The following is a 72,089-nucleotide window of genomic DNA, read 5'->3' on the forward strand; positions in this document are numbered from 1 at the left end:
AATGGAGGAGGCAGTGTGCTCGGTGTTGAAGATCAACGTAGGTCATGGACTCCTTCCATGACAGAGACCATAGCACACATACCCTCATGGATCTCCACCAGATCCTCTGCACATCTCGCTGGATGTCCAGCATCTGCTGCCTAATAGATGACTTCAGAGGCTCATCATCTGCCTCGGACTCAGCATGGCCCTGGTCTCCAGCAGTCCTCCAACTGCTGGCACCCTAGGCACTCTCTGCCTCCACCAGCTCCTCATGTAAGTGTGCCATGCCCTCCCCACTGTGCACTGACATTGTAGCTGATGATTTCATGCCCACCGAGGTGCTGGTATCAGCGCTGGTGCCTTGTGCAGAGAGGGTGTATGACGCAGGTGTGTCTGATGGGCCCTGGTCCTCTGGCATCAACAGTGGCTCCTTGGGGTCCTGCAATGCTTTGCTGGATGGCGATTCTAGGGAAGAGAAATGACATGTCAGTAGTATCAGTCATCACCACTGTCACTGTGCATGCTTGGTCGACTGTGAGACAATGAAAGTCTGCATCATGGTGTCATTGTCTTTCGATGAACAATGGGGTCTCCAATTTTGAGGTTTCTATTTCAGGTGAGACAACACAACAATGTTGACACGCTCCAACACTCCAGCATCTGCGCACTCTTACCTTTGTCAGAGACTCCTGCCCCTCCATGACTGGTGGACTGAGCTGGGCATTGGCACTCCATTTGCAGGACATCCATCTCACACCTCATCAGAATCATCAGGTTTGGGGGCCTCCACCTGTCCTTGACCTCTCAATGTTGTTATGGCTCCTCTTCTCCTGAAAGGACAGAGGGGTATTGATTAGTCCACTCTCTACCTGCAGTGCCATTGCAGCCTGGCCAACCCCACCTGAGGAACACTTTGCAGGGCACATCCAAGTGAACCTCAATCCACAAAGCAATCAGGCCAAGCAACCAGAGCTCACCTCCTTGGCTGGCGCTGATGCCATTGACAGTTGGCATTTAGACTCTTATATCCTGAGCACCATGGGGGGGATGGCCAGCCATCCTTCTCCATAGCACTTCTCCATACAGATCCATGCCAACTCGGTTTTCATCGTTGCTGGGCGCAGGAGATCATTGAACCTTTTATGGCATTACACCCATGTGCGCCACACAACATCATGGCCGCTGACATGGGCTGTCGCTTCTGCCCATGCATTCTTATTGTAGTGCGGTGGCCTCCTGTTGCCATCCCTGGGTATCAAGATGTCCAACCTGGCACTGGCCTCCTCCACAAGGATTCCAAGGCACTCATCTGAGAACCAGGGGAACGACTGGCCACTGGACTTGCCCTCCTGCCTGGCAAGCCCAGCAGGTGCAGATGCCATTGCAATTCCACACAAATATTTCTTCTTCAAACTTGATAGTTCCCTTTGTGTCGTCTGGCAGCCTTCAGGGAGCTGCCTCTGCTGCTTTTGAATCCCCCACCAGGCCACCATTGGATCCAGCGCCCTACAGGCTCCCGCCTCTGCCTGGCCCTTCTGACTGGTGAAAAGACACATTTCACATCAGGTGGGCCTTAATTGGCTACCCAGCATGAATTTTGTTGAAAACGTGATCGCGCCAGGGAGCAGGCATAGCTGGCTATGCCATCATTTGTTGCCTATCCCTAATGGACCTTCAGAATATGGTGGTGAGCCTCATTCCCAAACCCCTGCTGTGCAACTGGTGTAGAAACCCACAGTGCTGATAGGAAGGGAGTTCCAGGATTTTGAACTAGTGACAGTGAAGGAACAGGTGATATAGTTTCAAGTCAGAATGTGATCTTTCAGGAGAGCTTGTGGGTGATGCTGTTCCCATGTGTCTGCTGCTGTTGTCCTTCCAGAGAGTAGAGGTCATGGGTTTGGACGTTTGGAGCGGGGACTGAAAACAATGGCTTCAGTCTTCCTAATATTTAATTGGACGAAATTTCTGCTCATTCAGTGCTGGATATTGGATAAGCAGTCTGATAGTTTACCAACAATGGAGCCTTCGAGAGAGGTGGTGGTGAGGTAGGCTGGATGTCAACAGCGTACATGTGTAAACTAATGCTGTGCCTTTGGATGGTGTCACCAAGGGTCAGCGTGTAGATGAGAAATAGGAAGGATTGAGCCTTGGGTGATAGCCGAGGTAATATGGAGATTTAGGCTAAAATATGATCCAATTAAGAGCAGCAATGTCCAGTGACTTAGCACAAGAGATCCCTATGGAGCAGGTGAGGGCACAGTAAAGTCCCCTTCCCTTCACATGACAACAGGTTGCCCAGTCAGATTCTGCAGCAGGCCTGCAGGGAAATGGCAGAAAATCACAATCAGACCTAGGAAAAGGGTTCAACTCTAAAGGTTCATCAATCTGAATGAGAATGGTGTCTCATCTATCTCAATTTTTCTCCATTAGACCCTGCACTCACTCCTCCTCTGCACACCATTCCACATGCAGCACATCTGATAACAAGGAGGCACTTCACCTTCTCTTATTCAAATCACCCACTCACTTGCTGCTGCTGGCCTCACAAGTACACAAACAGCAGCCCTCCTTTAGCTGGCAACAACCAGAAAGCATTTCACTCTCTCTTGACTGTTTTCACATTTCACACTGGAGACATTTTTTTGCACATAACCATTGCCCCATCGTGTTTGCAGTTTGTCGTTTCTCCCCCTCAGCATACCCACTATATGAAGTTGCCTCACGCACCTGCACAACTGTTTACAAGAGCCACACACTAACTCACTCCAACACTTAATGCTGGACAAGTTAGCACACAGAACTACCACAATAGACAGGGAGGGGCAGCATCTACCCAGGCACTCATCCAGAAGAGAAAAAAGCAACAAAGATAATTAGAGTAGGCAGATCAAGCAGTACTTGTGGGTATTCAAACAATCACACAGATAGGCAAATATTGCACAATTAGTACTCACTTCTCATTGCACTCAGTCCTTGTCATCTCCACTCTGTGCTTCTATAAGTGCTGAACCCAGCTGACTATCAATGTTCAAAAGGTACAATACAAGGAAAGATTTGTCAAGGGAACTTCCGTTAAAGAGGTGAAGAAAGCAATGGTTCATGTGAAAGAGATGTGCAGTGAGGGCATTGCTGGTACATAAATGGGTAATCTTGGAAAGGTGCCAAAGTATTATAGCATGTATATGTGGCAGGGAGCTGGTCATATACTGGGTGAGGAGCAGGAATAAACCATGTCTCTGATTGGCAGTTTGGTAATTAATGGGCAGCAAATCACATGCCACATCTGGCTGTAAGATTTACTTAAAGAAGCATTGTTGTAGAGATAAGGAAAGTTGAAGAGCTGTGCTTATAGTCATGACAGCTAGCAGCTCCAGTTTGCTGATGGTGCCGTAGACATTTTATTGTGCTGTTCTATCAGATGATGGAGGCCCTCGTCCCTGCAGATGGACTTTGTGTGTTGTGCTGAGTAGGCCAGGATGCCTTGTCAGAAGTGGAAGTAGCTTTCATACTTGCACCTAGCCACAGAACCATAAAAAGTTTCATGGGTTCACCCATTGTGCCAAGGCAGGAGATTCTCCTGATTCATTATATCAATGCTGGCATTAAACATCAGTGGCATGACCAGCTCTCTGCCACACATACATGCTATAATACTTTGGCACATTTCCAAGATTACCCATTTATGTACCAACAATGTCCTCACTGCACATCTCTTTCATACGAACTATTGCTTTCTTCATATCTTTAATGGAAGTTACCTTGACAAATCTTTCCATGTATTGTACCTGCATTATGTTTCTTCGTGCAACCATTGTCCCTATGGGAAGCAAACTGCTATCAAAGTATCAATATAGGCCTCTCATCCAGTGTCAACAATTCAGCTCCTTGTACTCTTTTTAGCAGAGGTGACTATATAAAAGAGTGCAGGAGGAGGCACCACAATAAACACTAGGCACAAAGTTGTGGAGGAAGCAGTGGGTGGAACAAATAAGAGTTCTGACTAAGCTCAAGGCTTGTATCAACTTTTTATGTTGTTTATTTTCCATTTTATTCACTTACTCGCTGGAATCAAAGCACACAATTCTTCATCAGTTATTCTGCAAAAAGCAATGTCAGACGAAATTGTCAGCAAGGAAGTATCCTCTCTCATGTTCCCTTCTCCTCTAGCTTTTCCGAATGGAGCAGAGTTGAGGGCCAGGGAGCTAATGGAAGCAAAGCACACCAGAATAGGCACCATAGCTCACACTAACATCCACTCCACAGGGTTTTGGCAGTGACTTTGAGAAGAATGCACCGGGTGATACTCAGAGTACAAGTGAGAAAGAACAGGAGGTGGTGGCACAAAAAGTACAGGATCCAGCTGTCTGCAGATTGTGTACATTCTCAGCTGATGAGAATATTGATGCAGACCTCAGGGGCCCTGCTTTTAAAAGAAGGAAGCTTTCTGAACATAAATGATTGCTGCAGCATTTGAGGGTTATGTCTAGGACCTTTGACAGCTAATATGAAGGAGTCCATCCTGTCTAGAAAAAAACCCAAATGTGGAGCCTTCAGCAATTCCACAGACATTGCAGTGGCTGAACCATTATCATGAAGTTGAGAACTACCTCCCTGTCGAGATCCTTCCATGGACACATTGGAATAAGCCAATTGTGGGTCATAAAGAAACCATAGATTGGATCATAGAACACATTAAGCACATCAAAGTGGAAACACCCGGGTGGCATAAAGTAGATAAACCTCATTTTGGGGAAATATAGCTTGATGGCTTTTCAGTTTCATTGTTTCTGGAGCAGTGTCCTTCATCCAAGTAAACCAAATAAAGTTGAATTCCAAAAGGAAGTTGTAAATCTCCACATATTTTTATGATCCATTACTGAATCCATTTATGAACTTCCACAAAGACTAAAATTGGCACCTTTGGCTTCTTGTTAGCATCCAGCTCACTTCATTCCCAAGTGTCTGGTCTTCATCCATGAGCCTAGGGAATGAACATGAGTTAATTTTTTGATTGCAGAGGGCATTATTTCTGATTACTAATATATCTATATTCAACAACTACACATTCCGAGCAACAGTCAGGGTCAGGAGCCCTCACTGATTTACACCTCCTTAGCCTAGGAGTGCAGAGGTGAACCACGTAACCTTCCCAGCTGAGAACAACTAACTCAGCATAGATTAGATTTTTCTTCATTTTAAATTGTGAACTTCCAAAATTATCCACATAGTTTCAAAGTAACAGGCTATTCCTAAATTTACAAAAGACAAATTTTAATCACTTTAAATCTAAAAAAAATCACTATTGAATTATCCTAATTTTAGAAATAAGATAGATGGAGTAGATGTTGAGGAAAGGAAGAGTAAAAATTCCTAGGTGTTGCGATTGACATATTTTTAAATTGGAATGAACAAATAGTAAAAGCAGGCAAAAATGTCTCTCCTTGCATAGAAATATTGTGTAAATTGAAACATCATTTGCTAGTTCAAACATTATTTACTGTACATTATTCAAAGTTTTGCTGCATATAACCTACTGTAACATGTGCAGAATTGAAGGGGCTCACCAGAATGGGCTTCATGGCAGGTGGGCCAGGAGAATCAGGTGAGAATAGCTATGTCCAATTGCCGGTGGCGGGAAAACTGTCCCACATTTAATGGAGGGCGGGAAGGGCCCAAAGTGGCAATAGGATATCAATTAAACTCATTAATGAGCCACTTGAATCCTATTATCCCTGAGCCCACCAGGATTTAATGGTTGCTCAGGGGTTTAATGGGAGTGAATTGTCTCTCCCTGTCGGGTTTGCTTGCAGCCTCGTAGCGGGGCTCTCTCATTGGCAGGCACTCAGTGTCCGTTTGAGGGACCTGGCATCGGGAAAGTCACCCCCTGCCTTTGCACATGACCCCCTGCTCCCCCTCCATTGCTAGCAACCTCTTCTCCACAATTCTCATCCTGCCCCATTTACATGTCACCAAGGATCCAGCATCAATCCCTGGTGAAGGCCTCCGAGTATTACTGGCAATGGCCACCGCTGCAATCACAGGATTTCTGCCTGACTGGAGCCTTGATCAAGTGGGGGACCCGATGCTACACAGGTAAGTACACTTAAATAGCATCGCACCTCCCGATGAAGCGAAAAGGTGCTCCCACCGGTTCTCCAAGTGGTGGGGAGGACCCTCTGTCTCATACACTAAATTCCACCCAATTTGTGGCCATACCACAAATCAAAAACCCATCCTATTCTTTTATTACAGAAGAAAGCTATACAGCTTTGTGCAGGAATAGGCTATGTTTGACAAAATGTTTCAATTAACTTCTGCCTTCACAATTATCCCTACCAGAAATTCCTGTAAAGTACATCCGATCAATTCAAAAACTCCTTTAGTCTTTTAATCAATAAGACACACTGGTCCAAATGTGTGGAATTTAAGACCCCTGGACATGCAAACCTGCTTGACAAAACTATTGTTCAACTCTGAAGTGAAAAAGTTTTGGTAGATATTTTTAGTGATAATATGGTAGCAAATATTGACCAATGGTCTCTTATACCATTCATTTTTTCTCCTTTTTGAATCAACACTTTTCCATTGTAAATGTAATTATCTCAGTGTACAACATGAGGGTTCAGCTTTCTGGCTTCTTTCTCCCTTTCTCTCCCTTGAGGGGAGTCAACATTCAAGCAAATGCTTACTAACTCCCCCTCCCATATAAACATATAATAAGAATCCAAATGTACTGATGTATTTGAATCTTGCAATTGTTATAAATGCTGTGATCATCATCATTTGTATTGTGTGTAAATTGTATGTAAATAAATAATTAAAGGATTGAGTTTGAGACATCTTAACTTGTATAGCTAAATGCTTACCATATGATCAGCTGAGCCATTGGGGAAGACCTTAGTTCTTTCTCTTTTTAAAAAAAACTAATTGCCCTTAGTACCAATATAGGCTGTCCACTTTGATTAGTTTCCATGGTAACTTAACTCACAACTATTGCCTTATTTCCCTACTTACACTAACTTCCTAATTTGTAGCTAGTGTTCTCTGGTTTGTAAACAGTTTTCCTGGATCAATTTTGTAAATTCCCTTCATAATCTTGAAAATTTAGTTAGATCCCCTCTAACACTTGTATTTTCTTATACCGGGATTGATAGTCATAGTCATTATAATCATGAATGTAGTCAATTTCAACTGCAATAACTCTTAGTACCCTGTGGAGTGTGTCCAAATCAGTGCCTAAAGGACTTTAACTGTATTATAATTCATTTTTCAGTCTTGTCACTATTGTAAGAATGCAATACTGCTAACTGCACCACTATACTTAGTACTGACCAGTGTGTATGTAAATGTAGGGCCAAATAATGCACTCCATGGTACCCATAGAACTTTTCTGCCTTAGGCTTGATAAAGTGTCCTTTCAGGTAGAACTTGGATTCTCTGCATTTGTATGCACTGCACTTATAAAGCCTACAAAAAATTTTAAATTAGAGTTAGGTTTAGAATTTAACTAGAGTGCCAGAACAGCACTCACATAAAATTGAAAAGGAAGCCCATGCATTCCTGTTTGTGCTTGTACACATTCATTAGCATTTACTGTCAGTACTTGGTATTTGTGTTCCACTGGCTGGCAAGTTGTGTTCTATTCATTTGCTGTTTAGCTGTTCTGCCACAAGGGAAATTAGAGACATAATACCTTCTAATGCCTGCACTGCCCCTAGTAGCTTGGTCTGTTTGCCTGGAAATATTTTTTCCTATTCTAACTATATGGCCATCCACCATAGCATCACTCTAGGAGAAAGAAGATCATGTTTGATAGGTACCCTTGTAACTGAGGCACTCTTCTTGAATCTGCTTTTGAAATGCCCTTTTTCACCAAGGCCAGACAATTGAACTTGACATGTTATGAAGATGATGGTTCATAAAGCATTTGGTCACAGAAGTGTGTGCATTTATGCAGAAACCTAGAGAGCAATCCAATAAGACAAAATAGCTGAGCCTGGGGCAAGACAACAATTTCTTTGGAGTTTTAAACTATTGGGTCTTTCCAAGCAACTGTTGGACATTTCTGCCAAATCTCCTGTGAAGTCTGAATTCCTGGTTCAAGTTGAAAGGCCACTCAAGCTGGCTTTCTGACAGTGCTATCGCCAATTGTGCATGCACTTGCTTCTCTCCAATCAAGAAACAAGCCTCAGTAAGTGCTCAGTAATTGATTATTCACCTCGTTACACCCAGTGGGGTGCATCTGTGTTGCTGCTTGCCAATATAAGAGTGGATGATATAGGAACGCTCTGAGATGCTTGACTAAGCTGGCTCATTGAGTTTTACCACAATCTTCTATTGGTCATCTTGAGCTGTAGATTAATATAAGGTAGACTATATCAGTAAGATAGCTTTTGAATCAATTTTAGCTGATCAGGCGTATTTTGTTACATTGCTGTCATGCATTTTGAGAGGGAATGAGGAAGTGAATAAGGAGATAGTGAATGAAAAGCGAAGGATGAAATTAGCCATGAGTTTGGAGAGCTTGCCTCATCCTCATCACTTTCTCTTTTCCTTTATGTCCACATAAATGATCGAAAGGATAGACTGCGGTGCAGGGAGCCATTCAAGTGGTGGGAGGAAATAGGAAGGTAGTAGTGGTAGCGGACAGTATAATTAGGGATATAGATACTGTTCTCTGCGGTTATGAGCATGAGCCCTGAAGGCTGTGTTGCCTGCTGGTGCCAGGGTTAAGGACATCTCTTCAGGGCTGGGAAGGAACTTGGAGAAGGAGGGGAGGGATCCAGTTGCCATCGTCCATGTTGGTTCCAATGATATTGATAGGACTAGAAAGGAGTTTCCGCTGAAAGAATTTGAACAGTTAGGAGCTAAATTAAAAAGCAGAACCTCCTAGGTAGTAATCTCAAGGTTACTACCTGAGCCAGGGCAAACTGGCATAGGGTAAATAAAGTCAAGGAGTTAAATGCGGGGCCTAAAGATTGATGTGGGATGAATGGGTTTCAGTTCATGGGGCAATGGCATCAGTACTGGGGTAGTAGGGAGCTGTTCTGGTGGGACAGGCTTCACTTGAGCTGTGCTGGGACCAGTGTCCTGGTGAATCGACTAACTAGGGCTGTAGAGAGGGCTATAAACTAAATGGGGGGGTGGCGCGGGGCGAGGGTTCTGGAGAAGGGATACATAGAAACACACATAGAAAATAAGAACAGGAGTAGGCCATTCAGCCCTTCGAGCCTGCTCCGCCATTCATTATGATCATGGCTGATCATCCAACTCATTGGCCTGCTCGCACTTTCTCCCCATATCCTTTGATCCCTTTCCCACCAAGAGCTATATCTAACTTCTTCTTGAAACCATACAATGTTTTGGCCTCAACTACTTTCTGTGGTAGCGAATTCCACAGGCTCACCACTCTCTGGGTGAAGAAATTTCTCCTCATCTCAGTCCTAAATGGTCTACCCCGTGCCTTCAGACTGTGACCCCTAGTTCCGGACTCCCCCACCTTCGGGAACATCCTTTCTGCAAATACCCTGTCTGGTCCTGTTAGAATTTTATAAGTTCCTATGAGATCCCCCCTCATTATTCTGAACTCCAACGAATATAATCCTAACCGACTCAATCTCGCATTATATGTCAGACCCGCCATCCCAGGAATCAGTCTGGTAGACCTTCACTGCACTCCCTCTATAGCAAGAACATCCTTCCTCAGATAAGGAGACCAAAACTGCACACAATATTCCAGGTGCGGTCTTACCAAGGCCCTGTGTAATTCCAGCAAGAAATCCCTGCTCCTGTACTCAAATCCTCTGGCTATGAAGGCCAACATACCATTTGCCTTCTTCACCACCTGCAGCACCTGCATGCTTACCCTCAGCAACTGGTGTACAAGGACACCCAGGTCTCGTTGCACATTCCCCTCTCTCAATTTATAGCCACTCATAATAATCTGCCTTCCTGTTTTTGCCGCCAAAGTGGATAACCTCAAATTTATCCACATTATACTGCATCTGTCATGCATTTGCCCACTCACCAGAAGGCTAACAAAGCAAAAGGATATGGCAGCATTGCAGGGCAGCTGTTTAGGTAATGATACCCAGTGTAACAGGAAGGGACAAAGTGTACAAACATAAAAAAAGCAGCAATTAGGGTCAAAGGGGGAAAAATTGTAAAAACAGAAAATTAATGGCTCTTTATTTAAATGTACATAGTATTTGGAATAAAATAAATAAATTAATGGCACAGAGGTTAATGGGTATGATCTTATAGCCATTACGGAGACATGGTTACAAGAAGATCAAGGCTGGGAACTAAATACTCAGGGGTATGTGACTTTTCGAAAAGACAGACAGGGAAGAAAGGGTAGTGGGGTAGCTTTTTTAGTATGAGATGGAATAAGTACAATAGCAAGAAATGATCTTGGATCAGAAGATGTAGAATCCATATGGGTAGAGGTAAGAAATAACAAGGGGAAGAAGCCACTGGTGGGAGTAGTCTACAGACCCCCTAACAGTAGCCATACTGTAGGACAGGGAATAAATTAGAAGATAATGAGGGCATGTAAAAAAGGCAATACATTAATCATGGGTAACTTTAATCTTCATGTAGATTGGGAAAATCAAACCGGCGGAGGTAGCCATGAGCAAGAATTCATAGAGTGATAGAACAATATGTTGCGGATCCAACCAGGGATCAGGCTATTTTGGATCTGGTAATGTGTAATGAGGCAGGTTTAATAAACGATCTCAGAGTAAAAGATCCCTGAGGAAACAGTGACTATAACATGGTGGAATTTAGAATTCAGATTGAGAGTGAGAAACTTGGGTCAGAAGCAACTGTGCTAAACTTAAATAAGGATAATTATAAAGAAATGAGGGCAGAGTTGAATGGAATGGACTGGGAAAGCAGTTTAGCAGAAAAGACAGTTGATGAACAATGGCAGACTTTAAGAAAATAGTTCGATTCCCAACAAAGATATATCCCAGTGAGAAAGAAGGATTCGAGGAAGGGGATAAACCAAGCATGGTTAAGCAAGCAAGTTAAGGATAGTATCAAATTGAAAGAAAAGACATACAGTGTGGCAAAGATTAGTGGTAAGCCAGAGGATTGGGAAAATTTTAAAAGCCAACAAAAGATTACCAAAAAAAAAATAAAGAGGGAGAAAATAAATTTTGAGGGTAAACTAGCAAGTAATATAAAAACAGACAGTAAGAGCTTCTTTAAATATATAAAAAGGAAGAGAGAGACCAAAGTGAACATAGGCCTCTTAGAGAATGAGGCTGGGGAAATAATAATGGGGAACCAGGAAATGGCAGAGGAGTTGAATAAATACTTTGCATTAGTCTTCACGGTAGAAGACACTAATAGCATTCCAAAAATATTAAATAATCATAGGGCAAAAGGGTTGGAGGAAATAAATACAATAACTTTCACTAGAGAAAAAGTACCAGGGAAACTAATGGGTCTAAGGGACAATAAATCCCCTGGACCTGATGGGTTGCACCATAAGATATTAAAGGAAGTAGCTACAGAGATAGTGGATGGACAGAATCCATAGATTCTGGAAAAGTGCCAGAGGATTGGAAAACTGTCAATGTAACACCTTTATTCAAAAAGGGAGGGAGACAAGAAACAGTTAACTATAGGCCAGTTAGCTTAACATCCGTTATTGGGAAAACTTTAGAGTCTATTATAAAGGATGTAATAGCAGAGCATTTAGAAATGCATCATATCATCAAGCAGAGTCAGCATGGCTTTATGAAGGGGAAATCATGCCTGACAAATTTATTAGAATTCTTTGAGGGGGTAAGAAGCAGGATAGATAAAGGCGAACCATTACATGTAGTATATTTGGATTTCCAAAAGGCGTTCGATAAGGTACTGCACATAAGGCTACTTTATAAGAGCCCATGATGTTAGGGGTAGTATATTAGCATAGATAGAGGATTGGCTAACTAATAGAAGACAGAGAGTTGGAATGAGGGAGACATTTTCAGGATGGCAACCTGTAACTAGTGGAGTGCCACAGGGATCAGTGCTGGGGCCTCAATTATTTACAATATATATTAATGACTTAGATGAGGGAGATGAATATCCTATTGCCAAGTTTGCGGATGACACAAAAATAGTTGGGAAGGCAAGTGGTGAGGATGACACAAAGAGTCTATAGAAGGATATAGACAGGTTAAGTGAGTGGGCAAAAACTTGGAAGATGGAATATAATGTAGGACAATGTGAGGTTATGCATTTTGGCAGGAAGAATAGAGAAGTTGAATATTATTTAAATGGAGAAAGACTGCAGAAAGCTACAGCAAAGAGGGATTTGGGAGTCCTCGTGCATGAATCCCAAAAAGCTAACATACAAGTTCAGCAGGTAATAGGGAAGGCAAATGGAATGTTGGCCTTTATTTTATATAAAAATAGGGAAGTCTTGCTAAAACTGTACAAGGCACTAGTTAGACCATACCTAGAATGCTGTGAACAGTTTTGGTCCTCTTATCTAAGGAAAGGTATACTGGCATTCGAGGCAGTCCAGAGAAGATTCACTAAATTGACCCTGGGTATGGAGGGATTTTCTTATGAGGAGAGGTTGAGCAGCTTGGACCTGTACTCATTGGAGTTCAGAAGGATGCGAGGTGACCTTAATGAAACATATACGATTCTTAGGGGCCTTGACAGGTAGATGCTGAGAGGTTGTTTCACCTTGTGGGAGAGTCTAGGACCAGAAGGCATAATCTCAGACTTAAGGGTCACTCATTTAAAACAGAGATGAGGAGGAATTTCTTCCCTCAGAGGGTTATTAATCTGTGGAATTCTTTACCGCAGAAGGCTGTAGAGGCTGGGACATTAAGCATATTCAGGGCTGAGACAGATAGATTTTTAATCAGTGAGGGAATCAAGGGATATGGGGGAAAGGCAGGAAAGTGGAGTTATCAGATCAGCCATGATCTCATTGAATGGCGGATCAGACTCAATGGGCCAAATGGTCCACTTCTGCTCCTACGTCTTATGGTCTTGTGATCAATGCTGAATTTCCTCCTGTCAGCAGGGTCATGTAAGAAACAATTTTCCTCATCACAACACCTGAAGAGTGCACCAGCTCCCAAGTTACTTCAGAGGGGCAAAGGTGGAAGGACCTGTTTTATCAGATCTCCTCTACCATATAGGAATTCTAGAGTTTTTCCAAAAGGACACACCTGGGCCTGTCTCTCTAACAGGAGCAGGACAATCATATAGAGGTGAGGATTCTATTTTCTCTATGTCCATCCAACGAGTGTCTGCACAATGTTTCAGTGGAAAACTGATTGCCAGTAAAGTATCAGCAGGATAAACACACTGAGAAACGAATTAATTCAATGAAAACAAACTTGATACTAAATGGATTAACAAACAAATTAAATGTTACACTAAAGGGAAAAAGGTCTATCCAATTCCTGCAGGTAGAAAGGTAAAGGCCTTTTTGGGATAAAGATAAGAAATACGTGCAGAGGGTGATCATAAGAACAAAGATATCTGCAAAAAAAGGCAGCTGAGCCTAAGCATCGCAGTAAAAAATTATTTCTATATCACAGTAATAAGACAGCAATCATATAAGTGAATACCATTAGGTAGGGAAAGGGATGAGGTCCTGAAAGCAGATTTCAGGGAGCTACGAAGGAGATTAAAAAGCAGGACCTCTAAAGCAGTAATCTCAGTATTACTCCCAGTCCCACATGTAAGCGAGTATAGAAATAAGAGAACAGAGCAATTAAACGTGCGGCTGGAAAGCTGATGTAGAGGGAGGGCATCAGATTTCTGAGGGATTGGGACCATTCTGGGGAAGGTGGGATCTGCAAAAGCCAGATGGTCTACACCTGAACAGGATAAATATCCACGCAGGGAGATTTGCTAGTGCTGTTGGGAGGAGTGGAGGGGGAGGTTTTTTGGAGGGCGGTTTCAACTAGATTGACAGAGGAATGGGAACCTGAGGACAAATTCAGAGTAGGGAATGGGAGATGGAAAATTCACAAGTGACTCTGAAAGACTGAAGAAGCACAGGTTAAAACATGTACAGCACAGGAATTTGGCTGTGTTAAAAGGTATATATGTAAATACAGGAAGGTATAGCTTTGCCTACTGCCTATTAGGGGTCACATGATTGTTCTTGACGAATGAGCCCTACGTGTGGGTAATCGAGGGGTGGAGCTTTCTGGTCGCAGGCCTGAATCAAGCGTGTAGCTTCTGAAAGAGCTCTGTGATAAAGTTATCTGTTTCAATTAGAAACCTATCCGGTACATCAAATTCATTACATTTGGCGACAAAGGTAATATAGCTCCGACGCTGCACCTCATCTCATGAATGTAAGTACATCAGTTCTTAAGAAAGAAAAGTATACTCACCAGTTATGCTACTCTGTGGCACAATCAATCCTTATAACACGTCCATGGAAGATTGGAGCCAGAATGTAGAGCACCTTGGCTTTTGTTTTGTGGCGAATGAAATTGCTGCAGAGGAGAAGCAGAAAGCTATCCTTTTGAGTGTCTGTGGTGGCAAGACATAGCCTCATCCACAGTCTGAAGGCCCTGAACATGCCCAATTCTAAACAAAACAGAAATACCTGGAAAAACTCAGCAGGTCTGGCAGCATCAGCGGAGAAGAGCACAGTTGACCTTTACCGGATAGGTTTCTACTTAAAACAGATAACTTTATTACAGAGCTCTTTCAGAAGCTACATGCTTGATTCAGGCCTGCAACCAGAAAGCTCCGCCCCTCGATTACCCACGCTTAGGGCTCATTCGTCAAGAGCAATCATGTGACCCCTAATAGGCAGTAGGCAACTGTGCTCTTCTCCGCCGATGCTGCCAGACCTGCTGAGTTTTTCCAGGTATTTCTGTTTTTGTTTTGGATTTCCAGCATCCGCAGTTTTTTGTTTTTATCTCTGTGCCCAATTCTAAATCTTTTAACGAATTGATAGACCTCGTAAAGACTCATTTTTAACCGAAACCATCACTTATAATGCAGAGGTTTAAGTTTAACTCCAGAGTAAGAGCCCGGGGAGAGTCCATAGCGACTTATATAGTGAAGTTGAACCAGTTGACTGAGCATTGCGACTTCGGAGACACGCTCAATGACATGTGATGGGCCTTTTTAAAAAATCCATTCTTAGGGCGTGGTCTTCGCTGGATGGACCAGCATTTATTGCCCATCCCCAGTTGACCTTGAGAAGATGGTGCTGAGCTGCCTACTTGAACCACTGGAGTCCATGTGGTGTAGGTTCACGCACGGAGCTATTAGGAAGAGAGTTCCAGGGTTTTGACCCAGCGACAGTGAAGGAACAGCGATATATTTCCAATCAGGATGGTGAGTGACTTGGAGGGGAACTTCCAGGTGGTGGTGTTCACATCTATCTGCTGTCCTTGTCCTTCAAGATGGTAGTGGTCATGGGCTTGGAAGGTACTGTTGAAGGAGCGTTGGTGAATTCCTGCAGTGCATCTTGTAGATGGTACACTGCTGCGACTGTACGTCGGTGGTGGAGGGAGTGAATGTTTGTGGATGTGGTGCCAATCAAGTGGGCTGCTTTGTCCTGGACGGTGTCCAGCTTCTTCAGTGTTGTGGGAGCTGCACTCATCCACGCAAATGGGGAGTATTCCATCACACTCCTGACTTGTGCCTTGTAGATGGTAGACAGGCTTTGGGGAGTCAGGAGATGAGTTACTCATCGCACGATTCCTAGCTTCTGACCTGCTCTTGTAGCCACAGTATTTATGTGGCTAGTCCAGTTCTGTTTCTGGTCAATATAAATCCCTAGGATGTTGATAGTGGGCAATTCAGTGGTGGTAATGCCATTGAACATCAATGATTGTTGAATTCTGTCTTGGTGGAGATGGTCTTTGCCTGACACTTAAATGGTACAAATGTTACTTGCCACTTGTTAGCCCAAGCCTGGATATTATCCATGTCTTGCTGCATTTGGACATGGACTGCTTCAGTATCTGAGGAGTCATGAATGGTGCTGAACATTGTGCAATCATCAGCGAATATCCCCACTTCTGACCTTATGACGGAAAGAAGGTCATTGATGAAGCAGCTGAAGGTAGCTGGGCCTGAGGACATGACGCTGATGAACTCCTGCAGTGATGTCCTGGAGCAGAGATGACTGACCTTCAACAGCCACGACCATTTTCCTTTGTGCTGGGTATGACTCCAACCAGCAGGGAGTTTTCCCCATGATTCTCATTGACTCCAGTTTTGCTAGGGCTCCTTGATGCCACTTGATTAAACGCTGCCTTGATGTCAAGGGCAGTCACTCTCACCTCACCTCAGGAGTTCAGTTCTTTTGTCCACGTTTGAACCAAGGCTGTAATGAGGTCAGAAGCTGAGTGGCCCTGGTGGAACCCAAACTGGGCATCAGTGAGCAGTTTATTGCTAAGCAAGTCTGCTTGATAGCACTGTTGATGACCCCTTCTATTACTTTACTGATGATTGAGAGTAGACTGATGGGGTGCTAATTGGCTGGGTTGGATTTGTCCTGCTTTTCATGTACAGGACATACCTGGGCAATTTTCCACATGGCCGGGTAGATACCAGTGTTGTAGCTGTAATGGAACAGCTTGACTAGGGGCGTGGCAAGTTCTGGAGCACAAGTCTTCAGTACTATTGCCGGAATATTGTCAGGTCCCATAGTCTTTGCAGTATCCAGTGCCTTCAGCCATCTCTTCATATCACATGGAATAAATCAAATTGGCTGAAGACTGGCATCTGTGGTGCTGGGGACCTCCAGAGCAGGCTGAGATGGATCATCCACTCAGCACTTCTGGCTGAAGATTGTTGCGAATGCTTCAGCCTTATATTTTGCACTGATGTGTTGGGCTCTTCCATCATTGAAGATGGGGATATTTGTGGAGCCTCCTCCTCCAATGAGTTGTTTCATTGTCCACCACCATTCATGATTGGGCGTGGCAGTACTGCAGAGCTTAGATCTGATCTGTTGGTTGTGGGATCGCTTAGCTCTGTCTATCACTTGCTGCTTATGCTGTTTGACATGCAGGTAATCCTTGTTATAGCTTCACCAGGTTGACACCTTATTTTTAGGTGTGCCCGGTGCTGCTCCTGGCATGCCCTCCTGCACTCTTCATTGAACTAGGGCTCACACCCTGGCTTGGTGGTAATGGTAGAGTGGGACATATGCTTGTGCGAAGCTATGTCTGGTGACCTGGCATTGTCAGTGATATTGAAAGCATGGTCAAGCATTGTCCCCAGTGTCAGCAACAACAAAAGTTGCCCATTTCAGCTCCACTGCATCTGTGGGTGTGGCCTGGTCAATGCTGAGTTAGACCACATGTTGATTATGTAGATCCATTCTTAGGTACCATGTTTTTATTGATCGTTGATGCGCATTACAAGTAATGGATGTGTATGAATTTACATCACTGACATCAAGCTCATCTTGGGGACTACAAATTGACCATGGACAAGGCTGCTAAATTAGATAAATATTCCATCCCGAGGATGGAAGGGGTTTTAAGAAGATTTTTGGAAGCTGGTTTATGATTAAAGAAAGAGAAATGTACATTCAAAGTGCCAGAAGTTACTTACCTGGGTCACTGGGTGGATTTCATGGGGTTGCATCTAGTAGAGGAGAAGTCAGGGCAATCAAAGAGGTGCTCTCTCCGTCCAGCATAACTGAACTCAAGTCTTTTTTGGGCATGATCAATTATTATAGCCACTTCTTGCCAAACTTGTCAACAGTGTTAGCACCATTACATGTTATTGAAAATGAATCATCTTTGGTCATGGAATTTGCAGCAAGAAGAATCCTGTGCAAAAGTTAAGAAGCTATTACATTCATCATGTCTACTGGTACATCATGACCCATCAAACGAATTAACATTAACCTGTGATGCATTTCCTTACAGTGTGGGAGCTGTGTTGCTGCACATAATTGAAGATGGTTCTGAAAGGCTATGTCTCCAGAACCCTCTCTGAAGCCGAGAAGGGTAATTTAACAAATTGAAAAGGAAGGTTTATCAGTAGATTCACTATTGGAGACACAGTTTTCATGTGGAATTTTGGAAGTGGATCTTGTTGGGTTCCTGGCACAATTGTATCTGAATTGGCCCCTGGTTATTCCGAGTGGAAGTGGAAGACTGAATTGTTCAAAAACATGTGGATCATCTAAGGAGTAGAGAGACATTCCAACAACCAGCTATTCCGCCTGTGATTAACATCAATGGCCAATGAGCTGAGGGCACAGATAGTCACATGGCAGCATGATAATATTGCTGTCATGGAAACTTTGCTTAAAGAGGGACTCAACAGCCCTGGATTTAGAGTTTTCAGGCAGGATGGAGAGGGGGGATAAAAAAGGTAGGGGTGTAGCATTATTGGCTCAAGAACTGATTACAGTTGTGAGGCGGGATGATACACTAAATGAAGCATTAAATGAGGCCAAAAACAGGAAATGCTGGAAAAATTCAGCAGGTCTAACAGCATTTGTGGAGAGAGAAACAGAGTTAACGTTTCAAGTCCGTATGACCCTTCTTCAGAGCTAAAGAGAAGTAAAAATGTGATGAGCTTTATACTGTTTAAGGGGGGTGGTGGAGCAGGTCACTTTTTGCTTCAGATTTCCAGCATCTGCAGTATTTTGCTTTTATATTAAATGAGGCTATATGGGTTGAGCTCAGAAATAAAAAAAAGGGGCAACCACACTACTAGGAGTGTACTATAGACCTCCAAATAGTGGAAGGGAGTTAGAAGAACAAATATGTAGGCAAATTTCTGAGTGCAAAAACAATAGGGCAGTAATAGTTGGAGACATCAACTATCCTAATATCAGTTGGGATACAAAGAGTGTGAAGGGCACAGAGGGCACATCATTTTTGAATTGCATTCAGGAAAACTTTTTTTAGCCAGTACACAACAAGCCAATGAGAGGGGGTGCAATTCTAGATTTAGTCTTCGGAATTGAGGGTGGGCAAGTGGATGAAGTAGCAGTGGATGACCATTTTGGAGTTAGTGACCATGATAGAGTTAGATTTTGCATCATCATGGAAAAGAACAAAGATAGAACAAGAGTAAAAGTTTTAAATTGGGGGAAGATGAATTTTACAAAGCTGAGAGATGAACTGGCGAAAGTGAACTGGATACAGCTCCTCGAAGGAAAAACAGTGTCAAATCAGTGGGAGGCATTCAAAAGCGAGATTCTACAGGCATAGTGTAGACATGACCCAAAAAGAAAAAAGGTGGCACTACCAAGTCTAGAGCCCTGTGGTTATCCAAAAGCATACATGGTAAGATAAAGCAGAAAATGAGAGCTTATGACAGTGACAAAAAGCTTAATACTGTAGAAAGCCTAGAGGAGTATAGAATGTACAGGGCGAAGTAAAAAAGGAAATTGGGAAAGCAAAGAGAGGATATTAAAAAAATGTTGGCAGGTAAAATCAAAGAAAACCCAAAGATGTTTTACCAGTACATTAAGAACAAGAGAATAACAGAGGAAAGGGTACGGCCTATCAGAGATGTCCATGGTAACTTGTGCGTTGATGCTGAAGATGTGGGCAGGGCTCTCAATGAGTACTTTGTCTGTCTTCACTAAGGAGGGGGAATGATACAGACATTCTAGTTAAAGAGGAGGAGTGTGAAATATTAGATACAATAAGCATAGTGAGAGAGGAAGTACTGGAGGGACTGGCACCCTTGAAGGTGGATAAATCACCAGGACCAGATGGATTGTATCCCAGGCTGTTGAAGGAAGCCAGGGAGGAGTGCTCTAAGGATAATTTTCCAATGCTCACTATATACAGGTGAAATACCAGAGGATTAGAGGTCTGCAAACGTTGTACCATTATTTAACAAGGATCTGAAGGATATGCCAGAAAAATATAGGCCAGTCAGTCTGACTTCAGTGGTGGGAAAATTATTTGAATCAATTCTGAGAGACTGGATAACTGTCATTTAGAAAGACATGGAGTGATCAGGGATAGTCAGCATGGTTTTGTTAAGGGAAGATTTGTCTAATTAACTTAATCAAATTTTTTGAAGAAGTAACAAGGAGGCTTGATGATGCTAGTGCAGTGCATGTTGTCTACATAGATTTCAATAAGGCATTTGACAAGGTCCCATGTGGCAGACTGGTCAGAAAATAGAGATCCCTGAGTTGGATCCAAAATTGGTTCAGTGACAGGAAACAAAGGGTAATGGTTAATGGATGTTTTTTGCAAATGGAAAGCAGTTTCCAGTGGTGTTCCACGGGGCTGTGTTAGGGCCCTTGCTGCTCATTGTATATATTAATGGTTTGGACTTAAATATGGGTGACATGATCAGGAAGTTTGCGGATGACACAAATATTGGCCATGTTGTTGATAATAAAGAGGATAGCTGTTGTCTTCAGAATGATATCAATGGCTTGGTTGAGTGGGCGAAAAAGTATGAGGTAATGCATTTGAGGAGGGCAAACAAAACAAGGGAATACTCAATAAATGGGAGGATATTGAGAGGGGTTGAGAAAGTGAGAGATCTTGGAGTATATGTCCACAGGGTCCCTGAAGGTGGCAGAATGGGTGGATAAGGTAGTAAAGAAAGCATTTGGAATGATTTCCTTTGTTGGATGAGGTATGAAGTAGAAAAGCAGAGATGTAATACTGGAACTGTATAAAATGCTGGTTAGGCCACCGCTGAAATTTTGTGTCCAGTTCTAGTCAGTACATTACAGGAAGGACATAATTGCTCTGGAGAGAGTACAGAGGAGATTTACAAGAATGTTTCTTGTAAATTGCAGCTAAGAGGAAATATTGGATAGGATAAGGTTGTTTTCCTTAGGATAGAGGAGGCTGAGGGGTGACCTAATTGAGGTGTACAAAAGTATAAGGGGTCTAGGTAAGGTAGACAGACAAGGCCTGTTTCCCCTAGCAGAGAGGCCAATTACCAGGGGGCATGTTTAAAAATTCACCTTTAGGATGTGAGCATCGCTGGCTAGAGCAGCATTTATTGCCCAGGTGATTGGTAGAAGAATTAGAGGGGATATGAGGAAAAAGGTTTTCACCCAGATGGCGGGTGTCTGGAATTCATTGCCTAAATTGCTGGTTGAGGCTGAAATGCTCAAAACATTCAAAAGTTACCTGGATTTGCACCTGAGGTGCTGTAACCTGCAAGGCTACGAATCAGGTGCTGGAAAGTGGGATTAAAATGAGTGGCTGGTATCTTATCTTTCTCTTTAGTGGCCAGAGCAGACATGATGGCTGAACGCCCTCTTTCTGTGCTGTAACTTTTCTATCATTCTATAAAAATACACACGGGCTTGAAACTGAGCATGAACGTAAAACAGTAAATATTCCGAACAACTGCTTCTTTCAAAGAATCACAGGGGAAGGCGTGAGCAACAAGAAATTCTCCAAACAAAGATATCCTAAGCATAGTCAATTACTTCACTATAGATGAGATGGAGGTCCTAGCCAGGCTACATGTACTCTAGTCTAATGAATCCCCAAGAATAGATGGTATTTATCCTGGAATGCTAAGAGGGATGGGGAAGGAACTTTTTGATGTTGCAGTTTCCTATTCTTCAGCAAGTTTCTTTTCCATTGCAAGGATTTATCCTGAATCCCCAAAACTTTGAATTTAATTAATGGCCTGATTTTTAGTATCATGGGGCTCTGGAGAAAGTTTGGTGAGTTTTGGCTTTTCAACCTGCAATGGCAATGCATGAGATGTAATTTAATAGAAGAATTTATGATTACTAAACATTTGACAAAGCTAACTCAGAATATTATTTAAAATTACTCTGCGGGAATAGAATTAGAGATATTAATTAAAACTAATAACAGGTAATTTTAGGACTGATATCAGGGAATTCTTCGCACAATGGGTGATCATCATGTGGAATAAAATTCGAGAGACAACACTGGGACTGAGTGGTCCAGGTGGAACTGAAACTGAGCATTGGTGAGCAGGTTGTTAGCATCGTCAATGCCACCTTCCGTTACTTTGCTGATGATTGAGAGTAGGCTGATGAGCCAGTAATTCGTCAGATTTCTTCAGTGCAGCACCACATAAAGCATGACGTGCTAGCTCATTGTGTAGTGGAAGAATGGTTTCAAATTATGCCTTTAAATTAGGTGATGGTAGATAAAATAAGCCATCTCTCATGCACAGATGCGTTTTGCAGCTGCATTCTCAGTGCCTGGCAGTCCTGGATCCTTCTTGTATATAGACAGTAATTAGAAGAGCATGAATCAGTGTAAAAGCCAGAAAAAGATATGGGAAGAATGTCTTTAGGCAGGTGCGTACTAAGCCTGTCCCACAAGTAATTGGGAATCTGTGTTATGCACAACAGGGACAGGGATTGGACACATCAGTGCTCTAACAGTAAGGTGGTTCTAGTTAGACAGGCGGTGGGAAACTTTTCACTGCTTTGTTTTGGCAAACTGCATGGTTTCAGCTAGTTAAACATTAGCATTATCTCTGCATATAGTAGCTCTATCAACCTGTGCTTAAGAACGCTAGACTTAGGTAAGTGCGTTGTGTCCTGCTGAGTGGGTGCACTCAGCATTGGACAAACAGAAATTGTACAGATAGCTCAGGAACTTAACACGGTAATGAGTCTACATGCATTTTAGAAACCCATTTAACCAAAATCAAAACTAAATCTCTGAAATATAAATTGATTTGCTGTATATTGCCAGCATGTTTATTTTTACTGGGTCAATTGGCTGAGGAAATAAGTTGAACAGGCAGGGTGATGAATACTTGCATATGCATGTCAGGTGGTAAGAAGATGATTTCAACACGAGCCCTCTACTGGCAATGGTAAACAAAATAAACCATCTGTCCTGCAGACAAGAGTTTCTTGGCTCCCTTGTTCTAGTTCTGCACTATATGGTTTATTTAGGGGAGTGGTAATATTAACCTTAAAGAACAAGGCCAGGTCACACAAAGACAAAATGCTTATGAGGCATGGAAACAAGCATTGCCAGGTATGGGCTTACTGTTTTGCATACTGAAGTGCCTCATACTACTACTAAGACAGACAGAAAACAATTTTCACCAGCCAAATGGTTATAAATGCTCAGCACAATGCCTGAGCTTAGGGAACACTGAAATAAATTATGCACACACACACACACACACACACATTTTCCTATTGAGACTTGTATGGCATGAACTCAAGGTTACGACTGTCAAACAAATAATAATTCTTCACAACCAAGCAGATTTGTTAACCCTGTATTTAAAGAAACCTAAAGTCTGAAAGATTCATGTAATTTCCATTTAAAATATTAAGTAATGACAGCTTATTTTTCTCGAGGTTTCAAATTCTTAAGTACCCCTGTAACTGCTGCATTTTAAACAAGCGTTGTTTAAAATAAACTATGTGAGGGCCTGGTGCACCACTGAGTAAAGGTGCTACCCAGTGTAGGTCTGAACTTTCAAGTTCAATTCCCATCCTTTGCTGAGTTAGCTGATTTCAGTTGAGGCAACATCTGGGACATGATGATTAATTTCTGTGTCCGTGAGCTAAGGTGGGGGGTCCTCCCCAAACCAGTATCCAATGATTCAAACTGGAAAGCGTACGTATGTGGATTTTGGAGGAGATTATTTCTGTACGTGGCCACAATGCCCTCCGCTGATGGATAGACTGCCAACATTCATTTCAATGCTCACACATGAGGTACGGCTACTTAGGAAAGCTGCTTAGGAAGTGCTTTTAGAATTGTACTCAAGCAGGGGTGAACATTTTGAATGGAAAAAAAAGAAAAGGAAGAAAAGTCTAGTAGATTTCAAAATAAGTGATTAAATTAAAAAACTGCGGATGCTGGAAATCCAAAACAAAAACAGAAACAGCAATAACTGGAATTTTTCAGGTATTTCTGTTTCTGTTTTTGTTCAAAATAAGTGAACTGGACAGAGATCATCAACACCCATTTATTTTTAAAGATCAAAATTAATATATCACACCATTCAAAACCTCTCAAAGTGGTTTGTGTACTTTTTAAATTGATTCATGGGACGTGAATGCATTGCTGCAGTGCAGTGCACCTTGTATACAGTACACCCTGCTGCCTCTGGTCATGGCTGGTGAAGGGAATGAATGTGTAAGGTGGTGGACAGGTTTCTGATTAAGTGGACTGCTTTGACCTCAATGGTGTTCAGTTTCTTGAATGTTTTTGGAGCTGGACTCATCCAGCCAAGTGGAGTATTCCATCACACTCCTGACTTGTGTCTTGTAGATGGTGGATAGGCTTTGGGGAGTCAGGAGGTGAGTTACGCACTGCAAAATTCCCAGCCTCTGACCTGCTCTTGTAACCACAGTATTCATATGGCTGGTCCAGTTAAGTTTCTGGTCAACTGTAACCCCCAGGATGTTGACAGTGGGGAATTCAGTGATGGTAATGCCATTGAATATCAAGGGGAGATGGTTAGATTCTCTCTTGTTCATTTCCTGGTACTGTGTGACCTGAATGTCATTTGTCACTTATCAGCCCAATCTTGAATGTTATCCTGGTTTTGCTGCATTTGGACAAGGACTGCTTCAGTAAGTGAGGAGTTGCAAATTTGACTGAACACTGTGTAATCATCAGCAAACATCCCCACTTCTGAACTTATGTTGGAGGGAAAGTTACTGATGAAGCAGCTGAAACAGCTGAAGCAGTTGCCTTCTCGGAAAATGGAGCAGTCGTGTTGTGCACAGCAAGATCCCACAAATAGAAATGAATGAAGCTGCTTTTGGTGGTGTTGACTGAGGGAGGAATGTTGGCCAGAATGCGGGGGAGTTGCCGACCCTTTCATTAATATCATGGGATCTCTAATATCCACCGAAACCATCCAGGCAGGCCCTGGAGTTAGCGGTTATCTGGAGAACATTCCAGCAATGCAGCATTCCCACCTATATCACAATAAAGTGCCAGCCTTATATTTATCAAGATTTTTAACCATAAAGATTTTATCCAGTCAAGCTGAATTCTCCACAAATCTGGTTTTCTTTAAAGAGACTCTTCTCAACTATAGATACTGAGATATTCCCAATGATGTACAGGCAATATAATTCAAATGGTTTGCAGGGCAGCTGTACTTAAAGAAAAAAAACACACCTCTGTATTGAATTTAGCCATTACGTTGGCAGGATCGCTTTTCCTAAGGAAAGGTTCATTCCCAACTAATAAACGATTTTTTAAAAAATGAATGGTTTAAGATAATTGGCATGGACCCAGGTTACCAAGGCTCCCCGGGTTTAGCGTAGCGCATCCTAGCAACAGAGCATCTCCTGCCTTCTCCGCACTGTCAATTACATGTGAAAGAGATTGGCCGAATCCAGTTTGCATTCGCCCCGGGGACTGAGCACGCCACGGGCGGGGAAGGAGTCACGCAGCAGCCTGCCCAGGGCCAGGATCATTGCCAAGGTAGGGAGGGGGTGGAGGGTGGCGACCTGATGTGCCATTTCCATGCACAAGTGCCTCATTTTTTTTGGGATGCTGTCTCTTTAGATGTCTCCATGGTGATGGCGAGGACGCGCAGAGAGAAGGAAGGAAGGAGGCGGGGACGAGCTTGCTTCTTCCCCTTACTGTAATGTGTGTTGTGCAAGGATTCAGTAAAGTGACGTCTGCGAATCAGACGGGGTCTGGCTGGACAAAGGAAGCCTGAGCTTTGTTAACATGTCACCTCCTTTCGCCCCTGGATGTTGCTCCTGGTTTGGACAGTGTCCATCACACAATAGACAAGGTAGGAAACTCGGAGTGGGAAGGGAGCGAGGGGACAATGCTTATTTTACCACATGGACGCATACAGCTGCTTACAAATTCCCCGAAACTGCTGTCGCAAACTTTCCGCATCACTTTGTTTCTCACCTTAAGACCATTGGCTGCCAATCATTCCTGCGATTTTGGTGATCTAAGACTGGTTTCTCCCTCCTGTTGTACTGATGCACTGTAATGTTCCAGTCCCGTTTATGTCTATTACATTGATCAGCAAGTGGTGATTTCCCGGCTCACTGCACAAGTCAACAATTGACAAGAGCGCTGGAACAAGTCCCCTCAAATGTAAGATCCGAATGGGGCTAACTGCAGGATTGTAAAAGCTTCTTGCTTCGCCCCGGGGCATTAATCACCACTGGTGTAATTTCGTGAACTCTCTGCCACCGCTGGCTGAAAAAAATGGCTCACGCATTAACTCCTTTGTAGCTACAAATGCCGTCCCCCTAAACCCATCCTTTGGTTCGAATCAAACCCATCCCGTGGACGCCGCTGGCATGTTTCTGCGCTGCTGGTCCTGTCTCTTTCTCCCATTAAATGTTATTTTAATTTTGACTATGCCCGGCGTGTAGAGTATAAACACCGGCTGAGACCTGTTGGTCCGATTGGCCTGTGGCTCTGTAAATACTATGCGATATGAAATATAATGCCTGCTGTGTGACTCTCCGATTCTGTGAATGGAAAAAAAAGGGCAGGGAGAGGCTACTAATTCACCAGGAGTTTAATTTTTACGTAATTCTCAGATATTTATTACTAAGATTGAATCATGCAGGATCCTGTAACTTCGCAATAACGAGAATTGCCATGTAGTGTTCACGAGCTTTCCTTTTAATCACCCGGGTGGCGGAGATATTATTCACCTCTCTTGTTTCCAATGCGCCCCTTTCACGTTGACGTTGGGAAAGTGCAGCTGGTGGCGCGCACACACCTCTGGTTGCACTGAGAGCCATCAACTTTGTTGTGGCGCCAGTAGAGACCCTCTCCCCTGCCGCCCCGCTCCTCTGTGGCTCCTGTATACTGCTGCCCGCTTCATTAGCCCTGTCTTTGCTCGACCACGGCACCTGATCGAGAGAACAAGGCCCACGTGGAAACAAACATGCAGTGTTGTCCCGGCAAGCTGATAGGATGTCGCACTGGCAAAAATCAAAACTGCCGAGCATCTGAAAATGGCACACCCCCGCGTTCTCTCCAAAACCCAGTTTCCTCACCTTGTCTCTGGACGAAATCTTTTTTGTAAAAAGATTTCGTCACTTTGTGGGAGACACGTGAACATGCGGGTTATAAACAGAAAGAACCATCTAGAATGATCCAAGCCCCATTGAAACATGTGTTTATCTTTTTAAGAAATATATACATCGCAATGGGTCATATTTTTAGACGAAGTAAAATGAATCTTGCACCAGATGGACGACGGTTGACAAGTCCGCCAATAGATGTTTCATGTAAGAATAAGGTTCTGGGACAGATACATATTTTCCTCCCTTCGACAGAGGAAGGTATATGATGGATTGGGATTAACAGCAGCACAGATTTAGCTCAATTCAGAGAACTGGCAAATTTATCCTTGTTATCCTCCATCTTTTCACTTTAATAACATAGAAATAAATTGTATATAAGTAGCATCTTTCATGACCTCAGGACATATCCCAAAATGTTATAACCTATGAAGTATTTTGAAGTGTAATCATTGTTGCAAGAAACACAGCGGCCAGCAAAGACCCACAAACAGCAAGATCATTACCAGTGATGTCAGTTCAGCGATAAATATTGGCCAGGGCTGGGGGAGAATTTACCTGCTCTTCTTTGAACCATCATTGGGATCCTTTACATCCACCTGAGAGGGCGGACAGACAATATCATGTGAAATGTTGCACCTCCAACAGTATAGGACTCTCCGAGTACTGTGTTGAAGAGTCAGATTAAATTATGTGCTCAAGCAAATACAAAAATAAAATGCTGGAAATAATTAACAGCTCAGGCAGCATCTGTGAAGAGAAAAACCGAGTTAACGGCCAGGATTTTACTGGCTCTCCTGGAAGTGCGCTGGGAAGTGGGGGAATTGGTAAAATCGTGGGGAGCCAAGTCAGTTCGTCTCTCCAATGCAGCACTGCCATCGGGGCATTTTATTGGCGGAGGGGTCATATGCGGAGAGGCTTCCCATTCTATAGAGGCTGTCAGCCGATTGCCATAATTAAAGGCCTTATTGGGGGCCATTTTACGGTGCCATTGGCATTTTGTTGATGTGTGGGGAGGCCTCCAGCTAAATGGAGGTGGCCTCCCTGTGGCAGCCTGAGGGAAGGGGGGCAGGCTTGATGGCACAAAGTGAGGGCTGCGGGTGGGGAAAGGTGCCCTCGTGACTCCAATGATCTCCAGGGAGGGGATTTGAGTCTCAGCCTCCTGAATTTTGATTTTGTTTTCCAGCTGCTGAGGTCCCCTTCATGCCTCAGCAGCCACCACCTTTCCCAATGGTGCTGCTGAGGCTTCAGGGCTGCAGGCCCTCTGACTCGGCTGACAGCATGGACTGCCCACCTGCTGTCCTCAACTGCATAGCAGGCCCACAGGTGGCCAATTAGAAGGCCACCTTTGGTAAAATTGCTAAGGTGGTTCCGCTGCTGGTAGGTGTGTAGTGCTTTTCTATCCGTCACATGATCAATAATGCCCACTTGCTTGCATCGACTTCTGATGAGACATTAAACTTCAGATCCCATGGCATTATTCGAGGAAAAACATTTATTTTCCTAGCCGACATTCTTCCCTCAACTAATATTACAAAAAAAGCAGAATAACTATTTGTGGGCATTTGCTTTCCACAAAATGGTGGCCACATTTGTCTGTGTGAGAATAATTATTGCATTTTAACGTAATTGTTTCTGCATTGAGGCACTTCTGAACTCTGAATAGATGCTTGAAGAATGCAAGCCTGGCTCTTTTTACATTACAGAACTTTAGGAAAAGCATAAAACTAGGTATCCTTAATAAGTTTAATGTTAACTTCTAAAGTTATCTCTGTTTTTAAAAAGAATGCAACCTGCAACTTCATGTATTTGACTTTCATACCTCTGGGCACATTATCACTGCTATATACATTTGTACACTGTAGAGTTCATTTAGAACACATTTGTCTGCTGCACAGTTCACATCGTACACAAATTTGCATTCTGTGTAGATTTCCTTTAGCACAGATATTGTTGTGTAGGGTTCCATTAAAACACACTTAGTACGCTAAATAAAGTTAATTTGATATGCACATTAGATTGCTTGATGGCAATTTTTAACACACACATTTGTATGCTGTATACTTAAAACAAATATTTATATATAGCATAGAGTGTCATCAGCACACATATATTTGTACATTGTGTAGAATTCGTTTAGAACATACATAATGCCATGTAGCCGGGGATTTTTATTCTGCACCCAAAATATGTACAAAGTGGACAAGGCGTCAATAGTGTCTGTGCTACAGTCAGGAGACTTGAAGTGTTTTCAGAATCTGGTCTTTTTGACTTCAGTTGGCAACCTTTAAGTTCCAAATAGGTGCCCCAATTCAGTTCACCAATTTTGAAAGGGGGAGCATCATGTAACTTTGACTTGGAGCATGCCATCAGGCCAGGGTGGGACCCAATTCGGAAGGGCCAGCGAGAGAGAGATAGCAATGGGCCAGATGATTTTTGTGGGGCCAAATCTTACCTTTTCCTGAGTGGATTGCAGTGTTCCTTTTAACCTCTGCATGAAATATTTAAAGGATGCAGAAGAGCTGGTTCTCCAATTAAGCATTCCCAGTGAAGACCAACAATCACAGAGAGCATTGGTTAGGAAATTATTGGCCTGTAGTCCCTGAATTTCCACCTATTCAGTAAATGAATGATAAATCAGTGTTTATTGCTCCATGATTTTCAACCAGAACTTCATGATGTTAGTTCGGGGGTAAATGTTGGCAGTGGCATCAGGGGAAATCTTCCTGCCCTTCTTTCACACAAAACCATAGGATTTTTGGCATCCCTTTAAAATGGCAGACAAGTCCTTGCTTTAACACCTCATCTGAGAGACAGGACCTCAGAAAATGCAGTATTCCCTCTGTAAGACACTGAAATGTCAACTTAGGTTGCATGCTCAAGTCCCAAAGTGGAAATTGAGGTTGCTTCCAACTGAACCAAGGCTAACACTTGATACCAAACTGAGACCTTAGATGGGATCTTGTGCCCTCCCTCATGATGGGTTTGGAGGCGGGTGGACGGTTAATCAGGTGGGAGTGTGCCGGGTGGGGGCCTTCCTGCCTCCACCCTGATTAAGTCCAATTGACACCCTCAAGTAGGCATTCAATGCCTACTTACCCTCACCCCACTGCTGCTCTTATGAAACTGCAAGCACACCCTAGTATGTTTGCTTGTAGATTCCCCAAGGGGGGAAGGGTGGTCTCTCATTCAAAAGCACTCAGTGCCTGATTGAGGGGCCCACTATCAGGAAGGGGAACCTGCTGAGAGCCACCCCCTGCCCTAGGTGTCAAACGCCTAGCCACCCCTACACCATGATCTCCTTCCTGCAACCCCCTATCCATCAGCACTCACCAGTGGCTGGGTCCCTCCTCGATCCGATTGGGCAGGTGTAGTAGTGGAAGCGGCCACCGCCACTCCAGTGGCGCTGCTGTGTACAGAAGAGCTGCTGACCTCTGATTGGCCCCCCAGCTCTTTTTGGGTGCAACTACCACCCCAGGGCCTTTAATGCCAGTGGAAGGCCCACCACTGGCAGGCCCATTAAGTGCCTGAGTGGCACAAGTTATGGCAGGCCTTCACGAAATGAGATGACACAGGGATCTTATCTGCTCACCAGCTGGCGGTCAAGACCCCCTGCGCCAAGATCCTGCCCCATGTTTGCCTGATGCAGTACTTTATTTGGATATTAAGAATCCCAGGGTTGAAGATAAGCAGGAAGTTTTGTTGGTGGCTTGGTCAACAGTATTACCAAAATACATAGGCTGGTTATATTTTTATTCATTCATGGGAAGTGAGCATCTCTGGTAAGGCCATTATTTATTGCTCATTGCCCTTGAGAAGGTGGTGGTGAGCTGTCTTCTTGAACCACTGCAGTCCATGTGGTGTAGTTACAACTATAGTGCTGTTTGGGAGGGCGCTCTAAGATTTTGACCCAGTGACAGTGAAGGAATGGCGATATAATTCCAATTCAGGATAGTGTGTGACTTGGAGGAAAACTTGCAGGTGGTGGTGTTCCCTTGCATCTGCTGCACCTTGCTATGAAAGAGGGGCCATGTGTTGTTTGATGCTGCTGGAGTGTTGGCATCTTGCTACAGTGAACCAACTGCAGACAAGGTGCGTCAGCGTTGAAGGGAGTGAATGGTTAAATGGTGAATGGGGTGTCAATCAAGCTTTGTCCTAGATGAGCCCCAAGTGTTGTTGCAGCTGTATTCATCCAGGCAATTTGAGAGTATTCCATCCTGAATTGTGCCTTGTTGATGGAGAAAGGGGGTGAGTTATTCCCAGCCTTTGATCTGCTTTTGGAGTCACAGTATTTATGTAGTTTGTCTAGTTAAGTTTCTGGTCAATGGTGGCACCCAGGATGTTGATGGTGGGGATTTGGTGACGATAATATCATTGAATGTCAAGGGCAGTTGGTTAGAATTGTTCTTGTTGAAGTTGGTCATTGCCTGGCATTTGAATTGCACAAGATGTTCCTTGCTACCTATCAGCCCAAGCCTGGATGTGGTCCAGGTCTTTCTGTATTTGGGCATGGGCTGCTTCATTATCTGAGGAGTTGTTAATAGAACTGAATACTGTGCAATCATCGGCAAATTTCCCCAGTTCTGGTCTGATGATGGAAGGTAAGTTATTGATGAAGCAGCTGAAGATGGCTGGGGCTAGCTCACTGCCCTGAGGAACTCCTGTAGCGATGTCCTGGAGCTGAGATGATTGGCCTCCAACAACCACAACCATCTTCCTCTGCACTTGAGTTTTCCTTCCAATTCACATTGACTTCAGTTTTGGTCGGACTCCTTGATGCCATAGTCAGTCAAATGCTGCCTTGATGTCAAAGGTGGCCAGCCTCACCTCACCTCTGGAATTTGGCTCTTTTGTTCATGTCTGGAACAAGGGTGTGGAGCCAAGTGGTCTTGGTCAAACCCAAACTGAGCATTGGTGAACAGTTAAGTAAATGACTTTTGATTACATTGTCAACAACACCTTCACTTTGCTAATGATTGAGAGTAGTCTTAAGGAACAGTAATTGTCTTGGCTGAATTTGCCCTGTATTTTGTGGACAGGACACACCTGGACAATTTTCCACATTCTCAGTAAGATGCCAGTTTTGTAGCTGTACTGGAACAGCCTGGATAGGGTGAGGCAGAAAGAGGGTTGGGGGGGGTGGTGTTGGTGGTGTTGTGGGGGTGGCGTCTACTTCTGGAGCACAAGTCTTCAGCACTTTGTCAGGCCCCATAGCTTTGTTGTATTCTGTGTGCCATGGAGTGATTTAAATTGGCTGAAGACTGCCTTCTGTGATGCCAGGAGGAAGTCAAGATGGATCATCCAATCTGTATTTCTGGCTGAAGATGACTGCAAATATCTCTGTCTTGCCTTTTGCAGTTATGTGCTGGGCTGCACCATCATTGAAGATGGGGCAGCTCAAGGAGCCTCCTCCTCCTCCCATTATCCATTTCACTGCTTCTTTTAGTATCTTACTTTGCAGAAAATACAAAGTCACTGCACTTCAAAACAATTCATTGCATGTGAGGCACGCCTGTGATGTTTCTAGACATAAGGTCAGAGAGATATAGAAATAAAGTATTTGCATATTTATACGTCTTTTATGTTCTCAGGAAGCCTCAAAGCACATAGAAAAATCCCATTATCAAATAAAGATTTGATCATCTATTTCAGTGGTGCTGGTTGACAAGTAAATATTAGCCAGGAGGATCTCAACTGTTGTTCTTCAAATAGTACCACTGGATCATTTATGCTGGCCTGAGACAGTAGATGGGGCCTCAGTTTAACTTTACAGTTTATCTGAAATATGGCACCTGCAATGGTGTAACACTCCCTTAGTACTACAATGGATTGTCAGTCTAGATTGAGTCCTCAAGTCTCTGAAGTGGGGCTTGAATTCACACCTTTTCACTTAAACAGATTGTTGTGCTACTCAAACAATGCTGGCACCATGTGCTCATTATTTTTAAATGAGAAGATGCTCATAAGAAACTCTGATTGGGAAATCCTGGGCCTATAGCCCAGGTTTTAGTTTTACTGCAACAAAAATAAAAATACCTGGAAAAACTCAGCAGGTCTGGCAGCATCTGCGGAAAGGAACACAGTTAACGTTTCGAGTCCGTATGACTCTTCAACAGAACTAAGTAAAAATAGAAAAGAAGTGAAAGTTCTATTTTTCCTTAGTTCTGTTGAAGAGTCATATGGACTCGAAACGTTAACTGTGTTCCTCTCCGCAGATGCTGCCAGACCTGCTGAGTTTTTCCAGGTATTTTTATTTTTGTTTTGGATTTCCAGCATCTGCAGTTTTTAACTTATATCTTTAGTTTTATTATGATGGCGACTGGTTTAGTTTAGGGGATTGATTTCATTGATTTCAAGCTAAGATAAATTTCTGTTATAAAAACAGAAAGTGCTGGAGTCTGGCAAGTCTGGCGAAAACAGCTCTTTCTGTTTTTATTTCAGATATCCAGCATCTGCAGTATTTTGCTTTGATTTAAGAGTAAAATTCTGGTACATCTCTTTCACCTATTTGGCATGTTGCTAATTGTTGATCCAAGTTCCAGACATTTTACAACATTACTGGGTACAATTTCATGGCTATAACATTTCAGTAAAGGAAGCAATTTGAACATAAACTGCTCAATTCCTCCAATGGAGTTACAACAAAAAAAATAGAAGTTCTCTAGTTAATTAGGGATTTAGCCTGGAGATAACAATTGTCATTGCTCATTGCACTCATGTTAGATCCCTTTTTTCACTGTTTTAATGGAGATGGTGTCTTATCTTTTGCAGCAGTGTGACTAAGCACTCCTAGAGTGGCATGCAGCAAAAGCAAAATTTTTGTTCTAGAATCATAGAATGGTTACAGCAGAGAACAAGGCCATTTTGCCCATTGCCTCCTTGCTGGCCCATTGTAAGAGCTACTCAGCTAGTTCCGCTCTCCCTCCCTATCCTCTTAGTCCTGCAAACGTTTTTTCTTCATGTAATTATCCAACTCTTTTTTGAAAGCCATAATTGAATCTGCCTCCATCAGGCAGTGTGTTCCAGATGCTAACCACTCACTGGATTAAAAAAAATCTCCTCACATTGCCACTGGTCCTTTTGTCAGTGTCCTCTGGTCTTGACCCTCCTGCCAATGGTAACACTTTCTTCCTATCTACTCTGTTCAGACACCCCCCCACCACCACCACCCCCCACCCTACCCCCCCACCCTGTCATGATTTTGAACGCCTCTATCAAATTTCCTCTCAATCTCCTCTTCTTTAAGGAGAATTATTATTATTAGAATTGTTTAGTTGAAGCGGCAAATCCTATAGTTCAGGACATCATAGAGGTCAAAAAGACAAAATAAGTTAAGACAATATTGTTAAATACTAAGAAGTATTGGGAATTATAAGCCTCCACATTGTATGAGACACAAAAGGTCAAAGGATGCAAAAAAGCTTCACATTTTCAGATCCAGGGAAGAAGTGAGTTACAATATAAAGTGATGAAGTACAGAGTAATTTAAACACAAGGTGAAAGAATCACATGTTGCTGGAAGTGAGGCGTAGAAGGAACAAAAACATCATGAGGTGCCCTTATGATATGACTTAGCCCCACCTTCAGAAAAACATCTCCCTGGGAAGTAGTGTGAATCTCCATTTGTTCCCCTGAATTACAAATAGTTTTGCATTATGAACTCACATCCATTAGGAAGTGCATTGACTTGTGCTTCATATTCATATCACGCTGGGCCTCCAAAGGCAGTAAAGAATCCTTTATAGTATCAGTGTGTGCTGGGTTCAAACCTGGAGTTCCAGGACTGAAAGGAAAATGCAAGGACCTGCACCCTGGCCCCAATCCCACTTGGTTGTACTAAGTCATCCATTTTTTTCCTCTCATTTCAAAATCCAGTGTTGTTAATTCACTGCAGCTCCAAATGCGCTTGGATCTAGACAGGCAGAGCTTTCTGTAATTAGGCCCTGTTTGGCACTGTCCCTGAGGACAAAAATAAACAAAAATAAAACCAAAACATTTCTGCAATAGGAGGTGGTCTAATGAGGCAAAATCTTGAAGTAGAACTTAAACATTCACTCCCTCCACCACCAACACACAGTGGCAGCAGTGTAAACCATCTGCAAGGTGCACTGGAGCAACTTACCAAGGCTTCTTCAACAGTGCCAAATCTGCAACCTCTACTACCTAGAAGGACAAGGGCAGCAGATGCCTGGGAACACCATTGCCTGCAAGTTCCCTTCCAAGCCACACACAATCCTGATTTAGAAATATATCATTGTTCCTTCAAAATCCTGGAACTCCCTCCCTAACAACACTGTGGGTGTATCTTCACCAAGGTGGACTTCAGGGGTTCAAGAAGGCAGCTCACCACCACCTTCTCAAGGACAATTAGGCAATAAATGCTGGCCTAGCCTAGCATATCTAGCTATGCTATATGACCTAACATGATACTGACACCTGAGGCAATAATTTACATGAAACACTATCTGACTTTTGGGCAATGTTCACTGCATGAGTGGAAAATGGGTCAGGGTCCTTATTACTTGATACCCATGAATTTCTGCAACTATGGGATTTTTCAGTTCATTTCTGCCAGATGCTGGATATGGTCTCCCAAAATAGACAGAGCCATTTAAATGAGGTGGTGCTGATGTTGTGATAGTGTTTATCACATTTTCTGTCATTATTGTTTCAATAATACTGTACATTACTGTCATCTGTACACAACACTCATCCAGTATTGCTAGGTGATAAAAAAATGAAATGGCCACAGCAGATTTTGAAATTATTATGGAGTAATCAATTGCCATTTCACATTGCTTCATTATAGAATTTTCATTGGATGCAGTAACATGTTTTTTATTTGGGTAGCCTTTTAATGTTTTTGGAATTCTTAGCCTTGAGTTCAAATCGCTTCATGGCTTCACACCTTTCTACCTCACTAGCCTCCAAGAACTCTGTGTTCCTCCCACACTGGACTTTTGTGCATCCTGCTTCATTTACCTATTCAGTGGCAGCCAGGCCCTTTTAGCCAGGCTAGTCCCCAAACACTTGAATGCTCTTTCTAATCCTTTCCTCCTCTAAGACAGGCCTTAAAACCTATCCTTTCAACCAAGCTTCTGGTCATTTGTCCTCATGTCTCCTTTGGCTCAGTGTCAATATTGTCTGATTAAACTCTAGTGACGCTTTACCACATTAGAGAGGCTATATGAATGCAAGTTGTTACTGCTGCTGGAAACAGATTCCTACACCAATAGTCACCTCTTTCTCCCTTTCTTCTCTCCTCCCAGTAGTGACCACCTAAATGCAGGAATTTGTTGAAAATATTAAAAGCACTTGGCTCCTGAAAGTTCACTTTAGACAATACAAACCACCTCTAATGGATGCAAAAACATTGTATTTATGCTGGTAATCACATCAGGAGAAAAACTTTGAATATTCATAAGTAGTAAGTGTCCCATTCTACCACACCAGTGATAAGCACAAAGGACTACTGAAGACCTTCACTTTACTGTATTACAAGTATCTTGTCAGGCATGTTAAATGTTAAATTATTTTCATGCAGTACTTTTTCTTTTCTTCTCCCACCATGTTAAGGACCTTATATAAATATAAATTTTTGGTTGCTTTGTGTTAGCAACTACCCTCATATCTACAAATTAGTCTTAAGTCCCAACTCCAGTGACACCAGTTTTTGTGGAGGCTGTGGAGGATGTTGTTTTAAAATATGAATGATTCTGTGAGGAAATTATTGGCATGAAACTTAACTCTTCTATTCTGACTGAGAAACACACACGGGCAATAACAGGACCTAAATAATAAAGTTACTGTCACGGCATTTGCCAGTTTCTGGAATATAACTTGACCTACTTTGTGCAATTTATTTATTTTGTCCTTTTCATTTGCATTTTTTAAAACTCTCTTGAGGTCTCTCTAGTCATGTATTATTCTCCAGGAGGTTGTTGAACTACTGTAGACCATCTGCCTGTGATATTCAAACAGAAGGCCAAAAGAAAAGTCAAAGATACAAAAAAATTATTTGGCCCTCCTGAAACTTGTCCCACTAATACTCCCTTTATAGTGACCCCTGAACATCCCTAATGTTTTACCCATTATGATTTTGCCCAGCAAAAATGCCATTCGTGTAAACAACTGTTAGATTGAAATGAATTTGTCCAGCATGACTGAGTCTCTTTGGGATAGTTCCTAGTCTCCATACTATGCCAGCTCCTAATGACCACAACTCATACAAGGAGTTAAAGCACAAGGGAAAACTATGAACATAGGCTTATGTCCATGGTCCAGTGCATTTGTGCATCAAGCTATCATCATGGGATTTATTTAAAGGTATAATGCTGACCTTTCAGGATAAATAACCTAATAACATGCATGGTCATAAATGGATTAAGCAATGAATAGAAAATAAATAGAGGAAAAACAGCCCCTACAACTCCTGCAAGGAGAAGGGGACAGATATTCTCTGGATTAAATAGGAACAAGAATAAATGTGTTAAAACAGTTGTCATAGGATGCAAAAATAGACCTAGTTAAAAGCATAGGTGCAGAGGCAAAAACACCAATAAGAAATTATTTCAGTAATACAAAAGTGAAAGGACAGAAGTGAAAGGGCTCCCCCTCATCCTCACCTTCCACCACGCCAGCCTTCATATTCATGCAACATCCTCTGTGGTTTCCTCCATCTCCAGTGCGATGTCACCATCAAACATATCTTCTACTCTAATATAAAAGCAAAATACTGTGGATGCTGGAAATCTGAAACAAAAACAGAAAATGTTGGAAAAATTCCACAGGTCTAGCAGCATCTGTGGAGTGAGAAACAGAGTAAACGTTTCAAGTCCATATGACCCCTTGCTGCCACTGTCTGTCGGTAGTGCGCTGGCTTTGGATGGGGTGCCAATCAAATGGGCTGCTTTGTCCTGGATGGTATCGAGCTTCTTGAGTGTTGGTGGAATTGCACTCATCAAGGCAAGTGCGGAGTATTCTATCACACTGCTGACTTGTGCCTTGTAGATGGTGGACAGGCTCTGGGGAGTCAGTAGGTGAGTTACCGCAGGATTCCTAGCCTCTGACCTGCTCTTGCAGCCACAGTATTTATATGGCTAATCCAGTTCAGTTTCTGATCAATGGTAACCCCCAGAATGTTGATAGTGGGGGATTCAGTGATGCTAATGCCATTGAATGTCAAGGGGTGATGGTTAGATTCCGTCTTGTTGGAGATGGTCATTGCCTGATGCTTGTGTGGTGCAAATGTCACTTGCCATTTGTCAGTCCAAGCCTAGATATTGTCCAGGTCTTGCTGCATTTGGACATGGACTGCTTCAGTATCTGAGGAGTCATGAATTGTGCTGAACATTATACAATCATCAGCGAACATCCCCACTTCTGACCTTATGATGGAAGAAAGGTCTTGATGAGCAGTTGAAGATGGTTGGGCTTAGCAATTGCCCCATGGCTGTCTCCTTTTGCCTTGCAAAAACAGCCCTTGACATTGTGGACTGGATTTTAATGGGCCTGATTGGCACCAAATAGAAGTGGGCCTGGGATAAAGATGGCCGCCGAGTAGGGCAGCTGGAATTCCCATCTCCCATTTTCATCCTCAGCCTATTTCATAAGGGCAGGGCAGGAAATGTGGCCCCAAACACACCTGGTCCTATGAAGGAGGCAACTGGCAACATTGTGGGCTCACTGAGAGCATGCCCCAGGTAGGAGTTTTAGTTATCATGGAGGTGGCTGGACTTTAGCAGCTTTCAGGTTTTACAGCGGCTACAGGGAGGAATGAACCATGGATGAAGGAGAGAAGAGTTTAAAAGATAAGTAAAACGGTTTTGCTTCCTTTATACTGCAGCATGAATTGTATCTGTGTTCAGTAAGATGAGTTGTGACAGTGCTGTGATTGAAAGATATAACTACTCCTTAAACAGTGGCCTGGATTTTCGATTCCTAGTTGGGTGCATAGAGTTGGAGAATTTCCTGACTCCCCAAACCGGACTCGGGAGAAAGTTCCCTGAATGGCTGGATTTTCATTCCGGGCAGGTGGGTGTGTGCTGGAGTTGGGCCTGCCACTCCCAGAAACAGTGAGAAGGCATCCACAGAGGCTGATGAGCGCCATGTCGTTTGTTTAAAAGGCCCCCTTGGTGCTTTGGGACTTCATCCTATTTGTAATGAAAGTAGTTAGGCCCTCTGACCAATGGCCCTCATCCCACACATGCTCCTCATGCCCTCATTCATGTCATGATTTGCCACCTCATGCCTTCCCAAGCACCCCCCCATGTGGCCCAGATCATACCGTCCATGCTAACCTATGCCTCTCTACCTTCCCTCCACTGCCCCTTATAGCCCCTGTGCCAACTTAGTGCCAACTCATGCCAATCCATGCCCCATCCCACCACCCTTTTCCCTTACACCAGTTCTGCCAACTCACTCAGTATCCACCATGGGCAGAACTCAGAAGCCATCCTGACATGAAATAACATAAAGTTCTAAGTATGTCATAGACTCATGGACTCATAGGTGTTTACAGCACAGAGGAAGGCCATTCAGCCCATCATGGCCACGCCGGTCAACAAAGATCTGACTACACTAATCCCATTTTCCAACACTTGGCCCATAGCCCTGGAGGATATCTAAATATCTAAATATTTATTAAATGTTACAAGATTTTCTGACTCAACTGCCCTTTCAGACAGTGAGTTCCAGACTCCCACCTGAATTCACCCCCTGGGTGAAAAAACGTCTCTTCAACTCCCCTCTTAGCCTTCTGCCTCTTACCTTAAATCTATGCCCCCTGGTTATTGACCCCTCTACTAATGGAAAAGTTGCCTTCCTATCCACCCTATCAATGCTCCTCATAATCTTTTTTACCTCTATCAGGTCCCCTCTGAACCTTCGCTGCTCCAAGGAAAACAACCCCAGCCTATTCAATCTTTCCTCATAGCTCAGACCCTCCAGCTCAGGCTGCATCCTGGTAAACCTCCTCTGCACCCTCTCCAGTGTAATCACATCCTTCCTATAATGTGGTGACCAGAACTGCATGCAGTGCTCCAGTTGTGGCCTAACCAGCGTATTATACAATTCCACCGTACCTCCCTGCTTTTGTATTCTCTGCCTCAGCTAATAAAGGCACGCATGCCATATGCCTTCTTAACCATCTTATCTACCTGCTCTGCTACCTTCAGGGATCTGTGGATATGCACACCAAGGTCCCTCTGATCTTCAGTAATTTCCAGGGTCCTACTATTCATAGTGTAATCCCTTGCTTGTTAGCCCTCCCCAATCACATTACCTTACACTTTTCCGTGTTGAATTCCATTTGCCACTGCTCTTCCCACCTGACCAGTCCATTGATATCCTTCTGCAGTTTACGGCTATCCTCTTCATTATTTACCACCCTACCATTATCTGTGTCATCCGTGAACTTCTTGATCCTATGCCCTACATTTAAGTCCAAATCATTAATGTACACCACAAACAGCAAGGGCCCCGGCACCGAGCCCTGTGGAACCCCACTACAAACAGACTTCCAGTCACAGAAACATCCCTCTAATGTCACCGTCTGCTTCCTGCCTCTCAGCTAATTTTGGGTCCAACATGCCACTTTGCCTTGGATCCCATGGGCTCTTACTTTCTTGACCAGTCTGCCATGAGGGACCTTATCAAAAGCCTCACTAAAGTCCATGTAGACCACATCAAATGCATTACCCTCATCAACACTCCTGGTTACCTCCTCAAAAAACTCAATCAAATTTGTCAAACACGACCTTCCATTAACAAATCCATGTTGACTATCCCAAGTTAATCCGTGTTCCTCCAAGTGCAGATATATTCTGTCCCTCAGAATTCTTTCTAGTAACTTCCCCACCACTGAGGTTAGACTGACTGGCTTTTAATCTCCTGGTCTATCCTTTCATCCCATTATTAATAATGGGACAACGTTAGCAGTCCTCCAGTCCTCTTGCACCTCACCTGTGGCCAGAGAGGATTTGAAAATTGCTTCCAGGGCCCTTGATACGTCTTCCCTTGCCCCCCTCAACAGCCTGGGATACATCTCATCTGGGCCTGTAGATTTATCCACTTTTAAGGCTGCTAAACCCACTTGTACCTCCTCTCTCTTATGTTAATTTCCTCTAATATTTCAGTCCTCCACCCTGACACCCTGATGTCTATATCTGTGTTATCCTTTTCCATTGTGAAGGCTGATGCAAAGTATTCAATGACAACTGCACCCACGTCTTCCGGGTCCACATACAGATTACCTCTATGGTCCCTAATTGGCCCTGTTCTTTCCCTAGTTATTCTCATGTTCTTTATATATTTAAAAAACCCCTTTGAGTTTTCCTTTATTCTACCCACCAATGCTTTCTCATGCCCTCTCTTAGCTTTCCTAATTTCCTTTTTAAGTTCCCCCCTGCACTTTTTATACTCCTCTAGGGACTATTGAGCCCTTGGTATTTGCCATAAGCTTCTCTTTTTCTATTAATCCTAAACTTTATGTTCCTTGACATCCAGGTTTCTGTGGACTTGGTCCCCTCCTTTGTCTTTACGGGAATATATTTGCCCTTATTCTCACTATTTCCTCCTTGAATGCCTCCCACTGCTCTGACACAGTTTTATCTGCAAATAACTGCTCCCAGTCCACTTGGGCCAAATCGTATCTCATCTTAGTAAAATTAGCCTTTCCCCAGTTTAGAACTTTTATTCCCAACCCAAACTTATCCTTTTCCATAACTATCCTAAATCTAATTGAGTTATAGTCACTATCTCCAAAATGCTCCCCTATTGATATGCCTTCCACCTGTCCAGGCTCATACTTATTACAGATTTCACCCTCATTAATAAAAGCACATTCAACACATTTAAACCCCTTCAAGTAATTAATCCCTTATAAAAACAAACATTTGTTTTCCTATTCCAATATCAAAGACAGGTAATCCCTTAACAACCTCTGAGCGGGCAATCAATGTCGGTATAATGTGTGATTATAATAGATTATGGAAGCAGTCAAGCAGTACTAATACTGTAATAATAACCCTCAGGCTTATGTCAGCAAACAGCTTTTGAAATTACAAGCACCATTTTTTTTTATCTGAGATGCAGCAGGTTTTTTTTTACAAAACTTAAAGAGCAGGAAATTTACATAACTTGACAGCTTGATAGTTCCACAGACCTTATTTGCCTTTGTTCATGTTAAATCTAACCTTAAAAATCCCTCAAGGATATCCTCTCTAAAGGTTACCTGATCTCTCCAAAAGAATACCTGATCTCTCCAAAGTGAATTTTGACCTTTTCCCCAAATTCATAAATCCCACAAATTGTATTTCAGAAATCTTGGTGACAAAAGTTGCTTCTGAGGTAAGACTTAACTTTTAAATGTGTTGCTGCCACTGTGAACTGTGCATGTGCAAAATATGCCCCATCCCCCTTCCCCCACCCATAAAAAAGGTGAGTGCCTGATTTGGGGGCAGGACTTCCAGATTCAGGCTCTGGCACAATAATCTCTAAGGTGCGGAGCCCTTCCGTCTCCGCAAAAATTCAGGTCAATGTATTTGCCAGGTTGTTATTTCTGCCAAGTGGAAAATTGTTAAGTAAAAGATCAACATTGTAAATGTGGAAAAGTCTTCAGGTGAGTTAAAAAAATTCATTTAATGGGTAACAAGGTAGAGTACATTTCACACTATTGAAAGGGTAGTCTTGGCATGATAACCAAGTGTAAATGTTTAATCTGTTCCCATTGCTTTTATGTATTCAGTCTAGATATTTGTTGAGATAGCAATTCTAAAGTCTGTTTGTTTACTTCAGGAGTTTTATGGGCTCTTGTCTGCAATGCAATTACCTAATCAATTTACATGTTCTTGACTCTGTTATTGCAGCTGCTTTAAAGAGTCTGTTTACTCGGGGAGTTTTATGAGCTATTCAATGGCATCCAACTGTAAGAATGGGGCTTGTAAGTTCTCTTCATAAAGTAGATTATGGGTGAGTGTACTGAGGGTGAGAGGAGTGAAATGGGTTAGGGTGAGGAGCAGGGGTGAGGGAGTGAAGGGAAATGGATGAGAAGATTGAAGGGGTGAGGAGGTGAGGATGAGGAGTAAGGGGGTGAGGAGGAGGGTGGGTGGTTAAGGGATGAGGGTTAGTGGATGAGGTGGTAAGGGGCTGAGAGGAATAAGGGGATAAGGAGGGGGAGGGGTTAGGTGGGAGAGGAGGGTGAAGGGGTGAGGAGGGTGGGGGTGAGTGAGGGGGTGAGGAGGGCGAGAGTCAGGGTGGGAGAGGAGTAAGGGTAGTGAGGGGTAGTGTGAGAGAGAGAGAGAGAGAGAGGACTTAAAGTGGTCCAAAGGTTCAACTGTATAGAAAGGAGCCGCTGATTGCATCAGGAGCACCAGGTCGAGAATTATTTTTATAGGAATTGAGGCAGGCCTTTTAACCTGCTTGTTCTGGTCTTCGGTAGCAGGCCTGCCTCCAGACCACTTAGGGCCTGGGCCCCTGGAAGATTCTGCCTGCTGGCAGTCACGAGACAGAGATGGAATCACAACGGTTGGAATGGTTCCATCTCCCGATTCCCACCTCTGACATGAAAATTCTGCTTTTAATCTCTGCTGCCTTAATTCCAAGTTTCACAGCCCTTTCCTTTTCATTCTTTGCTCCCCTCCCCCCTTATCTGTACTTGCTTAAAACCTGTCACATCTCTAATTGTTTTCCTGTTCTAATGAAAGCTCAGTGACCTGAAACATTAGCTCTATTCCCCTTTCTGCAGATGCTGCCGGATCTTCTGAGTATTTCCAGCATTTTCTGTGTTGGTTTCAGATTTCCAGCGTTCACATTATTTTGCATTTATCTTCCCCAAGGATTAGATGTAATTTAATTCAGAGCATGAAGAAAGCCTAGGGCCAAGAGTTTCTGCTTTGGGCATAATCACTGCAAATTGTACTCAAAATCAGGTTAGCTTTCAGAAGTTGCTTTTCCTCGAGTTTCAACTCAAATTGATTTTCATATTAGTAAGTAAAAAATCTGCCATGAGATTGCCATGCAATGGCGGGGGTTGGGGGGGGGGGGGGGGGTGGGCGGCGGGGGGAGGAGGGGGGGGGGGTGGAGGGGGGCTTGGCGGTGGTGGTGGTATCGTAGTAATGTTGCTACACTAGTAATCCAGAGGACCAGTTTAATGCTCTGGGGACAGGGCTTCAAATCCCACCATGGCAGCTAGTGGAATTTAAATTAAATTGATAAAAAATGCAATTGAAAGCTGGTCTTAGTAATGGTGACCATGAAACTATCATACGTTGTTGTAAAAGCCCACCTGGGTCACTAATGTCCTTTAGGGAAGGAAATCTGCTGTCTTTGCCCACGTCTGACTCCAGATCCACAGCAATGTGGTTGACTCTTAAACACCTTCCGAAATAGCCACTCAGTTCAAGGGTAAGGAGGGATGGGCTAAAAATGCTGACCTTGCCAGCAATGCCAATATCCCATGAAAGAATCAAACAAAACACTACAATCTGGCAGTGTTTCAGGACTTAATTTTTTTTAAATGCATTAAAAAAATCCTTGCTATATTGACAACTTGGTGAAGCTTTATTAACACAGCTGAAAATAGGGTTATCAAAAAAGCAGGAATTTTCAAACTGTCTTGTCCACTGCCTGTGAATAACCTGTTCTTAAGTAATTGAAGATGACTTTGAAACCAATAGAGAACCATTTACTGTGTACAATGGCATACAATAGTCAGTTTCTCAGCAAATTTAAATTTTAAAAAATGTTGAAAGACCTTTAAAATGTGCATATTGGTGTATTTTTGCCTAAAAGAACCTCCTATAACACCCACAGATGAATGCAGTTAACAGAATCTCACAATAGTGATTCACTTGGCCTAGGCATATGGTAATGTTGTGAACAGGGCTGGTTTCTCCTGCAAGGTTTTTCATCTAGCACAAGATCACAGAAATGTGATTTGCACTTAAAATTCAGTGACCTTCTGCGTTTGTTCGGCCTTTTTGGACTGGGGGGAAAAAAAAATTGGTGCTGCCTACCAGACACATTCAAGATTTGTAAGACATTGGGCGAGATTTTCTGACCTTGCCCACCGCTGGGATCATCTGTTCGCACTGAAAGTCAATGGGCTTTTGCCTAGGCTGCCGAACCTCCTGTGGTGAGTCCTGGCCATTGATAATCATTCTGAGAAGGTCTCTGGACACTGGATTGACATATCAGTCAATTAGTAGCAGATAAACTTTCTGCTCATTTTCAGAAAAAACAAACTAAAGAGACACAAGACAACTGCAGATTTATTTATTTTCCTTCAATCTAGTGGAAAACAATGCAATTAATTATCGGGAGTAGATTTGAAAATTACAACAATAATCTAGTAAACAATAGTGTATTGGATTCAGAAAGGGAAGATCCAATGGAAAGCTCTGTGCATGTTATAACTTGTTTCCGAAAAGACATTTTACAAAGTTGTAACCAAATTGTTATTAATTTAAACTCCAAGCTGTGTGGACTCAGGATAAATCTCAAGAATGGATTAAAGAGTAGACAAAGAGGTTCCTGTGGGAGGAGATATGTCGAGATGGGGATGATTCTGAATGGAGTGTTCCAGGGATCAGCATTCTTACAACTACTGTTCCTAATTTAGACATATGACTTTGATTCAGAAACTCATATTGGTCAAGTTTGCTGAAATATAAAACTAATAGAAGGCAATAAAACTGGAGGAGGCAGCTCAAAAATTACAAAATAATGTGGTCAAAATACGTAACTGAACAGAATAATGGCAGACGAAATGTAATAGCTACTGGTTCTACACATAGGAAAGAGTAATGGGCAACTCAAGCACTTCATAAATAGCAATGATTTTTTAAAAAAATTCATTCATGGGATGCAGGCATTGCCAGCTAGGCTAGCATTTGTGTCCATCCATAATTGCCCTTGAGAAGGTGGAGGTGAGTTGCCTTCTTGAATCGCTGCAGCCCCTGTAGTGTAGATACATCCAGGATTTTGACCCAATGACACTGAAGGAACTGCAATATATTTCCAGGTCAAGAAGGCGTGTGGCTTGCAATGCATCTTGTAGACGGTACACACCGCTGCCACTGTGCGTCGGTGATGGAGGGAGTGAATGTTTGTGGATGGGGTGCCAATCAAGCAGTTTGCTTTGTTCTAGATGGTGTCAAGCCTCTTGAGCATTGATGGAGATGCATTCAGAATCACAGAATCTTTATAATGCAGAAGGAGGCCATTCGGCTCATTGAGTCTGTACTGGCTCACCAAAAGAGCAATCTACCTAATCCCACTCCCTACCTTATCCCCATAACTTTGCACATTCTTTCTTTTCAGATAGCAATCCAATTCCCTTTTGAATACCTCAGTTGAACCTGCCTCCACCACCCTTTCAGGAAGTTCGTTCCAGACTCCAACTATCCTCTGGGTGAAAAAATTTTCCTCACATCACATTCACTCCTTTTTCCCATTATTTTGAATGTGTGGCCTCTAGTTCTTCATGTACTTTTGAGTACATCAAGCAAGTGGAGAGTATTCCGTCACACTCCTGACTTGTGACTTGTAGATAGTGGACAGGCTTTGGGGAGTCAGGAGGTGTGTTACCTGCCACCGGATTCCTAGCCTCTGACCTGCTTTTGTAGCCACAGTATTTCTGTGGCTAGTCCAGTTCAGTTTCTGGTCAATGGTATCCTCCAAGATGTTGATAGTGGGGGGATTCAGTGATGATAATGCCATTGAATGTCAAAGGGAATTGGTTGGATTCTCCTTTGTTGGAGAAGGTCATTGCCTGGCACTTGTGTGATGCAAATGTTACTTGCAGCTTGTCAGCCCAAGCCTAGATACTGTCCAGGTATTGCTGCATTTAGATATGAACTTTAGTGTCTGAGGAGTTGTGAATGGTGCTGAACATTGTGTAATCACCAGCGAATATCCTCACTTCTAACCTTATGATAGAAGGAATGCCTTTGATGAAGCAGCAGAAGGTGGTTGGGCCGAGGACATTACCCTGAGAAACTCCTGCAGAGATGTCCTGGAGCTGAGATGACTGACCTTCAACACCACAACCATCTTCCTTTGTGCTAGATATGACTCCAACCAGCAGAGAGTTTGCCCCCTGATTCCTGTTGACTCTGGTTTTGCCAGGGGCCCTTAATGCCACAATCGGTCAAATGCTGCCTTGATGTCAAGGGCAGTCACTCTCACCTCACCTCTGGAGTTCAGCTGTCTTGTCCATGTTTGAACCAAGGCTGTAATGAGGTCAGAGCTGAGTGGCCCTGGCGGAACCCAAACTGGGCGTCAGTGAGAAGGTTATTTCTAAGCAAATGCCGCTTGATAGCACTGTTGAAGACCCCTTCCATCACTTTACTTATGGTCAGGAGTAGACTGATGAGGCAGCAATTGGCCGGGTTGGATTTACCCTGCTTTTTGTGTACAGGACATACCTGGACAATTTTCCACATAGCCGGATAGATGCCAGTGTTGTAGCTGTACTGGAACAACCTGGTTACGGGCGTGGCAAGTGCTGGAGCACAAGTCTTCAGTACTGTCGCCAGAACATTGTCATGGCCCATTGCCTTTGCCGTATCCAATGCCTTCAGTCATTTCTTGATATCACATGGAATGAATCAAATTGGCTGGAGACTGGCATCTGTGATTCTGGGAACCTCCAAAGGAGGCCGAGATGGATCATCCGCTCGGCTAAGGAAAAGTTTGAAAGAAATCTAAAAGTGTTCACAGACTCATGCTCAATATGTCCATGACAGAGCCTTGTAGTACACAGCCAAAACAATGGAGCATAAGGTAAGAAAAGACATGATTAAATTGTACAGTGCTCTTGTCAGACTACGCCTTGATTAAGCAATTCAGTTCTTAACACTGAGACAAAAAAGCAACATTTAAACTAAGACAATGCTAAGAGCCGGAAAGTTTATCACTACTGTTGGAGATCTGAGTTATCATGAAAGATTAGAGAATGTAGGACTCGATTTTACAGGGGCAAATGGCTGGCAGCTCTTTGGTCTCAGCAGCGCCACTGGGAGCGATGGCCACTGCTGGTATTGCAGACAGTTCTGACGAGCACATGCTGCGATGGAGCCCGATCTTTAAAACAAGTCTGGGATTTGCCAGGGCCAAACTGGCAGGCCCCTATAAGAGGGGTGAGGGGTGGAAAGGGCAGGCTGAAGAGGGGAAAACTGGAGTGTGGGGGGAAGGTGGGAGGGAGTTCAAGGAGGGAGTTACTTGCGATGGACACAGTCGGTCTGTAAAGGTGGTACTATTCACCTTGACTGGCTGTAAGCTGACTCAATGCGACCTGTCTGCTTGGTGCTGTTCTCCCCCAGTGTGGGTAAAATTGTGGCAGTGGGTGAAGGAGGCTCTTAAGTGGCCATTAATTGAGCACTTGAGGCTTCATTTAGCCCAAGGGTAGGTTTTCTCCTAATGCCTTTCCTGCAGGGGGTAAAATTGCAGTGGGGAAGGGCGGGTGTGTGGTGGGAATGGCGCCCATTGCATGGTGCCCAATTTTATGGCTGCACCCCATCTGCCAATCTGCTCCCAGGGGTCATAAAATTCAGCCCTTAGGTTTATCACCCTTGAAAGAGTTATCCGAGAGATGATGTTCTAGTGGCATATAAGACCCAGTTTAATAAACTCAAATCTGAAAGATTAAATTAAATTGTGAGAGCAGGAAAGGGGGACACAGTTCAAACTAGTAAAAAAACAAATTTATGATTGATGCCAGGAAGTTTTAATTCACACAAAGAATGATCAGTACGTGGAATAGATTCCAAGATGGATTGGTAGGGGCAATAATTCAGAATCATTTAGATAATAATTGATGCCATGGTGGGTGACTTTAGCGTCCTTCTGGTTGAATAAACTAAGATGGGCTAAATGGTTTTTCTCATCTGTAATATTCTTCTGATTTTGTGATTGTCATATTATCTAAACAACTGCATCATGTGATTGCCTTGTAACTGTGTTACAGCCATCTATGACCTTTCACCCAAATGGGCAGTTTGATGACCTGTGTTATAAATTTTCAATTCTGATTTTTTTTATCTTGTGTAGGGAGGGCTGACCTCCAAGAATGAAAATGGGGAGTGCGTTTCAGAAGGTTGCCTCTGTCTTATCTTGCAGCTCTGATGATGAACTGAGCTGCGTTTCAACCAACATGGATGAAGTCATGGCTGACAGGATGCTGGATGCATGCCACAAGAAGATAAAGAGACTCCCAGTTCCTATCTGCTCCTTCACATATGTAGAGAAGCTGTACATCAGCAACAACAAACTGAAGGAACTCCCTAATGAGTTTGAGCAGTTGGTCAACTTAAAGATATTAGCACTAGACTTTAACAAATTTGAAGATGTGCCTAAAGTTGTTTGCAATATGCCGAACCTAACCCGGCTCTACCTTGGTAGCAATAGATTAATGACAATTCCTCCAGAGTTTAGGAATCTAGAAAACCTCAGGTGTCTCTGGATAGAGAGCAACTATTTCAGAAAATTTCCCAAACAATTAATTAATATGCCTAGTCTGAGGTCGCTACAGATGGGGGACAACAAGCTTAAGACTTTACCAGAGGACCTGGTTAGGTTCATAAACCTACGTGGATTTTGGTTATATGGCAATAGATTCGAGAACTTCCCAAAGGTATTACTAAAGATGGAATTTCTAGAAATCCTTGATGTAGACAAAAATAAAATCACTGAATTCCCCAATATGGAACACCTTTCGAGGCTCAAATTGTTTTCATATGACCATAATCCTGCTAAGCACCCGCCAAATGTGGCAGATGGGGTGACACTGGTAGGTGAAGGGGCAGCCGAATTACTGGCTGCCAGAGCTCAAGAAAATGAAGAGAATGATGAAAATCAGGAGCCCCTGCACAGCATCCTCAAAAATGGCTCCATGGCATTGGAAACGGAGGGCAACTTCTCCGCTTTAGACTGTTCTCAAGAGGAAACATGAGATCAGCTGCAGATACCAGCCATGGAATATCACATATCAGGCACTGAGTGACAGCTCTGTTGAAGTCATTGTGAGATAGTGGTTAACTCACTGTGGACCAGTGGGAGATGGAGGAAGCAGCTGGAGATATAAATGGCCCAAGGGACCGGAACTGGGTGAAAAATGGTCGAAAAAAATAGAAAAGTTGGCTATTTCTTAGTATGACTCAATTTAAGTCAGATTATAGGATTCAGTCTTTTAAACCAGTATGGGCCCTTCTAATGAAAGATCGTGCTGTGACAGATTTATCAGCTGATGTTAGCAATGTGGATGTGCCACATGCAATTTAGGACCGTATGTATCTGTATCACCAGATTAACTCAAGAATGTCTATGACTCTGCATTGCAGTGATAAGATGGCAGTTGGATAATACTTCATAAGGGACAGTAGTCAAATGATATCAATAACAGTTTTATAATTACTAAAGAAATGAAGAAAGAGGGTTGATTTTTGTATGGCAATAAGATTTGGGGTAAGAGTTACATATTTATTAATAAGTTGTTCTTACTAATAAATTTGTAATGAATAAAATTCATGGAAGTGTCACTAGAATGTGTTACTCCTGAGCAATTGATCATATTCAGCACCATTACTGAACTCCATTCATCACTTTGAAAATAAGCTGCTTCATCGATGGTTTACATATTAAAAGAATTCCAAGGAGTTAAAAATAACAACTCATTCTGTCCACAGCAGAGGTTTTAAAAAAGGGAAAGAAAAAAAAAATCATACACAGTATTTGCATGCATGACTGCTTTGCGTTTCCATTTCCTTAAATGGCAAGGGAGAGATTTTTTTAGCTGGAAGGGAGTGTGCCAGGAATGCAGCACAGATCTACTCACACATCCACTCCTTTACTTCTGTTTAGGGACATAGGATTCATACTATTGCACAAATATAAACCAGGAAATATGGGGAAAAATATTACAATAACTGAAAATTGTCATACAATTGACATTGGAGGAAATCCTGTGTAAAAGGTCATCTGCAGAAGCACTATAATTGATGAGCAATGTAAGTAAACATGCAGAATTTTACTGAAGACAGTTAATTTTTATTCCCTGACCGGTCTATTTAATCCACTTGTCAGGGGACTGCTTCTTCCTAAGATTTAAGTCCTCAAATTCCAGTATCTTACCCTTACCCACATGGCAATTCTTCAAGTGTAAACCCAGAAAATTAACATCAGCAAGTTATTCAACTTTTACTTCTACTGTTCTTCCTTCACATTACCAAACACATACTTTCCAGTATGGGGAAAGGTATGAAGAACAGACTCTATGCCTCATGTTTCCCTCTAATCTGGAGTAGAATGGACAACTGTATTCCTTCAATTCATCACTAGCTAAGATTAAACCTGGGGCCTGCAATCAGTATGCTAAGTTGCATCCCACATGGTACCTTTACTCGCCAAAGAAGCTGTCAATTTAATTCCTACTGGTACACCCCTAACTATTGACTTAGGAACAATAGCTTGGATTTTCCTGGATCTCACTTACACAGAAATGAAGCTAAGATATACCTCAGTTTCTATGCCAACCTTGTTAACGGAATTTATGATGAAATTTCTTGTGGAGTTCATTTGGCTACACTGGAATGTAAAAATTGGCGTAAAACAAGTACAAATTCAATGCCACCCTAAGGAGTAACATTGAGTGTGCCACTGTACCCTGCCAAGGTGCCTCATTCTCAGAACCACTTGGCCTCTGCTGCTCTTCTTCTCCTGCCATTAGGCAGAACATGGATATTGGTATTGGGAAAGCCATTCCTGCTGCTTAGTCCTCTTGAATGTGTGGAAAACCGAGAGCACTGAAGCTAACAGCACTTTGGTTATGTATAGTTCAAATCTGAGGAAGAAAAAAAGCAAAAACAATCACAAAAGAAACTGTTCTCTAATTCCAGGAATCTGATACACTGATATGATGTGAATTTTAGGTTTTGCTGTGCCTAAACGTGTGGTGAAAATCTATGCCAGTGCATTGCGTGCATAAATCTAGGAACCTGGTATGAGCTGGTCGATTGCTTGGACATGGAGCTATGTAAATGAGCGATAGTGAATTTCAGCAGACTCTCAAAAGTGATGTAAGCGAGTGGTGAAATTCCGACATAACTGATTTTTAGCATAAAATTAGTTAAATTAATTCCATGCAAATTTCCTCGGAAGGAAAATGACATCAAAGATTTCCAGAAAATTCAGGAGGAAACTTCCCATCCAATGGATTTTTAAAAAAAAACAGTAAAAGGGAGGGATTTGGAGCATACAACAATAAAGGAAGTTGCATAAAATGTAATTAGGAGCTACAAGATGGTCCTAGATGTTGTAGAGAAGCTATCCTGCTGATTATGGAAACATGGTAGAAAATGGGAAAAATAAAAATACCGTTGGAGGAATGAAGCAAAAAGACCAATGGAAGTGCAGAATTAAGGGTTGCAATTCTGACAAGTCCTTTGTCAGCTACGTTATTTTAAACATGTTAATTCCTCCATTAAAACTGTAGAGGATTTTCATATGAATGTGTTTTTCGTTGTGTATTAGTATCACACCCCTATAAAGATGATACAAAAGAACCTGCAAATCAACATTTCTATTACATTGCAGTCACTGTTACATATTCTGTTCATCTCCACCTATTGTAACTCCTTGTTGAATGGGGGTTGTGGTTGTGCTCTTCATCAGTCATAGGCTACAGTCGATGTTAATGCAGGTTCAGGTAGTTATGCCACAATATTGCAATGTGACGGTGTGACTGGTATACTCTTTTTAATCTGGCTGTTGATGATACTCCATATGGAGATAACACACTTATTGGCAGGAGGTACAGCATATTATATTCATGATATATTATTTTAGGAACAAAAACTGTGTTGATAAGGCAATACAATAACCCTAGTCAGAGCTAATCCAATTACTATGTAGATCACTGCACAGGATAACTGCACTGTTCACCTGATACTGATCATAGAAACACTCACAAGTAGAGTCTTCAGGTGTTTGGTTAAAAACCATAGGTTTTGTTTTCCTCTGTTCATTTTTCCCTTTCTCTCTTACACAAGCTGATCCATTCTGGGGAAAGTTTCCATGGGTTCTGCAGCCATCTGATATCTATATGTCTAGCATATGAATTTAGACCATTTCATTCTGGGGAACATGAGGATGGAACCCAATCCTGTCCTCATGAGTCCAAACATATACATTTTCCACTCAAGATTGGTTCCAGTCACACTGATCTGGATATATAACTACCATTTTTACCTAATTGCTGTGTCTATTTCCTTCATAACACCATGTTAGCATCACTATCACCCTGGGGACCACTACCTTCGAAGGGCAACTGCAGATGGGCAACAAGTGTGGCCTTGTCAGAATTACCCATATTTCAAAAGCAAATTCAGAAAAGCTAGTGATGAGGCACGGGAACCATTATTTATTTTTGCTCTCCTAGAGGCACATGCATGGAGTCAGTGGCTTGATGTACCATTGGGAATCCCATTAGCCACAAGTTTGTTCCTCCTGCTTCTCTCCAGTAGGAGAGAAGATGATAAGGTCTCCTCTCTTTCTGCACAGGATCCCTGTCACCTACCTGATGCAGTGAGACACTGCAAACCGAGAAATGTTTGAAATAGTCATTTGGGTATTGCTGAAAAAAGGCATTTTGTCAAAACTTTTTGCCTTGCACAGATTAGGACAATTGCAGACAAAAAAACGTGTGCATATGTTGCACCTGTTTAAGCTAAACAAAATAAGTGACAGCCATTTGCTGGTTCATTCCTCAGGGCAATGCCTTGACCAATCAGAGTCAAGCTGCCTGGTTTAAATTTCAAACAATGCTTGGAAGTTAACTGTCAGTCACCATTAACTGGTGCACCCTCCATGGCAGTGCTTCTACCAATCAGAGACCACTTGCCGACCAAGTGGTTGTCAGCACTCTCTACTCATACAGTATGAAGTTGTTGCTTCCCCTGACATTGGTATTATTGCAATTGTCCTGATGAGTGCAAGACAAAAAGCTTTGCCAACCTGTCTTTTTTCAGCAATAGTGTTAGAAATGTTCCACCTGGAAGAATCCTGAGGGGTAAAAATTAAGAGCCACAATTATCTTCAAAGCCATTGGCAGTGGCGTCCTCACCTTGTTTTGCATCTGCAGATCCAGCTGCAGGAGATGGCACAGTTCAGTCACCACCCTCTTGGCAAAAGGTAGGTGTTCAAGCAGCTACTCTTGACTACGTCTGAAGTGGTTGAGTATGCTTTGAAGTCCTTTGGTGGATATGGCCTTCTATTGAGAGCTCTGCTCCGCCTCCCACTGCAAAAAGCTTACCTTCTCGGTTGCATGTTCTCCATCTCCAAGTCATGCTTTAGCACATGCAACTATAATCACATAGCTGAAAGGAGGTGTTATGACGTGGCTGATGATGTGTGCAAGGCAGATTAAATCCACAAGGGAAACTTGATCACGTGTTCACAACTGTTTTGCAATTTGTATTTTATTTCAAGATGCGTGCCTTGAATTCAGAAGTAATAAGACGACCGTGACTTCAGAGGTTTTTAGAAAACTAAATTAGATATTTATTAACAAAAGAAAAGTTTTCAAACGCATACAATAAGTCTACAAATTACTATTATAATAACTCCTAATTAATCTGACTCCCAGTTACACCTCTGTTAAGGCAACAGTAAAAACAAATTAGATTTAAACAGGCCCAGGCAAAGCAACACAATACCCTGGACAGTGACATTCAAAATGAGTATTCTCAACTTTGGTTCCTGTAGACAGCAACTTGATGCACAGAGGCTGGAGGCTTTTCACATGTGTTAGATCTTAGAATGCCTTCTCCTCTTACACATAGCCTCATCTCCTTTATACATGTTTCTCCCTTTTTAATGCAAATTCCATTGTTCCAATATGTATTTGTAATTTTACTTTTCTTGCAATATAAATCTTTCATAGTACTACTTTTATCAGTAACCTTTGGGAAAAATAAACACGCTGTTTGGCTTAGCTTCTTCTAGCTAGGTGTAACATCTTACCTTCTCTTTGAAATTCAAACTATCCTAATTTATCAAAAAATGCAAATTTTCTTTACACCTCACATTCTGATACTTCAGCCATGTTTACGTATTTAGCATTTCAAACCGAGCTTCTTGTGGCTAATTGAAAACATCAAGACCAGCTGTCTCCAATTCAATTACATTTCTCACACACGTGCATACACACACAGGCCAGGATTTTATGGCCTTGCCATGGCGTGTCTCCTCCCCAGCAGATGCATCGAGCCATTTAAATCTCCATTCAGTTCGGTGGGACTGTAATATCCCACAGGGCGGGAGGGACGGTAAAATCCTGGCCAGAGAAACTAATCCAAACCTCACTATTAACCAACTTTTACAATAAATCACAATAATATTATGAAAATTATTATATGTTCATGACAGAAAGCTAGCTCCTGTCAGGCCTTCTAACTCCTCTAAGCCCCATGTCAGAGTTCAGTTCCACTCCCTTTGTGAATCCAAAAACATATGTCAGCCATTTCAATAACACTCAGCACAGTACTTCCATCAACTCTGCAGTAGCAAAAGAAAGTCAAAAACACTTCATCTGAAAGTTGAATGGTGATCCCTTTCAATAGTACTAATAGTGGAGGTGTTGGGGGAGATTTCCTTGTGCAGTTGGGAATGAGTAAGAGTGGGGACAGAATCTGCAAAGTCCAACATGCCAGATCAGGCGCTACATCACTGTTAGACACTGTTTAACATCATAATCTGCTCACTCTCTATGTGTTCACCACACGCATGGCATGCCCATGTTAATCCTTATGAGGAGGGCATACTGCTGTGAGCTGTGCCGAAAGTGGCACTGGAACAATTCCAGTCAACATTTTCAAAAGTTAGGGTTTTTGTAGTGTCAGCACTAGCGGCACTATGGAGTTGAATTTTGCAGTTTGAAACTTCACATTTGATATTGCATTTTGTTTTACCAGAGCTATAAAAATCTTTAGCAGGATTACATATTAGACTGTGCTATTTCATTTATGCCAGACTCACATGAAATCAAATGCAAGATCACCAGGTGATTGGGCAGAGAGTGTAATTCTTCTACCAAAGCCATGACTTCTTTAAAGAGTTGTGAGTAATGGTGCTATCTGTTGGCTCCTAGCACAACAGTTAGAACAATGACAGACAGTGAAATGAAGGAATGAAAAATAGAGTTTGGAGATTGCACTGAATCTTGTCCTGATTCTTGTGTTCCAGGGCTATCCCTGAATAACAAAATTCTGGCAATGCAGTGTCTCTCTGTCAGAATCGGGGTCAAATTATGACATTTAACACAAGGATAAAAACAAATAGGGCACTATGATAAAGCTCTTAGTGCACACTGTTCTCCCTGTGTGTTTTGTTTCTGAAATTGCTGAAGCTTTATTCCTGTATTATAATCCCACACACTTCCAAAAAATATATACTTTATCTGGTGAAATAAGTGGACATTTTCATTGTTCAAATACTTTGTAGCAACGAAAGGGGCTGACGAAAGAAGGTAATTATATATGGTATTCTGCTAAAAGGAAAAGTTTATAAAATTGCAAAGAACAGTGCTAAGCGTAAGGATTGGGAGAGATTTAGAAACTAGCAAAGGGCAGCCAAAAAATTAATAAGAAGTTTGGAAAAAAGAATGTGAGAGTAAACTAGCAAGAAATATAATAACTGATTAAAAGAGCTTCTACAAGTATTTAAAAGGGAAGAGACTAGCAACATTAAAATTGTTCCCCTAGAGGCTGAGACAAGAAAATTAGGATGAAGAATAAGGAAATGACAGAGTCGTTAAACAAATAATATGTATCTGTCTTCACAGTAGGAGACACAAAAAGCATTCCAAAAATAGTGGGGAACCAAGGGGCTAATGAGAGCGAGGAACTTAAAATAATTATTATGAGTACAGGAAATGTACTGGAGAGGCCAGGGGGACAAATCTCAGCAGGTCAGGGATCTATGGAGAGAGAAACAAAGCTAATGTTCAGGTTGATGGCCTTTCGCTTTTTTGATATTCGTTCATGAGATGTGAGTATCACTGGCCAGCATTTGTTGCCCATCCCAATACAACCGAATGGCTTGGTAGGCTATAAAACACTGGTTCAGTCTCAACTGTTCTGGGCACCACACTTTAGAAGGATGTGAAGTTATTAGAGAGGGTGCAGAAAAGATGAGAATGGTTCTAGGGATGAGAAATTTCAATTATGTGGATAGATTGGAGAAGCTGGGGCTGTTCTCCTTGGAGAAGATAAGGTTAAGAGGAGATTTGATAGAGGTGCTCAAATTCATGAATTAGAGTAGATAGGGAGAAAATGTTTTCATTGGCAAATCCATTGAGAACCAGAGGACACCGATTTAAGGCGATTGGCAATACTGGTATGAGGAAAAGATTTTTTACCCATTTGATGGTTAGGATCTGGGATGGACTGAGATTGTGGTGGAAGAAAGATTCAATCCAAGCTTTTAAAAGAGAATTGGATAATTATCTGAAGACAGAATATTTATGGGAAAAGGGCAGGGGAGGGGGACTCTTGAATAGGGCTGGCATGGACACGACAGCCCAAATGGCCTCCTTCTGTGCTGTAACCATTCTGATATCTAAGTTACCCAGTTCTTATGGAGGATCATCGACTTGAAATATTAACTGTGTTTCTTTCTCCACGGTTGCTGGAGTATTTCCAGCATTTTCTGTTTTAATCTCAGATTTCTAGCATCCGCAGTAGGGGCAGTTTTGTAGGGGGACAAATCCCTTGGGCCTGACGACTTACATCCTAGGGTTCTAAAAGAAGAAACCACAGAGATAGTGGATGCATTGTTTGTGATCTTCCAACATTCCCAAGAGTTGAAAATGGTCCAAGTGGATTAGGTGGCATGACAGGTAGAGAGAGCTGTTTCTAAAGCATACAGTATTCTAGGCTTCATTAATAGGGGCATAGAGTACAAGAGCAGGGAGGTTATGATAAACTTATATAAAACACTGGTTAGATCTCAGCTAGAATATTGTGCACAGTTGGGCACCACACTATAGGAAGGATGTGAATGCATTGGAGAGAGTGAAGAAGAGGTTTACGAGAATGGTTCCAGGATTGAGACAATTCAGTTATGAGGAAAGATTGGAGAAGTTGGAACTGTTTTCCTTGGAGAGGAGAAGGCTGAGAGGAGACCTGATAGAAGTTTTCAAAATAATGAGGGATCTGGACTGAGTAGATAGGGAGAAACTGTTCTCGCTCATAAACGGATCGAGGACCAGAGGACACAGTTTTAAAGTGTTTTGCAAAAGAAGCAAATGAGAGGTGAGAAGAAACTTTTTCACACAGCGAGTAGTTAGGGTTTGGAATTCACTGCCTTGAGGTGTGGTGGAGGCAGGTGCAATTGAGGCATTCAGGATGATTATGTAAATAGAAACAATGTGCAGGGTTACAAGGAAAAGGTAGGAGATTGGTACTAAGTTAAAATGCTCAGACAGCCAGTGCAGACACAATGGGCCAAATGGCCTCCTTCTGCACCATAACAATTCTGTGATTCTGTGATTGTAAAGTACCAAATATAACAACACTATTCAAGAAAGGAGAGAAAGCAGGAAACTGCAGGCCAGTTAGCCTGACATCGGCCGTCAGAAAAGTGCTGGAATCCATTATTAAGGAGATCTTAACAAGATACTTAAAATGTCATGATTTGATTAGGCAGTGTCAACATGATCTTATGAAAGAAAAATTATGTTTGACAAATTTATTAGAGTTTTTTGAGAATGTTAAATTAGTCGTCCTGATTGCACCAGAGCAAGGAGGCATCAAGCATGAACCAGATGTTGTCTCCATCCAGGCAGGAAGCAGGAAAAACTACCAGGGAAAGGCATCCCAGCACTATCTTTATTGCCTTCACTGAAAATTGATGTTACCAATTTTTATTGGAGGTCTATAGAGTGACTCTTCTGCTTATTTACCTGTTTGGCTGCAGATGGAGCATTTCTTGAGGCAGGGTGATGATGGGTTGAAGAAAAAGTTATTGTACACCATGTCAGATCCCCTAGTTATTCACCAGCAGTGAATAATATTGTCAATATCCAAGCAATAGACTGGAGTTTGGTTTTCTATCATCAGTTTTCTCCTTTTCTCTCCTCGGCCATTGGCTGTCCTCTTATACCCTAAGACAGTGGCAATTCTTTATTTGTGACTACAAGCAATGAATGTTAGTAGGCTATTTAAATGGTAAGGGCACAAAAGCTGAACCTGATCGTGTCTTCATCTGGCATCCATTTACCTGCACTTTTTATCAAGAGGTATTGAATAGTGATCAGTAGTTGAAAACCACATCTGAATTTCCTAAACTCGCTTGGGGTACTGAGATCAGCTGTAGCACTGCTGCTGCAGCCTGGGATAAAAGCAGCCATTGCAGCATACACCTGGGATTGAAGCTGATGTTCCTGGCCTGTGGCTAGTCCCACTCTGGGCAGTATATTTACCAAGTCAAAACAGGCAGCTCAAGGGTGAAAGCTAAAACAGAAATCAAGAATTAAACTTCATAGTTTCAAATAACCTGTTGGTCAACAGTGACACAGAATATATTCCTGGAATCATTTCGGGACTATTAAGATTCCTTGGCACATTCATTTCATATGTTAAAAGCCCCACTGTTAAGCCAAGGAATTCTGGGTGTCAGCTCACTCATGCAGAAGCCCACCAGGAATTGCATTGCACCTGTGCCACTCGAGACCTGGATCCCCTCCATGATGAAGGAATGCTGAAGCAAGCTTCCTATGCAGCCATACCATTTTAAATGTCTATTCCAGAAAAGGCTTGGGTACTTCTCTGCTTACTCCTTTGTGTGTTTTGATGCAAGCTGTTTAAAAAAGCATGGGGACAGCTGACAGGAAGCACAGTATTACAGTTATTTGGCCTCGTGTCTCCCACATCTATCTTCATTTCACAAGATTTCAGTTGCTTTTTGTGCTCTTGTTTGGTGATATGGTTGCTTCAGTGTTGCCTGTGGTCTTTCATCACAGATGCAGAATAGTGTGCAGTTTTAAATTAAGGATACAGCAGTAGTCTCCAATTCTGTTCAAAGGCTGCTCAGTTGCAAATCCTGGTGATACTGCAATGGCTAGGTCTTTTTTTATAAACTGACAAAATAAAATCAAATAATACATTTGATCCTGACACCAACATAATTATGGGCTGGAATTTGCAAGGGGGCCATGGCACCCCCAACCACCCCACCCCCCCCCCGCCCCCAGGGTTAAAAGACAGGGTGAGCCCTCCTCCATTAACCTGGGTCACTCTGAGCCTATTTTATGGCCATCAGACTGTTAATTACCACAGGATGAGACTTCCACTTCCACCTGGGAGGAAGTCCCGCCTCTGAGAACTGCCAACCAATCAGATGGCTGGTAGCTCTCTAATCCCAACAGCACCACTGAGAACAGTGGCCACTGCTGGGACTGCAAGCAGTTCATCCTGCTGAAGAGCCATGTAACTGGATGAGAAGGTGAGTGGAGGGTTTCTCCATGGCCTGTCTGGCAGGCTGCAGTGAGGGGTGTGGGGGGGAGGTGGATGACTGGGTTTGGGATGGTGATGCAGGGTAAAAATGTGTATGGTGGAGTACTATGAAGCGGGGAGACCTCTATTGGACAAAGGGTGCCTGAACAGCAGAGTTTCCCCACTTCAGCTAATAAAAAGGCCACCCATCCACCACTGGTAAAATATCAACAGAGAAGATAGGCAATGGACAGGGCATCGCTGTCATGGAATCCAATTTTATGCCGCTCTGGGTTACCACCCTCACTCAGGTGGTAGGGGGGTTGGGGGGAGGGGGCTGGGGATGGAGGTCATGGATAATGTAAAGTTCTACCCTATGTAAATTTGTTGCACAACTTTGCTCAGGCTCAGAGGCTAATTCAGAGGTTCTCTTTCTCTGCTACAATTTTCTCCTCCCCTCTCCTGAAGAAGTTGGCTCTTATTGCATTACAGTTCCATGGGCACTGGCAACCCTCCAGAACCATGCCCAAGTCATTGTTCTTCATGTGTAGGCATGACATGAAGGAATGGAAGCCATCCTAACTGATCTAATCCTGTTTTAAAGCCCAAATTTATTGTTACGTAATCACTGCTTCTTGAGTTACCTTGGCCTGAACACATCCCTGACAGCCCTGCTCTAATTTTCCGCTCTAATGACCATTGCTCGGCATAAAGCGAGACTTCTGGGGGTTCAGATGGAGGTGAACATCCCTTCCCGCCTGAGATTGAACTTTCTCTATTTCCAGGTTTCCCCCCTGAGCTTTCATCCACCTGCTAGCCTAAAAATTGGGGCTGTGTGGGAAACGGCCCCTAAGTGGCTATTTATTGGCCACTTAAGGGCCACAAATGGGGCAAGGGTAGTTTTCCCATTGGAGCATGTCTACATAAAGGAATAAGAGAAGCTTGCAAGAAAAGTACTACAATAATCATGTGTGACTTTAATGTTCACATTGATTAGACTAATCAAATTGGCGGCGGTAACCTTCCCTGACCTTCGCTCCATCATAAGGTCAGAAGTGGGGATGGCCGAATGGCCTACTCCTGTAACCTCATGCCCTGGCATATCCTCCACTCTGTCCTATTGTGTAGCGACTGTTAAGGGACCTAAAAACTACTCCCACCAGTGACCTTTTTTTCCCCTTTTCTTATCTCCACCCAAACTGATTCTATTCTTGCTCACCTGAAGTAAGATCATTGTACTGATCACCTCCTTTATTATCGTTGCTGATTGCACAATGTTCAGCACCATTCACGACTCCTCAGATACCGAAGCAGTCCTTGTCCATATGCAGCAAGACCTAAACAATATTCAGTCTTGGGCTGATAAATGGCAAGTAACATTTGCACCACACAAGTGCCAGGCAATGACAGTCTCCAATAAGGAGAATCTAAGCATCTCCCCTTGATATTCAATGGCATTACCATCACTGAATCTCTCACTATCAATGTCCTGGGGATTACCATTCAACAGATATTTAACTGGATCCCCAATATAAATATCGTAGTTACAAAAGTAAATCAGAGGCTGGGAGTTCTGCAGTGAGTAACTCACCTCCTGAATCCCCAAAGCCTGTTCACCATCTACAAGGCACAAGTTGGGAACACCACCACCTGGAAGTTCCACTCCAAGCCACTCACCATCCTGACTTGGAAATATATCGTCATTCCTTCACTGTCCCTGGGTTAAGAACCTCCCTGACAGCACTGTGGGTACACCTACACCACAGGGACTGCAGCAGTTTAAGAAGGCAGCTCACCACCACCTTCTCAAGGGAAATTAGGGATGGGCAATAAATGCTGGGCAATGACACCCACATCTCATAAATGAATAACAGAAAAGGAGTGTGATGGAATTCTCTCCACTTGCCTGGATGAGTGCAGCTCCAACAGTACTCACGAAGTTTGACACCATCCAGGACATAGCAGCCTATTTTGATTGGCACCCCATCCACCACCTTAAGCTTTCACTCCCTCCACCCAATGCACAGTGGCAGCAGTATGTGCCACCTACAAGATGTACTGGAGCAATTTACCAAGGCTCATTCAAAACCACCTTCCAAATCTGTGATCTCTACCGCCTAGAAAGGCAAGGGCAGCAGATACATGGGAACACCACCACCTGCAAGTTTCTCTCTAATCAATGCACCATCTTGACTTGGAACCACATCACTTTCCCTTCACTTTCACTAGGTCAAAACCCTGGAAATCCCTCCCTTCGAGCAGTGGAAGTTGAGTCATTGAATATATTCAAGACTGAGTTAGACAGATATTTGATTGACAATGGAGCCAACGGTTATGGGAAGGAGTGGGGGCCAGTGGTGGGGGAGAGACAGGAAAGTGGAGTTCTGGCCACAATCAGATCAGCCATTGTCTTACTGAAAGGCAGCTGATCAGCTCAGAGATCGAATGGCCTACTCCTGTAACCTCATGGCCTGGCATATCCCCCACTCTGTCCTATTTTGTAGGGACTGTTAGGGGACCTAAAAGCTACCCCCACCAAGTGACTTTTTTTTCTCCTATTTCTTATCTACACCAAACTGATTCTATTCTTGCTCACCTGAAGTAAGATCATTGTACTGATCACCTCCTTTATTAACAGAGCAACCCCATCTCCCTTTCCTTTCCTCCTGTTCTTCCAAAATGTCAAATACTCTTGAATATTCAAGGACCAGCCTAGACTACCTTGTAACCATGTCTCTGTAATGGCTGTCATGTCATACTCATTTGTTTCTATTTATGTTATCAATTCATCCATCTTGTTACGAATGCTGTGACCATTCAGCTAAAGAGCCTTTAATTATATATTTTTACCATTTTACCTACTCTGACCTTATTTGCCGTTGCACTCTTATGTAAGTACACTCTATAACTTTTTGTCACACTCTGGTTATCATTACCTACATTGCCACCCTGCACTATTGCCCTGTCCTTTCTCTTTAACTTTCTAAATTGTCCCTCCAATGTTTTGTTTAAAGCCCTCTCTACAGCCATAGTTATATGATTCACCAGTACACTGGTCCCTATGCACTTCAGGTGAAGGCCATCTCAATGGTACAGCTGCCTCTTTTTGCCAGAGTCCATTGAATCAAAGCCCATTTTTCCCACACCAACCTTTGAGCCATACATTCAACTCTCTGGTCCTATGCCAATTTTTTCATGGCTCAGGTTGTAATCCAGAGATTATTACCTATATGGTTCTTCTTTTCAATTTAGCCCCTGGCTGCTCATAGTCCTTCAGCAGAACTTTTTTATTAGTCCTATCGATGTTGTTGGTGCCTGCATGGATCAAGACAGCTGGATCCTTCCCCTCCCATTCCAAGCTCCGTTCCAGCCCTGAGGAGATATTCTTAACCCTGGCACTGGGCAGACAACACAGCCTTTGGGACCCATGCTCTTGGCTGTAGAAAACTGTATCTATCCCTCTCACTTTTCCTCAACCTCCCTGCATTCCCTGCATCCACACAAGCCACAAGAATCATAAACCTATTGGAAAATTACAAGGATTGAAGCTCTTCCAGTGCTGCCTTCTGGATCTCCATACCTGTCTCACTCACAGTCACACTGCCTGTCCCTGACCACAGACCAAATTTGAAGAACCTAGCCTAAGGGGTGTGACTACCTCCTGGAACAAAGGGCCCAGGTAACTTTCTCCCTCCCTGATGCATCGAAATGTCCGAAGCTCAGACCCTCAATGCATCTGAATGCCCCTTACTAAATTCCCAAGGTTACACTCTGTCTTAAACTGCACTCTGTCATGAGCTGCTATCTTTGTGCTTGCTTACTTTGTATGCTTAGCCTGAGCACCTGTGTTTATACTTTGTAAAATTGTTGAGTCAGGTAACAGAGAGAGAGAGAAAATGTACACAAGGGGGAAACAAAAACATTGTGAAGCACAATTCCGTGATGTAGCAGAGTGGTTCTCAACTGGTGGTCTGTGAGTTGTCAAGGTCTCTGCCAAACGCAAGATTTTAACTGACATTACCATCCTTCCAGCACTTCCTCTTATTACTGACAGGCAACGATGCTGTGTGAATCCTTACTCATGGTGTGGAGGCGGAGCTGTGGGAAAACAGCTCAGTACACCAGTAAAGATTAAGAGCAAGGAGTAGAGTTGAATAGAAGTCAGGAGTATCTCAACTTGCTGCACCGTACCTCACACACCATCTTGTGCAGCCTGAGTCCGAGGCTGTCAGCAGCGAAGCTGCAGCATATCTATAGACTTGTTTGGGTGGTCAGGACCTCTCATCCTGACTGATGTGGGAAAGAAGCAGATGCCAGCCCTCTGTTTCAGTGCTGACATAGATGTGATAAGTAAAGTACTAACCTCACCCAGGTACTGATTGTAACTGTGAGGTGAACACACAGGAAGGATTAGAGAGTCTGCAGCGTGCAACAAGAGGCAAAATAGAGGATGAATTAGTCTGCATATAAAGTGCCTAATGGCACGTGTGGGAACCCAGCTGCTGGAAATTAATGATACTGATAGCGGGGGAAGAGACGACTGTCAGGCTGACCTTAACATCAGGCTAAATGTTCTGTGTCAATGTATCGCTTTCAACTTCTGTTGCTTTTGAAACTGGATTTCAATTAATGGCTATTGGGAAACAAACTGAATAAATATTGAACTATTCCTTCAAGTGACTACAGTAGAAGCTGTGTTTATTTTGCTGTCCCAATGCATGCTGCCATCTTGTATCGCATTTGGGCTTCCTGCATGATCACATGTAACTGCTGGTTGCAAACTTTCCAATGATTAAAAATTATCAAGCCCTTTTTGAGAAGGTTGATACTTTTTCCTAACCTTTATGAAATGCTGTTAAGTATTTATTAATATTTTTATGGATACCCCTGCTTACATCGAGCTTTACAAACTTTAATAAAACACAGCTCTTTGTGGGATACATTATTTATAATTTTATTTGTGGGGGCATTTTCCAACCCACTGCAAGCTCAGAAATTTTCCAGTTATAATGTATGAAAATTGCTCTGCAGCATTGACTACCATGGGACCGCCACTTAAAGTCAAACTAAACTAAGTTGGGTGCTAACAAAATGTGAGCTGCATGCCTGTCCATAGATCATGATAACTACAGATTTCTAAAATGTCCTATTTACTCACCTCCATTCACAGAATCACAGAATCACACAGTGCGGAAGAGGCCCTTCGGCCCATCGAGTCTGCACCGACACATGAGAAACACCTGACCTACCTACCTAATCCCATTTACCAGCACTTGGTCCATAGCCTTGAATGTTATGACGTGCCAAGTGCTCATCCAGGTACTTTTTAAAGGATGTGAGGCAGCCCTCCTCCAACACCCTGCCAGGCAGCACATTCCAGACTGTCACCACCCTCTGGGTAAAAAGATTTTCCTCATATCCCCTCTAAATCTCCTGCCCCTTACCTTGAACTTGTGTCCCCTCATGACTTACCCTTCGACTAAGGGGAACAGTTGCTCCATATCCACCCTGTCCATGCCCCTCATAATCTTGTACACCTCGATCAGGTTGTCCCTCAGTCTTCTCTGCTCCAATAAAAACAACCCAAGTCTATCCAACCTCTCTTCATAACTTAAATGTTTCAGCCCAGGCAACATCCTGGTGAATCTCCTCTGCACCCCCTCCAGTGCTTCCTATAATGTGGCGACCAGAACTGCACACAGTACTCCAGCTGTGGCCTCACCAAGGTTGTATACAGCTCCAACATGACCTCCCTACTTTTGTAATCTATGCCTCAATTGTTAAAGGCAAGTGTCTCATATGCCTTTTTCACCCTCCCACTAACATGCCCCTACGACTTCAGAGATCTATGGACACACATGCCAAGGTCCCTTTGTTCCTCAGTACTTCCTAGTGTCATGCTGTTCGTTGAATACTTCCTTGCCAAAATGTCTCACCTCACATTTTTCAGGGTTAAATTCCATCTGCCACTTATCTGCCCATTTGACCATCCCATCTATATCTTCCTGTAGCCCAAGACACTCAACCTCACTATTAACCCCCTGGCCAATCTTTGTGTCATCTGCAAACTTACTAATCCTATCCCCCACATAGTCATCTATGTCGTTTATATAAATGATAAATAATAGGGGAAGCAGCACAGATCCTTGTGGTACGCCTCTGTATTCCAATCATTAAAGCAGCCTCTGTCTTCACCCTCTGTCTCCTACAATTAAGCCAATTTTGAATCCACCTTATCAAATTACCCTGTATCCCATGTGCATTTGCCTTCTTTATAAGTCTCCCATGTGGGATCTTGTCAAAGGCTTTGCTGAAATCCATATAAACTACATCAACTGCACTACCGTCATCTACACACCTGGTCACCTCCTCAAAAAATTCAATCAAATTTGTTAGGCATGACCTCCCCCTGACAAAGTCATGTTCGTTACATGGGGAGTAAAGGAACAACAAAATGCTTGCTCAGCAACAAGTCTCGCGTTAAGTGAATAAAACAAAAATAATAAATATATATGTTTAATTATAAATGTAATTTGTATACAGAATTATCTCCATTAAGGGGTCCGTGGAATTTTTGTAACACAACAGAGGAAGGGACCTCAGGAGCTAAAAGATTGAGAACCCCTGATGCATCAGATTGGAATAAGCTGCAACATCACCTTTCCTGGTGCATTTTGGAGCTCTGTTTCAAAACCAATTTTAAATAAAGTTGGACTGCCATCAGAAGATACTGATACCAGCTGTTAACTTAATGATGCTACATAGTTGACGTAATCAGTTTAAGCTAAGGTTGCAATTGGTTGTTCCCTTTTTTTAAGCGAACAATGTCACACATCATTCCCTGTTGCTAAGCAGCTGATGTCAAAAAGGTTTTCCAATTTCAGAGTGCTGCATCTGATTATTTTTAAAACAAAGGGATAGCAATTTCTAAAATGTAAACATATGGGGCTGGATTTTCATTGCTGTTGGGGCAAGCATGGAATTAGGTGCAATTAAAAATTGCATTCCCAGGCGGTGCCACTGGATCCCGATGCCTCCGGAATGCATCATGATTTTCAAAGGGAGGGTGGGGCTGGGAAACCTGCACGCCTCCAATAAACGGGTTGTTCAACTTGTTGCTGAACTCATTAACAGGCTTCAGAGGAGCAATTTTAAAATTCCAATCAGGAGACACAGGGAAAGCACTATGTCTGGGAAATGTCAGGGTGTGGCTGGCGTGAACACAGCGGGGTCGGCGGGGTGGGGGAACGGGGTCTCCACCACCAATATTCTCCCAAACCATAGACCATGGCACCACACCAGATTCACGCCCCCCACCCCAGACCCTGACCTTGGCAGCCCCTCACCCACACAACCACCCCACTGCAAGCTCCCCACCTAAACATGCATTTCACTTCAGACAGCAAGAATTAATAATACACATGTCTGATCAAGATCATAAGCAATTATAATTACTGCTGAAGACATGAGTGACCAAAAAAACTTGAGATAGCTTTACCCAGGAGACCCGAAAAGTGCAACTGTCAGAGTGGTGCCTTGCACTCATGCCAACCACTGTACCGTGCTCCCCAGATGAGGTGGAGCCTGCATGCTCTCTTGCCTCTGCCTCCAAAGGGGATGCCTTATTATTCGGGCCCTCTGTGAATACTCCTACACCAGTGCTCTGTGAATTATCCAACATCAGCCCTCTGTGAACCAACCCTCCTGCACCAGCCCTCTGTGATTTATCTTACACCAGCCCTCTCTGAATACTCCTACACCAGCCCTCTGAATTATCCTACACCAGCCCTCTGTGAATATTCCTATACCAGCCCTCTGTGAATTATCCTGCACTGGCCCTCTGGGAATACTCCTACACCAGCCCTCTGTGAATTATCCTACACCGGCCCTCTGTGAATCCTCCTACACCGGCCCTCAGTGAATACTCCTACACCAGCCCTCTGTGGATATTCCTACTCTGGCCCTCTGTGAACCCTCCTACACTGGCCCTCTGGATATTCCTACACCGGCCCTCTGTGAACTCTCCTACACCGGTTCTCTGTGAACCCTCCTACACCGGCCCTCTGTGAATACTCCCACACCAGCCCTAAGTGAACTCTCCCACACCAATCCTCTGTGATTCCTCATACAACCGGCCCTCTGTGAATACTCCTACATCAGCCCTCTGTGAATGCTCCTACACCAGCCCTCTGTGAATGCTCCTACACCGGCCCTCTGTGAATACTCCTACACCGGCCCTCTGTGAATACTCCTACACCGGCCCTCTGTGAATACTCCTACACTGGCCATCAGTGAATACTCCTACACCAGCCCTCTGTGAATACTCCTACACCAGCCCTCTGTGAATACTCCTACACCAGCCTTCTGTGAATACTCCTACACCGGCACTCTGTGAACCCTCGTATGCCAGCCCTCTGTGAATCCTCTAGCGACATTACCTCAGTGAATGACAAGCATAGTCATGGCTGCTACTTGCCTTTCCCCAAGGGCCTCTGTTTCTATGTCCTTACACAAGGCAGCTCTAGGTGCTGCTTATTGGCACTGAACCCACCTTGGGCTGACTAGGCCCTTTGTATTTTAAAATCGTGACATGGATTTGGAACCCGGAAATATTCCAGGCATCAGGTTCCCGACCCATTGGATTGAAAATCCAGCCCATGAATTTTAAAACTGAAGTCCAATTTTTTTCACTTTAACACTGACAGGTAAAAAACTGTTTTGTTTCTTTGTCTTATATTTATTAGTTATGAAAGTTTTGAATGAATTTTTATCATCACCAACAAAAACCCTTAAAACCCGCCTCCTAACATTCTGCTCATTCTCTGTTTAGCATTTGGCAATATTAGTTTGTCCTTCTGCATACGGAAGGGGGCACAGCTGCTGTATGAGTTCCATTTAGCAATGGGACTAAGAATTGGCAGAATTTGTCCAAAGTGCAATTTGTTCAAGCATCTACAGAGTGTGGGATCTGAACTCAGACTGCTCTGCCCTTCCACCAGCACAGCCAAAAATAGCATGTCAGAGACTGTTTATTTTATTCTTGGATCCAGCTCTCCTCCTTGTGCAAAAAAAAAGTAATCAATGACTCAAAGGCTGGCTCTGGGTAACAGGCAACATTTGTTTATTCAAAATGAATCTCACTTGGAAACAGGACAATATTTAGAGAAAATGGCATTACAAAGTTACGGCATGGCAATTGCTCTCTCTCTCTCTTGCAGACCTAACCTTTAAATAAAGTTAATCCAAGCAAATACACTGCAGTGAAATGGGTTTAAAATAAACTAGATCAATGGTTGCCATGCCTAAAACTGACTGGGACCAATTTTCCTCTTCAATATTCTAACCGAAAAAAGAAAAATGACCCACTAAAATGTATTTATTAGATTTTGCTTCAAGTCAAATTTTTCTCAGTATCAAGATTTTAATTTACAATGACTAACAGATTGGCAAGCTCTCAATAATATTTTATGGCTGTTTCCAACCTCAGTTGCAGAAATACAAAAAAACTGTTGCTGTTATTGGTGCTTTTCAGCACCTTTGCCAAGTTACATAACATAGTAGGATAGATTCGGACACCTCCACGGGGAGCAAGTGTGGATCATAGATACGGCTGCTCAACTATAGCAATGATTCTGCCACCTTTATTCTTTTTGAGCTTGGCTCCTCACGGCGGGGGCGGGGCGGGGGGGTGGGTGGGGGTTGGTTTGAGGGTCAGTGAATATTTGATCATATTGCAGTTGCTCACAAACATTTGATCATAAATTAAATTGTGTGATCAGTTTGTTGCTGCCATTGTTCCAACTTCTTGAGGGAAATTTTAACTCCCAAGAACAGGTGGAGGGAAAGATATTTGATTTTTATAACAGGAGCCCATCCTGATTCCAGTGTGCCCACTCCTGGGTTTAACAGAGGCACATTTGGATACTGGCAATTAATGAAACAAGAAGCGAGGTATTTTTAAATAATTTTTAACTTGTCTCCAAAGTTTACTTGAACAGCACAGGTTTCCTGTTGCTCATGAAACTGGGCAGGAAAACAGAGATGGATTTGAGCAGCAATTCAGGTGGGTATTTAAACTTGTCATAAGCCTATCTGAATGAAAGCTCACATTGTGACTGCTGTCTCAATTTGCCCTGGCAAATGTTTGTCGGGGAGTTCTTGTGCTGCTACATCTCTTTGCAGCCTTTAAGGATTTCAAATTGATAAGATTAGGATGGGAGGGGCCATGGGTGTGTTTGACAGCACATCTGAAGAGAAAGACCATTGCCATCCATGACATGCTGTGTGGGTTCAGCACACACACAGGAGTGAGGTTTGCAGGTAAAGAAGAACAAGGGGCTCATGGGCATCTTTGAATGAGAAAACGATGAAGATGGGACACCCATCACCAGACCAGCTGCTTACATTGCTGCCTGGGATACCTCAATATCACAAAGATTAACCTACAGTGAAACAAAACAAATTCCATTTTGTAATCCCATCCCATAATCCCATTACATTATCCTGTCTAAGGCAGCAGATAAATTGGCATCCTAAATCTGCGTGGCTATGGTCCATGACCTGCATGGACTCATTTGAGAGCCATGTTTGATATTCCATGGAGACAGACTCTATCTCCACAGTAGATATCTGTACAATTCCCTGAGCCACCAATGCACTAGTGATTGCATTGGACTCCTCTAACCTCTCCGCTACAATGGAGAGTGTGAGTTGCACATCTGTCAGTAACTCAATGGTTACTGAGGCACCTCTAGCATTCTCTATTTCAATGATAAGCCCAGAGCTCAGCATCTGTGTCCAGTTGAGCAGAGCTTGGAGAGGATAGTGGTCCTCAATGCAACCTCTCCACATCTGTCCCTGCCACCAGTGCCTGCTTGTGTGCACTTGAGTTGTGAATCACTAGTTGATTTACGCTTTAATTGGATCTACCAAAGTCCAAGTCTCTGCACTGGTGCATGGTGTAAGTCCTGTGCCAGTGGCTCCTCAAGAGGAATGAGGTAGTCTGAGGAATTGTCTCTTGGATGTTCTGCAACACTCACTGTACATCTGAAGGCCCTGGAAGGGGTATGATTTTGTCATGGCAAAGTCATAATCTTCCCAATTACCATATTCAGTCATCTCATTTGGTCATTGATGAAGTCAGCATATGTGAGTCAAAGATATTTGTAATTCTGGTACCAACTACCTATGAGTTTCCTGTCTCTCCATCTCTGATCTCTACCGTTTATCTCCATGGTCTCCTCTGTATCTGTATGCTGGACTATTTCTGGTGGCCCACCCCTGGTCCTGCCCCTCTCCTTTGCATTTTGCATTCTCTCCACCTACAAGTGGTCAATAAACAGACCTGAGGCATTAACCTGATGGATGTAATGCATTTAGTGAGGCTAAATATGAGAAACATGCATAACATAGCATAAGGATTGGGGTGAATATCAAAAGTGGATGGTTAAATGGGGAGGTGATGAAATGTATAGAAAATGAAGTCTGGATCCTGCTGAAAATTGAGTGGGTTTGAGAAGTGATGTGATGGAGAACACTTAGTGAGACAACATGAAGGGAATAGGTTGGGGGGGTGGTGGTGGCATGTTGGGGGAGGTGCTTAAAGTATATCACCGAGTTAAATCAACAAAAGTATTTACTTGGCCCACCCACGTAAAATGGCGCCACAT

General features: G+C 43.0%; 1 protein-coding gene and 1 long non-coding RNA gene across 2 annotated transcripts; one reads left to right on the forward strand and one right to left on the reverse strand.

The window, feature by feature from the left end:
- Positions 1–4,026: 4,026 nt before the first annotated feature.
- On the reverse strand, positions 4,027–26,288 carry LOC121283640. The gene is made up of 3 exons (XR_005944301.1): positions 25,794–26,288; positions 14,355–14,459; positions 4,027–4,963 (listed from the first exon to the last, which is right to left on the reverse strand). It is a non-coding gene; the product is annotated as an uncharacterized LOC121283640 (long non-coding RNA).
- LOC121283639 (leucine-rich repeat-containing protein 10B) lies at positions 25,310–52,433 on the forward strand. The gene is made up of 3 exons (XM_041198429.1): positions 25,310–25,349; positions 25,434–25,668; positions 48,983–52,433. Exon 3 carries the CDS (start codon positions 49,002–49,004, stop codon positions 49,881–49,883), a length of 882 nt encoding a protein of 293 aa, XP_041054363.1. The 5' UTR covers positions 25,310–25,349; positions 25,434–25,668; positions 48,983–49,001; the 3' UTR covers positions 49,884–52,433.
- Positions 52,434–72,089: the final 19,656 nt, after the last annotated feature.

This window comes from Carcharodon carcharias, chromosome 10 (assembly GCF_017639515.1).
Source record: "Carcharodon carcharias isolate sCarCar2 chromosome 10, sCarCar2.pri, whole genome shotgun sequence".
Lineage (NCBI taxonomy): Eukaryota > Metazoa > Chordata > Chondrichthyes > Lamniformes > Lamnidae > Carcharodon > Carcharodon carcharias.

Coding starts and splice junctions, on each gene's coding strand:
- LOC121283639 (XM_041198429.1), top strand. CDS start 49,002: ATGAAAATGGGGAGTGCGTTTCAGAAGGTTGCCTCTGTCTTATCTTGC.